Source organism: Miniopterus natalensis, chromosome 21 (genome assembly GCF_054644295.1).
Source record: "Miniopterus natalensis isolate mMinNat1 chromosome 21, mMinNat1.hap1, whole genome shotgun sequence".
In the NCBI taxonomy this organism is placed as follows: Eukaryota; Metazoa; Chordata; class Mammalia; order Chiroptera; family Miniopteridae; genus Miniopterus; species Miniopterus natalensis.
Window position 1 is genome coordinate 17864787 of NC_142101.1, and position 72089 is coordinate 17936875.

Genomic DNA, 72089 nt, shown 5'->3' on the forward strand with positions numbered 1-72089 from the left:
TTTGGGGGCCAGGTGCAGAAGCTGCGTGCGTCACCCTGCCCATGTCCCGCGTCCCACGGCCCAGGGCTCAGCCGCACGGCCCGTCCTAGGGGGAAATGGAGTCCTTGGCTCGTGTGAACCTGGTCCACCAAGTATCTCTCTGCATCTCCCTCCAAACACAACACGCTCACCCCTTCCCCAAAGGAGAAGACCCAGGTCAAAGTCTAGGATCCCTCTGTGATGTTCAGGCCTCCCATCAGGCCCACAAAGGCTCCCCGCGGCCTGGCCGTCTGGGCAGCCAGACGCGTCAGTGTTTCCCCAAGTTCCTCGCACGCGACAGGCCTCACGTGAACCTCATGAATTAGTATGTAGGTCATACTGTGTCTTCCCCGACCCCACCGGCTTCTCCAAGCTCTCCATAACCGCTTCTCTCTCCACCATCAAAAATAAATAAAAATGTCCTGCTGTTTTTCCCCCGTGGTTTTTGCTCTGAACTCAAATGGTGCCAGCAACACTCAGCAGTTTCTTTGAAGTCAGGTAAACAGCGATTTCCTCTGTGCCATGGGGTCCCTCTGCAGGGTGGCTGGCCTCCCCGAAGTGTCTGCATTTGGTGGCGCAGCTCTCGATGCTTCAGATCTTTCCCGACCTGGGTGCACGCCTCCCGTGGGTGGAGCTGAGTCGGGACAAGCTCCAGCTCCAGCTGGAGATACCTTTCTCCTCTGCCTCTGGCCACACTGCCCACCTTGGTTTGTGATTCCGGAGTCCTTATTTGTTTCTTGAGGTCCTCTCTTCCTTGGGGCTCCTCTGTCCCAGCTCCCAAACCCCGGAAACCTGATCCTGGACTTGGGTAAATCTCGCCTCCACGCGACGCTCTGCGTTCTACTCCGTGTCAAGCAGTGTGGACCAAAACACGGCAGAAAATAAAACACTCAGCTCCTTTGGGTAGAGGTGTTGCCCAGTTCCAGGTGCCAGGATACCCAAGTCTCGGCCCTTACCCAGACCCGGGACTTTACCCGGGGCCTTGCTGTATTGTGTGATTGTAAAGTGAACCAGTTACTGGAATTGCGAGTATTCCTGCAGCACCGAGAAAGACGGGAAGCGAGAACAGTGCTGGGAACACAGCCCTGCAGCGAGCGACGCGTCGGGTTCCCTCTGCACAGAAGGGTCCTCTTGCCTTAATGCAGCAGGTGCAGCTCGCGCGCCCGGCCGACGGGCAGCTGTGACGACTTCCCGCGAGCCTGGCTTTGAAGTCGGCAGGGCTGGCTGGGATGAGACGAGACACTGGGCCCCGCGTGGGACCCGACCTCAACTTAGGAAATGAAAAGCAGATGGTTGGGGATGCAAAGGCTGTAACCTGTTCTGATCCCCGCACCCCGAGCCGGAGATTCTTCTGGGTCGGTTTCTAAACCTTGGGGAGCACGCCGCAGATTTTGTGAACTGCCTCGCGGGCCGACGTCGGGAGCAAAGGAACGAGTCTCAGTGACGACTTTTAAAAAATTAATTTTACTGGGGTGACATTGGTTCCTAAGATCATGTAGGTTTCAAGTGTCCATTTCTGTGGTGCTATGACCTGTATATTGCACTGTGTGTGTGCCCACCACCCAAAGTGAAATCATCGCCCGTCACCCAGTGTTTGGCCCCCTTAACCCGTCACTACCCCCGCCCCCTTCCCTCTGGTCCCCACCGTGCTGTTATCTGTGTCTGTGGGTTTTTGTCTGTTTTGTCTTGTGCGTTTGTTGCTTTCCGCTTTATATCCCACATACGCGTGAAATCATAGGGTTCTGGACTTTTTCTGTCCGGCTTGTTTTGCTTAGCGTGATGCTCTCAAGGTCCACCCGCGTTTTCGGATCCCCCCTCTTCTGCCGTCTCCCCTTGTCTTCCATCCGTAAGGCCAGGGAGGTGGCAGGTAGGTAGAACTAAGTTTGCAGGAGGGAGGGCTGGTCTCTGCTCAGCCCAAGGGGACTGCCGAGCAGTCAGAAGTTGGCTCGTGAGCAGAAATAGACGGTCTGTTCCTGAAGACGAAGCACGGCACCGAAAATACACTCTGGGGGAGGAGAGAAGGGGGAGAGTCACACCTCCCCGTGCGTTTCATTTCCAAAATGGGGGGGGGGGATCACTTGAAAAAAGTACAGAAGCTGGAGCTTCAATAAGTTAATTATTTCGACGAAGAGAGGCTGTTGATTAAATAAAAATATGGCAAATTATAGAGGAGTTCTGGGAAGACAAGGCAGAGAATGTGCTTTATATGAATGTCCCTGTCATGCGACACCTAAGACTGTTGGAGGTGCCGTTTGAAGAGTTCCAAAGAAAAAAGCTGTTGTTAATAGAAGAAAAATCTCAGATAAATATTAAGCCAAAAAAGAAAAAGAGAAACCTCGCTCATCTGATGACAGTCAGCGTTAAGCTTGATTTACATTCTTCCAAACGCATCGGACGATTCAGCTGGTCAACTTGCAGGGAGGTCCCGAGACTTTAGAAACGCTTAGCAGTGTCTGGGGACTTGGGCTCCGGCACCGATACCAGCGTTTCTCTTCCCCAGCTTCCAGACCCCTCGGGGAAGAAACCCCCGCTGGTGGTCAGCTCCCAGGCTCTCTCGATGCCGAAGAAGTGGGATGGTGATGGTGATGCTGAAATACGGAGAAGAGTAAAGGCAGCCAGGGAGGCTGGGTCCCGGCGTCTCAGGGATGCGGGCGAGGGGAGCCCCAGCGCCGGCCGGTCAGGGTCTGGGGGAGCGGCTTGGGGCAGAGGATAGTCTTAGGACGTGACAACGGGGGGGAGGAGCGGAAAGGAAGATCCCAGGGGTGTGGCACGGAGTTTATATAAACACTCATCACTGAATTACTTAAATATTTTGAGCGGCTGACGGTAATTTGACAGCGATTAGTTTTTTTCTCACGGCCATAAACATGCAAATGAGGCCCAGGAGCTGGCTTTGCAGTTATCTGCCGGACAGTGAGTAGAAGAAATGGTCGTTTTTGTCCATTTTTCAGTATCTGTCTCCCACACTTGTGTAACTGGGGTGTCTGTTGAGCGGCAAGGGAGGAGCAGCGTTGGGAACGAAGATTGCAATTCTGGTAAAGCCCTTTCCTGGTCTCCCCCGGCCTCCGGGCTCCGCATTGCTCGGGCGCTGGAATCATGCCCCTCGGGCTGTTCTGCAGGAATGTCTGGGCAGCCGTCCAGGCACCTGCAGGGCTGGCTCGTGCGAAACGGAGGAATGCAGGCGATTTATCTTTGGCACTTTCCGTTTGGCATCCCCGGTTCCTGGCTGTGCTCGCCCGGCCAGGATTATCCTCAGTGTCCTTTAGTGAGTGTGACCCTGCAGGAGACCCTATAAGACTAAAAAGCCTTTGCTAAGAAATATCATTCATTCTTTTTCTTTCTTTTTAAAATTCTCACCCAAGGATATGGTTTTAAATTGATTTTTAGAGAGAGAGAGAGAGGGAGGGAGAGAAAGAGAAACATCAGTGTGAGACAGAAACATCAATCAGCTGCCTCCCGATGAGCCCCGACTGTGAATTGAACCCGTACCCTAGGTGTGTGCCTTGACTGGGAATCGAACCCTCAACCTTATGGTGTATGGAATGATGCTCCAGCCAACTGGGCCACCGGCCAGGGCAAGAAACATCATTCATTCTCTGGTCCATCTGTCCGTCCATTCATTCATTCAGTTCCAGCACCATGACCGGGCAGTGGTGACGCTGACTTGGCCCTTTCTGAGCACTTAGCCCGTCCCGGGAGGTGTGGTCGGCACTTTGCCTGTGTTATAAACTCGTTTCACCTTCACAGCGACTCTGTGAGGCCGGACTTCACATCCGCGCCCAAGGGAGACGCTGGTAGGACAAGGTTGGTTGACAGCACTGTCCCTCAGCCCCGGCTGCGCATCTCAACCACCCCAAGAAGGAAAGAGCACTGTTGCCCGGGTCCATCCGCGGCGTGTCTGGGTTAGTTGGTCTGGAGTAGAGCCCTCCCGCCAGAAACGTTTCGCGTCACCGCAGGGAACGTGAGTATGTGGATGCTGCTGGGTCAGGGCGTAAAAAGATTTCACTTTTCTCTCTCCCTGTCTTTTTTTTCCTTTCCTGCCCTTCCATCCTTAGGTTCTCATTAATGGATGCATAGTGTTGTACTTTTAAGAAATGAGTCAAGAAATGAAACCCCAAGTAGGAATGATTTATAAGCGATGGGTGATTTTTGTAGGTTGCTCATTTTTAATATTCAAGGCATAGCTCAATGACATCATTAGAGTAAAAAATCAAAGTATAGCACCGCTGTGTTAATTATGAAAACAGATGAAAGCCTTGGTTGGGCTTTCGGGCGTCTCTCCCCGACACCCCTTACTCCCGTCCCCCCCATTCGCTCTTCCTCTCTGCTGTTTTATGGGTGCGCCAGAACTTGACATTAGCGTGGCTTCCCCAAGGTCTCCCGCGGGTGCCACGAGATGCACTTTGCATTCCTTATCTGCAATGAGGCGAAGTGCGAAGAGGAAGGAAGATTAAAAGCCAATGTTAATGATATCTCCCCTCACTTTTTGGATCTAATCTGTGCCTGAAGATACTGCGACCTAAATTACAAAATATATTACCGGGTTCACTCTTAGCAAGTTGAAATTGAAACTCCGTGGAATATGGAAGGGAGGAAATTATTTACAGTCTCCTTGGTTGCCAGCCCTTCCTTTGGGCTGGAAAGAATATGCATTTGTATTCCTGTGCTGTTCATTTGTGCTTCCCGTGTCTCACCATCCCCTAGGACAGGGCGAGAGTTGGAAGGAAGGAAAGAGACGCTTGCTAAGCTCCCAGGTCCCAGGGCAGAATGACTAATGCGAATAAAATGCATGTTTAGCCCAACAGTCCTCCTTAATGGTACATAAATAAATAGTATACGGTGTTCGATTTTGTATGGTGCAATTATTTTTATTCTGAAATGTAGCTACACGGATATACAATATCTAAAAATGCAGGGAAATTTGTCTTTTTCATCTCAGGAAACCATATTGTAGAAAAGTAACTGGGCTCAAAATGACTGTCATGTGGAAGCCGAGAATATGACCTGAGGCTAGAGCAGTTTTCTTTGCTGTCGCTGTGAACCGTTAAAAAGAAAGCAGGCGTTAGCGATGCCTCCGATTGTGGACCCTTCCACCTGAGCCACCACGTAGGCTCAGAAAAAGTAGGAAATTAGTAGCTTGCTCTGACAAGTGTTGGAATCCTCGAACCAGTCGCAGCCTTGTTTTGTTTTTTAAAATATGTTTCTATTGATTTCAGAGAGAGGAAGGGAGAGGGAGAGAGAGAGAGAGAAACATCAATGATGAGAGTCACTGATGGGCGGCCTCCTGCTCGCCCCCTGCTGGGGATCCAGGAGGCCACAACCCAGGCCTGTGCCCTGACCGGGAATCGAACCTCAACCTCCTGGATCCTAGGTCAGTGCTTAACTGCTGAGTCACAGTGACTGGGCTTCCGTCTTGTTTTTAATAGGGCCTTCCAGTGGAAACCAATAGGCACGAAGCTCTTTCCTTTAGCTTTTCCTTAATCATGAAAGTGCTGATCTGTCTCCTAATATACTTACTGCCCATGCATTTCCCGGTTGACGGCCTGTTACGTCTAACCCTGGGAAGTGTGTTTCTATAAGTGGTTAAGATTCTCTACAGCTGGTGTTTGCTCTTAGCCATCGGCGATTTCTGCGATTATGAACCGCTGCATCGGAGAGCTCATTTTGAGCCTAATTAATAACACAGCAAACCAGGTACCATTCTGGTTGGAAAAGTTTGCTCTGGGAAGTGATATTTCCAACCTGCCTTGAAAATTGCCACCAAAGCCATTACTCTTTGTCTAATGAGAGGCTCTCCTGGACTCCTAATGAATCCAGCTGTTCTCGGGCGCGGCGTTCAATACCAACTCGTGGGCCGGCCATTCCAGACCTGACGTGAAATTCATCAATGCCTGTCTTGGTGGTGAAATCGTTAGGAAGCCATGCATTTTTAAAGCGTGTTTCAGACACACAGGGCCTGGAGTCGCTGCTGGTAACCAATGTCGCTTGTTTCCCTGCAAAACAGCCGGAGTGAAAAGCCAGGGATCTAAGCCTTCACGCGGTGTGAGGGCCCCGAGTGGAACAGGTAAACTCCCCATGGTCGTCCTGAACTGGGACCTTCCGCTTCCTTGCCCATCGCCTGCGGGCACGTAGGAGCTGGACCAGCAGTGCCGGTACCGCTGGGAAACAAGATCACAACATTGGATTTCTCTCCCACAAAACACTTGGTAGCGTGCAAGGCTCTTCATCGAGATGAGCCCTTCTCCCGTCTTTATCGGAGAGTCAGGGTCCGGAGGTCGGCAGATAAGTAGAGCCCTCCAGTTGCTGAGCTTTGTGTCTGTTGATTTCATGAGCACCTGGTAAGGAAGAGCAACATAGCTATAAAAAAAGCACACACAGCTCCACAAATATTATGTTTTATTTTCCAAGACACACAGTCACTCTACTATTTGCGCTGTCTCTGTCTTTTACGGCCCTGGCCCGATCTTTTCGAAGCTTCGTCCTGGTAACCAACGTTTTCACTGTTACAGATTTTTAAAAAAAATGATTTTTATATATTTATTCAGGGGGGATTCTGCTGGGATGGTGATGATTTTGTTTTATTGCTTAGTTGTACGCTGCACCCATATTTACAGTTTCCCTGGCTTTCGCCACCCCCCAAACATCCCTCGCCTGGAAATGACTATCAGGTTAGCTGACCTGGGAGCCCCCAGCACAAAGCGGACATTCAGAGAAAACCTCTTTGCGTTGATGATTGAATTTCCTCTGAGCGAAGGTGGACCTCGTTTATAACTCGCAGTGGCTGCAGCAAGCCGAGTGGTTGCTCGGAGGGAGTATCGAGCTCCTCGCTGCGTCCGGAGCCGCATTTAGAAGCCTGGAGGCGCCGCGAAATGAGGAGCCGGCGGCTGAGTGGCAGTCTGTGGAATAAAAGACTCCTGGGAGTCTTAGCTGTGCTCCGTCTCACCCTATTTCAAAAGTAGAGTTTTAAGTCCCTGATAGTACTTTTAGCCTTTCCACAGGGTGGGGCAAAAGTAGGTTTACCGTTGAGGGTACGAGAAACACGGAGTTTCTTCTTGTATTGTTATTGATTATTGAATTATTTCCCACACGAACAACTGTAAGCCCGCCTTTGCCCCGCCCTGTATGTCTGCCTGCAAGAGCTCAGGTCAGCAAACTCCCTCATGCAAAGGGCCGGGTAAGAAACCTCGCAGGCTTGTCGGGCGACCTGGTCTCTGCTGCAGCTGCTCAGCTCTGACGGGGCCTGGGAGGCGCAGAGAACACCTCGGAGCAGCTGCGCCTCCGGGAGGTGTCACACGCAAAGGCAGGCGGTGGCCCTGTTGGCCGACCCCCGCTCGGAAGCCGGTCCTGCCCTGCCGTAGAAGCTTCACAGCCATTTATTGATTCAGTTAATGAGCTAAAACAGTGCCCATTCATTTCGTGATGGAAAAAAAACACATTTTAAGACTCCGGCTGCTTCTCTCCCTGTGTAAGTCCCCTCTGGGCTGACGCGCTCACCCTGGAAGCCACTCTGCTCCGTGACACGGTCTTTCCTGTGACACGTCCTTGACGTAACATTTGGCCTCGTGGAGGCCTGCTCAGGTACATCACCTTCCTGTTTGCCTTCCGCAAGTGTCCTTTCTCAGGTTTTCCCGTCCTGTCTTAAAAAGCCTGTCTTTTCATGAACAGTCTTTTATGGATTTTCCTTTCCCCTGACGTTTCCACCTTTGACGCTTTAGCGTTGCCCCAGAGCCATGTTCCTGGGTTAAATGATTGCTTTAGCCTAGAGTTTTGAATTTTGGAACTGTCGGATAGACCCCCGTGATTCAAATGAATTCAGAGGGAGACACTCAGGAAGCTGATTGAGATTTGGGGGCAGAAATTCAGAGAGAGAGAGAGCGTTTGCCACTTTCTATCATGAAGGGTCTTTGTTTTTATAAAAGGCTTTAGCACAATATTGATTTAAATAAGAGCGTGTCTTATAAGAATATGATTTTGTTAAAAGAAAGAATTATGTTGAATTTGATATCTGCATGAAAGGGAGGTGACCGTTTCCTCGGACGCGTCCTCAGCATGATGTGCCCCGTAGGCTCCGACACATCCTTCCGCGTCTCGGCCTCTCTTGTCCAGTTGGCTCGCTGTTGGACTGACTCGCCGAGAAACCTCAGCCTACATTCAGGTTTCCTGTTGCTTATAGTGATATAAACGGCCCGTTCAATAACAAACACGCAGACCATAGAGGGACGACTCTTCCCATAATCTCACAGAAATGGTTTAGTCATAGCTTTTCTCATTCTGTTCGACCGCCAGGGACAGTGACCATATTTCATTTCCCCGGATCCCGACCATAACGCCTCCTCCCGGCCTAAGGTCCGCCAGCGTCCCCCGGCGTCGGGACCGGCTGCTGGTGGCACGCGCAGCCTGAGTTTACATCGGTTCGTCCGGGTCACACAGACGTAGGCTTAGCAACCTCTCACCTCAACCTTGGCACTACAATCGGCAAAAAATTTCCTCCTGGGGACAATCCATTTTTGATGTCAGAGAGTCCAGTCCTTTGCTTTCTGCAGGCCTGCATTGCAGGTACCCCCCCCCCCCCCCCCCCGCCTTGGTGTTTCTCGGCCTCCTGTTGGAGTCGGCAGTTATTGACTTTCTGGTGAGTGAGAAGAGAAGTCTGATTTCTCCGGAAGGAATAGCTGGATGCTGATGCCTTTTTATTTATTTTTCCGCCCTCTTATAAAAGGAACCATTTTTCTTCTTTGTGACAAGCGTGATCTGACTGCCGGCCACGAGCAGCCTACCCGGCCGTGCAGAGTGGACCGCAGGACGTGAAGACGGGGCCGTGTTCGGGGACCCGCTCTGGTTCCACCGTCAGTGTCCTTGCAGATGGTTTCAGAGAATGAATATACTGTTTGGATCAGAAGAACGTGTACTGGGCACCTGGGTCTCTGGGGCAATATGTGTTAGAAAAACAACTAAACACGTATCTAAGTTGGGCTCCTATTAAACGGCCCCTGTTAGTTTGTAATCCTCGGCACCCTGATTTTCCCCGAGCCCTCGCCTTCGCTGAGGACGGCGTGTCCGACGCCGCTCTGCCTTTTAAAAGCATTTGCTTCGTGTATTTTAATGCCGTGGTATCTGATGTACGGTCACTGAGAATGTGTCGCTTGTATACGTTGCATCCTTGTTAACAGAAAACCACTCCCTTGACGACACGTGTGATACGTTTGCCTTGCGTTGGGCGCTTTCTGACGCAGGTACTCTCAGCCTCTTTGTTGTCCCCCCCCCCCCGATATATCTCTGACTCTCCTCTCGCTTTTCGTTTTCTGTCCATTTTTGCCTGAAGCCGCTGCCTGTGAGCGGCATGGCTTATTTTTCCAGCGATCATCACATCCGTCGTCTCACAAATAGAAAACCCACTTCTTATGCATCCATATTCCAAGGACATGTCTGCCGTTTCTCTCTTCCTTCAGGTTCTTAAAATAATCCCTAGCACCTTCTTCGGCCCTTGGTTAAGCAGCCTGTACTTTCTCACCGGTCAGTGAGGCTACACGTCGGCCCAAACCTAGCACACGAACAAGTCGGGCCCTGACAGCCCAGCCCTTGGGTGCTGTGCGGGCCCTCTGTCCAGATCCCCTCCGCGAGAGCCCGTAGGCCCCCGCCGGGGTCCCAGGCGTCCAGCCGAGGCACCGCTCCCGGCTGGGGCTCCGTCCTCCCTGCCTCCCCGCTCGCTCCTGCCCTGCCATTTACCGGCTCAGGACTGAGGATGTGTATTTATTTGGGCAGCATCCTTCCTGTGTGGGGTCATCCCGGACTTGCTGGCCTGTTGGTTTCTCCAAGGTACAGCCATGGGTTTTGGGTGGAATGAAAGCCCCGGCTCAGAGCCCCTTCCCCGGTGCCCGAGGATCAGGCGCACAGACCCAGGCGTGAGGTGGGAGCGGGTGCGTGTCCAGAAGGGCGCCTGTCTCGCCGAAAGCTTGCGGTGCGGCGGCTGCTGGCCGCGGTTCCCATTCGGCGCCCAGGGCCTCGTGTCGCTGGGTCATCTTGGGAGGTTCCAGCTACCGGTGCGCTTTCTTCTTCCTTATAGATCACTCGGCGCGTGGAGAGAACTCTCTCCCCGAGCCTCTGAAGGAGTTTTACTGAATCCTTCCTTCCCGGGCTCCCCCTCAGGCGGGGGCTCGATCCCCCCGCGTCATCGCTGCTCCTGGGGCAGCCGTCTCATCTCTGTTTCCCTCTTTTCCCGCCCGGCCTGCCTCGCACACGGCCGCAGGTCCCCAGCTTCAGGTCTCGTGGTTCCGCTCAGTGCCTCCGCCCCCGTTTGCCACCCTTTGGCTTCAGCCCTTCTCACGGGACACTGCTGTTCCTCTGTCCCGCGCCCCCCGACTCCGTGCTGCGGACACTCCTGTTTCTCTGCCCGGCTTCGCTCACGGTCCTCCGTCCGCCTGGGGTGTGGGTCGTCTCCCCCTCTCCCTGCCTACTATTCCCGGCTGTAAAAACGCCCCTCTAGTCTCCAAGGCCACTCTTACTACCGGGGGACGCCCCTGGCTTCTCTTTTGGGTACAGCCCTTCTCCCCCTTGCCGCCTGTCAGCCTGCTCGTCCCGGGGGATTCTCGCCTGTGTACAGCCGTGAAACAGTCACCGTCTCCTCATCGATCCCCACCCAGCCTCTCTATTCCCCCTAGTGCCTGGTAACGAGCCACAAATAAGTAGTTGAGATGAAATTGGGACACTTGGAAAGTTGGACCAACCGAGACCATGAGCTGCTGTGTGATTTTTAATAGTCGTTTGCCCTCTCTGTGCGTCTGCATGATGGCAGCCGGAGGGGAGGTTGGAGCTCATCGGTACCCCCCCAGGGCATGCTTTCTGCTCTTTGATAGACGTTGACCGGACATTAAGACGAGTTCCCCCCTTCTCCGTTGGCTACTGGCCGGCAGCCTGCCCACCTCCTCGAGTGGGTTTTCCTAGGATTCTCCCGTCTTTACTCTTTTCCTTTCTGCCCTCCGCGGAATGAGTCCCACCGATGCGACATAAGAGCTTGTAAATGTCTTTTTGGGATTTTGATCCTGTAACGCTCACGGGTCCTCTGAGGTCGCATCCCAGGGAGGAGTGGTCTAGTCATTACTTTTGATACCTGACTTTTCCGTGAGGAGTCGAAGCACTTGCGTTTAAGTGACAGCAGTAGCAGGAACGGGGCTTTGATTTCGTGTGAGGGGGACATGGGCGTGGAGATCTCACACAAGGTGGTCTCCGGGTCCGCGAAGGTGACCTGGTACTTCTGGGTCGCCGCCTCCTATCCCGATAGCACAGAATGAAGCCATCCCCGCATTTTACAGGGTTTGAACGAAGTCGGTTTTCTCTGAGGACGCTCTGTTTGTAATTTTTTTTTTTTTTTCGTTTTGGAAACTCCTGAATCCTTATTACCTTCCCTTAGGGTCCAGATTATTTCCCCTGCTCTTTTTAGCTTCAGCCAAAGACTCTCTTCACAGCGTTTCAGAAGTCCTCAGTTCCAATTTCCTGATTTAAACAAGCGATAGGGCCGAGGCTTTGATGTACAAGCCCCGCTGTCTTCCCTTTGGTCCCGTGCCAGCCTCCTGCGGGCTTCAGAGCCTCCTCGTGCCTTTCGATTTAGGGGTTGCCTCTGTGTGTGTGTGTGTGTGTGTGTGTGTGTGTGTGTGGTGTTTTACCAAAATTCAAAGATAGGCTCCTTAAATCTCTAAATGGTGGATCTGCAGCTATAAAAATAAATGTGAATGTTGTTAATGATTTTTCTTGTTATTGACAGAGGACCCAATTTCAACGAGTGCGACTTCAGAAGACTTGATAGGTTAGAGTGTTTCCAATTAAAGGCCTCTGTTCAGTGAATCCGTTCTGTCCAGAAGGGAGGTGCAGACTGGGGTAGACCAGCAGTTTGCAGTCGCAGGGAAATAAGTGTTTCCTCTTCACCTTAGTGCCACACGGCATTTTCAAGATAAGAAAAGGGAAGCAAAGGGGTTGGGGCATTTTTATAACTCCTCCCGGCTGGAGAGAGTTTTGTAAGAATATAAAAAGGTGGGCCTCCGGTGAGCCTGGGCGTCGCGTCGGCATAATTACGTGTCTCGTTGTAGCTCGTGCACCTGTGTCGACAGACACGTCTCCGGTACCACTGTCCAGCGTTACTCCACCAGGGAACTGGCGACACCTTTTGGCAAACGTGACCCCGGGAGGTGTCTTAATTCTGGTCTCGTTCACATTCTCTTCTGACCCCAACTTGGCTCTGTGTTAGCTTCTGTCCCCAATTCCGAGGGTGGCTCTTCGATATTGTCGGGTATTTTTTAGGCCCCCACTACGTTTGCTGAGCTGCATTCTGAGGGCACAGTGCCCTTATTTCCATGTCTGAGTAGGTGCCCCGCGGAAGGACCCTGTGCTCCCGGATGGCTGGCCTCTCGGGGGTGGTGGCTTTTCTTGCTTTGTGTGCCTCACAGGACTCAGTCCACCACCCGGCGCGTGTGATGGGCTCCAGCCAGTCCCCTCGACGTAAACTTGACAGTCCTCTCTTCCCTCCTCACTGCCAGTATCCTGCTGAATTTGTGTCCCAAACGTTTTTGATGTACTCGACCTCTTTGGTCTCCCTACTATTGTTCCCATTGTTAGTCAACGCCTTTCTTCCCAGAATCCAGAAACGGGGTGATGATGACCTCAGAGCCAGCCATTCGAAGTGCAGTCCTGAGCTCACCCTTAGAAACACCTCCGCAGGACCCGGCCCCTGCTTACCCCTCTGGTCTTTCTGACCCTGCTTTCCTTGCCAGCCTCTGCGCCTCACGCTGCGGTGCTTCTAAAACGGTTTCGCCACCCAGCAAGCTGTTTCCATCACTCAGTTTTCTCGGCTTGGAGTGTCCTTCCTGCCCCTTCTCTAACTCCTGTTCATCCCTCAAGTCTCCGCTGAAGCACCTTCATCCCCAGGAGACTCTCACCTGGAGGCTGCAGGCTTCCCACTGAGCTGAGTCACTCCAAGTGTCCCAGGCGAGCTCAGCACCGTGCGCAGGATGTTGAAACGACCTGTTGGCATGCCTCCCTCTCCCTCCAGGCGACAAGCTCTTCTTGCACAAGGACTCTCTATTATCCATCCATTTTTTTAGTATAGCTGGCCCTTCACACAGCGTATGCTCCGAAAATAGCAAGCTGTGTCATTTCTTACAAAGATCCCATTGAGTCTCATCCAATGGGACCTGCAGACTTACTCGCAGGCTAACGCCCGATGAAACACGCTCCCACCGAGGATATTAAATAGACCGCGCCTCGTACTTTGAAGGCAGTGCCAAATTTTGGAGAATTTTGAGTACTGCCCACAGTGTTGCAGTAAACCTGACATCTCCCCCGGGTGACCAGTCTGGAGGAGTAAACACCCATTTGGATGGATGTTTGCTAAAAAACACAGCAACTTTTATGTTTTAGCATTCATCTCTCTTTACAGCTGTGCCAACATTCGAGTCTAAAGAAGTGAGATTTGGAATATGTGACAAAGTAGGTCTCCAATAGAATGAAGCCAAACAGGGAGACGAGAGTAACGTAAATCATTTAAAATTCCATGAATTATGATCATAATAAGAACCACGAGTTTCCCCGAGGTTGTCATCAGAGCCTGACACCCATTCTAAAGTCTCTCCATTCCTCCTGTCTCTCGTCTGGTCCCGTCTCCTGCCCTTTTCTCCTCCTAGATAAATGTGCACATGGACCCACCTCCTCCTAGAGGCGCTGAGCCTCCACCCACGCGCCTCCACCCACGCGCCTCCACCCACGCGCCTCCTCCCACGCGCCTCCACCTGTGCGCCTCCACCCACACACCACCTCCCACATGCCTCCACCCACACGCCTCCTCCCACGCGCCTCCACCCACACGCCTCCACCCATGCGCAGGTGTGCGGTCCCCACAGCACTCGGGAAGACCAGCTTGTGCTAAGAGCTGCCACGTGTTGTTAAGTGAAGACTAAAAACTAGCAAGGACGTAAACCATCCAGCAAATTGTGCGTCATTAATTCTCGATGCCAGTTTGAGGCAGGAGAATAAAAATCTTTACCTCCTACCAGGCGCACTGTAAAAATCCTCAAATTTATTTTGATAGATGTTGCCGTAAATCACACAGGACCCAAAACTCTTATAAATGAAACAAAAGCGGTATGGAGGATGGGCTTAAGGACAGCAGGAGGCATGCTTCGCTTTCCTTTACATTTTACCGTGGTACATAAATTTGCCGGTAAGGGACTCGGCTCTCAATTATCTGCAGAACTGAAACAGGATAAAATATTTGGCAAAAGTAAACTTCTTTATAAACCGATTATCATCACTGAGTTCCAGAAAAAACCTAGCTGATAAGAGAAGGTTCCAGTTGCTGCCAGGTTATTTGTAGGGTTCCAGGCCCATTCTGCAGCCAAGAGCTCGGTGGGAGAATTGTCCCATTGAAACATAACTCCCCTGAGATAAAAATGATGCAGACTTTGATGTTGAGTTGCAAGGACAGGAGTGTGTGTGGGGGGTGGGTGTGTGTGTGTGTGTGTGTGAATTTCTGTTCATTTTTAAGAGGACTGAAGCACATTTTTAGCTTATTGTTTTAATGACACTGACTGGTAATGAGGGAGGGAATCAGTTAACGGGTTATTCTGAGACAGTCCTGATGTTTTGTTTCTGACCTTTAAGCTTTTTTCTGGATGCACTGACGAGAGCTGAGCACGGGAGACACCCAGGGTTCATCCTGGGCATATAGAAGTGTAACAGCAAAAACCGATGGGTTTCCTGGGAATGAAGAAAAAGCACTGGGTGGCCTTGGTAGGACTGACAACCCCTCCCCGATGTCAAGCCAGTCGGAAGAGTACCGGTGCCTCAGTTTCCTTAAACGCGCAGCCTTCTCCAGATTTCCTCCTGACATGAGAGGAAGGCACACGGACGTTGAGACTAAAGCTTGTCTTCTCTTGGTGGTAGTTCACGGCGCCTGAGAGAGGCGTGCAGGCCACAGGGGCAGCCCGTGAACAAAGCCGTCTGTTGTTTTAGATGTAGGGTGGTTACGAAACAAACTGTAGCCCACACGGAAAGCTGTTTTGTTTTTTTTCCCACTGCAATACGGTCTTGGGGTTCTACAGCAATTTCTTGTGTTTGTTTTGGGGGATTAAGCGCAAACAGCAGTGCAAATCCGCAACCATAGCCTGGTGCCCGGAGAGACCAGATTTTGCGTTTGGAATCGTCCACAGTAGGGAAATAAAGCTGAGTGAGTGGGAGAAAGGCTTCTTTTCTCTAACTTATTAAACTTTCTCTACTCCTACGTTTTTGATGAGCTTATTTAAAATCTATGGAGGGAAAATTAGCAGCTCAAAATGCTGACGGCATTAAATAAAAAAACAAGAAACGCTGGACTCCTCAGGGGCCCCTTCCGTCCCTCTAGATAGTTTGATTTTCCCGTTTATCTCCTTTGATTTTGATACAAAGAAGAGAGCCCTTGGAGAGGACAATTTTGAGGTCTTAATTCATACTTTTTTCCCCTCCCTGGTTTATCTTTTACATTCAAAATACATACCTTTAAAAGAATCCTTTTTGGTGCCGGAGAGCTAAGTGCTAAGCTTAGGTATCGGCAGCTAATTAGCTTCCCGTCTGGGTGGGGATTGTCGGTGAGCTCCATCTCCTGAATATTTATTAAAGGATTTGTAAGGAATAAGCTTTTTTCAGAAAAACCGGAGCCTATCGAATATTCCCCCCTGCAGTCGGTGGATAGGACTCGTGGTCTCGGACCATCTTAAATCCGCCTTAGTATAGATCCCGGCATTAAACCACGGCGCTGAGCGCGCTCCGCATCGATCCCGCGTTAAGAGTTGCTATTCGGTCTCAACATCTCAATTGACTCCTGCCTTTGAAGAAGTTCCCCTCGGTGCCCAGGGAGCGCCGTGCCCCCGCCGCAGGCGCTCGCTCTCCGCCCGGCCTTCGTCGCCTTGTTTGCCGGCCTCGCGTGTCACCGTGGGCTGGGAACGTGCCCTGGGCAAAAGCATATGAAGTGTTTTCATGTTTATAAATGACTTTTTTTTTTTTTTTTTTTTTTAAAATCTTGATCAAACTCACGAGTAAAGAGGTGACGGTAGCAATTCCTGTTCTCATTTTGGTCAGTGGATGCCCAGAGCCCGTTGACTTTCTCACGGTCGGGGGTGGATGAGAGCAACCAGGGCCATCACCCATCCATCACCCCCCTCCCCCCATACTTCCCGCCCAGCCTGCACCCCGCAGGACTTGGGCTGGTCCACGGACAACAGCGAAAGAAGGGGGCCAGGCGGCCGTGAGGTGCGGCCACACGCAAAAATGCTAAAGCACAGCCAGGGTGAGAGGGCCAGGGCCAGGGTCTGCGCGAGCGAACCAGTTTCACACCCACACCCCCACCCCTATGGGAAGTCGTCGTCAGGGAAATCAGCCTGAATAACCGCAGAGCCCCTGAAATGGTAACGTCTTTGGCCGAGTGTCATTTGAAAGCCCCTTGGTGGTGGCCCCGGCTGGTGCAGTAGCCTCGCCAGGGCCTCGGGGAGACTGTGCGGGGGAGGGACAATCCCCATCCTACGGTCCTTGTACTGAGTGTTCTCCCCACTCGCTTCCTAAGTCTGTTTAGCGGGAGCAGGACGACAACATTTTGCTTTCTATCTACAGTGGCCCAGCCCAGCCCCGTTCATTTAGGCTTATGTTTTTCTTATAGAAAAGGCATCCGTCTTTTATCAGTAGGTCCACCTCCCTCGCTCTTTCCCGCAAATGATGTGTTTGCCCGTCTGCTGTTCCGGAGGTACCGGCCCTGCTGTTTTCCGTTGACGGACTTTCTCTGCCTGCTCCTCAGAAGCCACGTGACCCCAGACGCCGGCCCCAGGCAACGGCCCTGTGCCTGCCCCGAGCGTGCCCCCCTGTGCATCTCAAGTGTGTTCCAGCTCTTGCCCGAGAGCTCACCAGCTCAGCCCAGCTTGTGTCTTCCCCGAGTCAGACGCCCTCACCTGGGCCGATGTGTTTTGTGGCCACAAGAACAGGCTCCCGTAATGAAAATTCAGACACCCGACTCCCACTTTCAGAGGCCTGTTTGTGGGGGCCCTGGTTCAGGCAGGCACCCCCCCCCAAATCTGTTTACTATAAATTTTAGCTAAACGTGATGCTCTCTGATTGGCATAATTGAAATAGTGATTTCTTCTCAGAGCACGTTAATGGATTAATGTGTTACATTTCTTTCTCTCTATATTTAGCAACCTGTCCAATGATGATGACTCTTGGCGTCCTTTCCAACAAACCAAACCATTAAATGATGTACTCGGTTGTCATCACACATAGCAAATGTTTTCTTTCCTTTATGGCTTTCAAAGCCCTTTAGACTCTGGTGTTTCAAAGTGACCTAATTAACTGAAAAACCGTATAATCAGCTCTTTAAAATAATCCATAAAGAAAAACACAATGTAAATACAGGGGCCCCGTTCTAGGGGAGACAGCATCGGTCTATTTTGTTCTTTAGATTCCAGGCATAAGTGAGACCATGTGCCTGTCTCAGATGAAAGAATATTGGCTGTGTGTCCAGACCCTACCTCTCCCCCACAGTCTGGGCGCTTCTCAAGGTGATACTCCACAGGGGCGCTCACCTTAAGGCTTGGAAATTGGACAGGAATATGTGTATCTTCTAAATGACAAGGTCCTGCTTTCAAGGGAAGGGGCATTTTTTCAGTCCCACAAGAGTCTTTTCAAGATTGTCTGCTTATCGTGCTTCTATGGATTCCCAACAGAGCCTGCTGGAGAGTAAAGGAGTGAGAGCAACCTCCATGGGCCGCTCCATTGGATGCCCCTTCATCACTTTGGTGGAAGGGTGGCATTGACATTGGAAACCACGGAGGTCCCTCCTAGTTTTCAGCCCAATGGATGCCACCTGTTTTTATGACGGGCCGTAATTTCACTGTGTGGCGAAATAACACCATTTATCTTTGGCTTTTAAATGGGCTTTAACTAGTAGACGAGTCCCTCTGTGTGTAGTGGCAATACCCGAACAACACCTAAAGTAATGATCATGTTATCAAGAAAGGGAACCCGCAGCCTTTTAATGTATTCAGCCGCAAAATTAACACAGCAGTAGTTGTCAGATAATCCGAGCAGTGAATTTATAGACGTGATTTTAGTTTACACCCAGCAATGCCCACGTTTCTCGCCCTGCAATTTGCCTTGGACCGATTAGGCTTAGCAAGCGACAGGGACCATCCCGTGGGTTTCTCTACAGCTGACAAAAATGAATGAAGATAAAACCCCCAAGAGACAAGAGGAAGGGCTGACAGTCTCACGCAGCACACCCGCCACGTGAGAGTTAGACCAAGCGAGCACTTTGCCGTAATTTGAAAGTACAATGATAACATTTTACTCGGCTGTTAGATAAACTGTACAAATTGCTTTGTCCCTGATGCCAGGGAACCGTGGGTCTTTTGTGCCTTAGCCTTCCCCGCGTCTCCCAAGTCTGTGACCCACGTGTTGCCCCGAGACGGCCCTTTCTCAGCAGTTTCCCATTGCGGGGGCAATTACTTCCGTCTTGAAATGGGAATTGTCTTTTAATGAACGCCACCTAGATTCCTTTCCCCTATTTTTATGCCCATCTCTGTGAGTAGCACAGTCTCAGAAGAGATAGACGTGTATTACGTCCCAGTGGCGACCGCACAGCTGTCTTAACGCCGTCTCACCCTGTGGCTTCCCTCTCGGTTGGTTGGCACCACCCGTCCCAGGCCCTCGGGTGCGAGGGTGATGAGTGGGAAAGCTCCGCGTACTCCCTTCACCAGGCCATTAAGAAAACGTTCAGCGCAGGCTGCACACCAGTGCCCGGGGCCGGGCGAGATGCCTGCCTCGTCGCGGGGCGGCCTGTTGTGTATCCTTCACGCCCCGTAGATTGCATTGCTCTCGACTGTTAGCAGTCCTGCCACTGTCATCTCATCAGAGTCAATTTGAGTGAATTTTGAAAGCTGGGGGTCGGGAGGCGCTCTATTGAACGTGTCGCTGAAATCTGACACCCACGACATCCACTCTGCAACCCATAGTCATTAATTAAAAAAATGAAAAAGTTAACCAAGATCACATCTGTCCGGCGTGACTAACATTACCCTGTTCGTGCTGAGTATTGGTGGGAGGTGACACTCGGGGATCTCATTTATTACAGATGACTCCATGAGGTAGCTAGGAGGGTTCGTGCAGAACCTTCCGGGTGATTAGTCATGGAGAACTTACTGTAATGAATGAGAGAATCCCCCCAAATCCTCTGTGCGCTGCCTGTCTCTACATTTACCCCCCCCCCACACACACACCGCAGCAACCACATTGGTCAATTTTTAAATAAACAGCTAAGATCAGGGTTTGGCAAATGACAGTCCCCCAGCTCACATCTACTGAGGCCCAATCTTGTGCATGTTGTCTACCCTGCTTTCTCCCCATAGAAGCAGCCTTGAGTGTTATCCTAGAGACCCTGCCACCCCCAAGCCTAAAATATTTACCATCTGGCTCCTTTCAGAAGAAAAACCTGTGGGCCCCCGATTGAGATTAATATTAATACTTATTATATAGACTTCCACCCGTAAGAGAACATTATGGACAACAGGAGACCCAGGACACATAATTGGAGAGCACATATAAGTGATATGTCTTTCTCTGTCTGACTGACTTAACATCACACTGTCAGGCCCATCCATGTTGTGGAAAATGACAAGATCTTTTTTATGGCTGAGTAATATTCCATTGTATATATGTAGCACATCTTCATTCAGTCATCCATTGATGGACACTTGGGTTGCTTCCGTATTTTGGCTATTGTAAATGCTGCAATGAACATAGGGGTGCATATATTTTTTACTAATTAGCATTTTTGTTTTCTTCGTATAGATACCCAGAAGTAGAATTGTTGGATCATATGGTAGTTCTATTTTTAATTTTTTGAGGAACAGCCATGCTATTTTCCATAGTGGCTGTACCAACTTACATTTCCACTAACAGCATATGAGGGTTTCCTTTTCTCCCTTTCTTTGCCAACACTTGCTCTCTCTTGTCTTTTTTATTTTTTATTTTTATAACAGCCATTGTGATAGGTGGGACCCAGAGCTAGGATTCAGTTTGTCTCTTGGCCAGGGCATAGAGTTGAGGGGAAAGGGTTTCCAGTTTTGTAGAAAGCGATCCTTGGAGCCGGGTATGAGAGAGCGTGGTAGGAAACCCTTCCCGAAGCTGGACTTCGGCTCACCAGTTTGGCAGCGGCCCACGGACCAGGACACGAATTGAAGCTGAGTCATATTAGACTCCTTAGTATCTGGAGCTAAGTGCAGAGTTACATCTGCCTTGTGGTTAAATGTTCCGGCTGAGTGTGAAAGAGAAATAGAACAGCAGGGAGGCAGACACTTTAGTATGTTTGGTTTTAGAACAATTGCTTAAAACACTGTTTCCCAAGGATGTGTCACGGATCACTGTTCCTCTGAGATTCCCTCTGAAATGAGAGCTCCGTTCGTTCCTACAGTCAGTCTACTTATCTGTTCCTACCTTCATTCTACTTATCTATTCCCCTTTACAATCACACAGCACGTTAACACGTTAAAAACTCTGCGAATTCCTTCAGTAAAGAAAGATTTTTCCATCCGGCACCTATCCCTGTCCCGTGGAACCAAACAATAGACACTGATGGGGGCTGGATTAGAGGACCCTCTCCGCAGCCTCGGTCATCGAAGGCTGGAAGTAGCTCTCTAAAGCTTTCCGAAGACTCAAATGGTTGTAAAAGCTAGAAACACTCTATCAATTGCATCTTGAAGAAATAGAGATTTGGCAAGAGTCCATTGAGAGAGAATGGAATTTGGTTCAGAATAGCTGCTGAGTGTGTCGTTAAGATAAAGGCTGTTGGGAGAGGGCCCAGGGCATCCTTGCTTTTATCTTTTTCCCCTGACAAATCAGGAGGCTTGATGGGATCTAACGAGGTGTGGCTGTAACTAGGAGATGGACTGGAGTGGAGGAAGGCAGACAGTTTAGGTGCTCCATTTCAGCATTTCCTGTCTATCCCTAGTAAGGTCCTGTCGTAAGATGGACTAGGCTGAATGCCTGAAGGAGATGAAGCCTGCATTGGGGGTGGGGTTTGGGGCAGTTGGAGGCTGGATCAAAGAGCATTCTCTGTTAGTGGCATTTTTAAAGCACAATTAAGCCTTTAAATTGGATGTCACATGTTCAAATAATGTGTCCCTAGCAATAACCGAATGCTAAATTTATAGGCTGTGATTATTAAAATATTTTTAAGTCACTGTTTCCTAGAAACATACAACTAAAAGAATTGCATCTGATTCATGGGATCATTGGTGTACTGTACAAGACATGCACTGTTTCTGTTTTAACTGAGTTTTTTTCTCTTACATAAGCATATTATTTTAAAAATTCATTCTGCTTCAGTTTATCTGGCTTTCATTAAAAAATATGAAAATATGCATCTCCAAAATTTTATGTTTGATCAGGAAGCCACCACAGAATTAGATGCCATGAGTTTGTTCATATATCTATATATTAACTAGGTATTTATGTTTGCAGTATCTCGCTCTCTAGATTTATTAACAAAATGAGAAGCTATGCTAAAATTTATTTCAACTGGGGGAAAATTCTCTTCGTATTTTTATTTCATAAAAATGATGTTGCTCTATTTTTATATAAGTATCTTTGTTATAAATGCTCTGTTATACTGTTTATACCTTGGCCTGACTTCAGTAAAGGCAATTGTAAGTATACATGTGTGAACCTAAAATATAACCAGATACAGGTTAGGATGTGTGCATATGCACTTACACTCTACCAGGTAATGTACAGATTTTATAGTGATAGACAAGAACATCTGATTCACCTAGTTATGACACCATTGTAATTAGCTAGTTCGTAAAATAGGAAAGGAGCAAAGGGGGAAGCCAGACATCGTAGGCATGTCATGTGGGCAGCTTCACCAGGAAGCTGCAACTTTGCACTCCCCAGGGAAGGCTATTCCCTGCAAAACACTGGGGGAAGGGGTCCAACAAAGGGAAGATAAATGTGCAGTGAAGCTGGGATGACATAGGGAAGATAATTGTCTGTCAGTCACACCTGGGAACAAAGATCATTGGCCAGAATGAGCACCGCCACTGCATGAGTGCGAAAATTTGGGAATACATGATCTAAACAAAGGAGTTTGCTCTCATTGCTCTTGTTACTCCTGTGCCCTGGGCTCATTCTTGGCTTCCGCGCATTCGCCCATGTTTCCTCCGTAGCCATGTGGACCTGTGGAACCCCACATGCAATGGACTGACTGCTGCACTGCAGTGGGGAAACATAAAAGCTAGCCCGATGCTCTGTTGGACTGTGCAGACATGGAAAGGAAACTCTGGGCACTGGCTCTGATTTTAGCTCTAGTGAAGCCCCAGCTACACTTCTTCTATGGCTGGACAAAGGGTAATGAAACCTTGGAAACTCGGGGGTTTGATTCCACAGACATAAAGCTTTCTACAGTATCACATCCTCCCATCTCAGAAAATTCTTTTTCTCAGGATATCGCAAGAAACCCACCCCACTAGTAACTGGGGGAGAGGAGAACCGCTCCCCTCTGTGAACAGTTAGAGGTGGCAGTTGTTATTTTGGTAAACAGAGCTGCACTGACTTGCATATTTAAAATGAAATTAACCATTCAGTGAGCCCAGTGAGGAGCTGCTCCTTTATTCAGTATGGTTTCAAAAATCTTCATGAGAGGAAACAGTTGACTTGTGGGCTTGCATCTGAGCTGTAATTCAAGGCAGTTGTCCCATAACTCAGAAGTCATTCCTGCTTTAAACACACTTCCAAAACATGAATAAAAATGAATGTCTCCCTCTAAAATCGGAAGACTGAGAGCTCCTGAGGTCTGCAGCATTCACGACGTCTTTTATGCTTCTCCATTCTGTCCTTCCGGGTCTCAGTGCAGACAGACCCACTAGACCACTCTGTGATTACAGGATAAAATAAGGGGCTTTGGAACCATAAAATACCTTTAGCTAAGAATTGTAAAGCTTTCGGCAAATGTTAATTAACCGTGCCGCCTACCAGTCCTGGGAGTAGTCACGGTACGTATATCATAACACCCATTTTATGGGGGAATAAAACTGAATAAACAATTGAAAGTAAATAGACCCAGCACATAGCTTCTCTGGCTGTAAATATTTTCACAGACCCGTGGAGTATAGCTGTACTCATTTAATACACTGAATTCCAAGTCTGTGCTAGTTTTTGCATAAAGTGCTTTGATGCTGGAAAAGTGCCAGGAATTTAATGAGAGTCTCTGGGGTCCATCAGTAGGGATGTTGTGACCTCGAGGACACGGTATGTGCCAGAATGCCTGATGGTCCAAGAAATCTTATATGGGAATTTGGTGGGGAATACGGGTGGAATCAAGAATACAAAGGGGAGATAGCAGTGCAATGATGCATCTCAGAAATGTCCTATTAAGGGGAAAAGCCAGGTACAAAAAAACAGATATTATAAATTTGTTTTAATTAAATTAATTAATGGTGTTGGACGTGGGGTAGTAGTTACTCGAGAGGAAGTGTGACTGAGGAGGAGGAGTCTGGAACTGGGGGTGGGTGCGGGGGTTGTCCATCAGTGTTCTGGTCACTGAGTTGGGTTTGGTTTGTGAAAATCCACGAATCTCTGTACTTACGATGTGTGTAATTGTCTCTATGTGTATTTTACTTCAACCGAAAGCTATGAGAGTGTGATCCGCATTAAGATAAATGCAGCAGAAGTAGGAAACTGCACATAGGGAAAAAAAATCCTAGTCACCTTCTTAAACTTGTAGTAAGAAACATGTCCTATCCAGGCATTCATCGCACAATAAAAAATAAAAAAATCAATTAAATGTGATTTGATTCCCCCCCCTACAATCCTGGGAGTGTTTAGAAACATTTATATGCAGCTATCTGGGCACAAAAGCAGGGTGTGGGCATTTAACAATGTAGTCTGAATTTAATGTTTTTTAGGCTACACTTGACATGTACGTTTGTTATGGACTGAATGTTTATGTGCCCTCACAATCCATATGTTGAATCCTCAACCGCCAAAGGATGGAATTTGGAGATGGGACTGTTGGGAGATAATTAGGGTTAGATTAGGTCATGAGGGTGAGGCCCCATGGAGGGGGATTAGTGGCCTTACAAGAAGAGGGAGGGAGGGAGGGAGGGATCTTCCTCCCTCAGCCCTGTGAAGACACAGCAGGAGGACGGCAGCACCCTGCAGTGATCTCAGACTCCCCGCCTCCAGAACTGTGGGAAATATATAAATTCCTGTTGTTTACGCCCCCCAGCCTGTGGGGGTTTGTGATGGCAGTCAAAGCTCACCAAGACACATTTTGCTAAAGGATTTAACGAAGACACTCGTTAATGAACTGGTTAGAGACAGGAGATTAAGGCGTGAATTAAAATTTCTGCGGGCAGTGCCCGCAGTTAATTGAAAAACTTTGCGTCGGATGTGAAAGCTCCGAGTGGAGCAGCTCACCGGCTCAGTGTGGCCCGTCTCCATAGCCCGTAAGCACTCTCGCCTCCTGGAGTGACCCCGGGACGCTGCTGGCCTGTGGTCACGCATCCGTCTTCAGGGCTCGTGGGGTGCCTGGCTGACATTCAGAAATTCGGCTGGCATGGCTCCTGGGCTGTCCCCAGTGTGGCAAAGGCTGTGATTATGGGGGCACATCTAGGGCGTCACTGAGTGTCCTCAGCACCTGAATTCAGGTCACGTCAGGAAGGATCTCCATGGTCCCTCTGGGTCCCTACGTCTCCTTGAGACCCTGCGTGTCATCCAGAGACACAGACTCCTTCCTCTAGATCCGACGGAAGGAGGCTCGGCAAGTAAGGAAAGGCATTAGCTAGCTTTTTTCTTTTTTTAAATTTATTAAGGTTTATTTCTTGTACATTCTTGAAAGAGCTTGGCAAGTACCTGTGGGTATCACTTAAATTTACACAGCAATATTAAAAAGGGTGAGAGAGCCACAGCTTTAGTAGCATTTAGATTTTCCTCTCTGTTTTTCTCTCTTGGTCCCGGCTTTCTCGAAGCTCATTTCTTTCACATTTCTGGGGACATGGCTACAGTAACGCCATGTTGTCTTTCTCCAGATGACACAACGTAGGGTGGATGGTTTCACATTTGTTTTCCCAAGTGACAAAAGTCTTACTACGAATCCCCCCTTACAGCATTAAGTGTGCGGCCAATATCATTCATAAACTTGGAGATTTGAAGCTCATTAAATCTAGTCCCGCAAACCAGTGCTGGAATAGTACATCTGTCAAAATAATAAAAGAATACGTTTTCAAGTTATGCATAAACACAGGCCCGCACACTGTGTTCCTTTCAGCCCCATCTCAGACCTAAGTGCTATGAGCACGAACGACCCCTTCTAACGGCCGAGGAGACTGCCCCCGCTCCCCCGGGTGAGGCCGCGGAAGCCGAGGCTGCCCTGGCTGCCGTTCCGGCTCGGGCTCCCTCTTCTTGCAGCGCCTCTTAGTACCCAGATGGCAAGGAACTTGGGTCCATCTCATGAATCTTGGCCAGAAACTCTAGGACTTGCATCTTGCTGGTTTCGACGTGAGCTCTCGGGCCCCGCAGGAATTCAGATTGTGCAGGGTCACTGTTAGGCACCTGCCGGTACCTCGGGTATTCGTCCTGCACGAGATGCTTGGTGTTGAGCTTCCTGGGCTCTGCAAAGATGCGGTGCTTCCTCCCAGGAGGCGCCCCATCACCCCGGGAACTTCCCAGGCGCCCTCCTGGGTGGCACGGTCCCCCTTCAAGAGGACGGTGCTCCTAGGCAGTATCGGGATGCTGGTCTTGGGCACACCCCTTGCACCACCAGCGTCTCATCACAGGTGAGCTCCATTCTGATGACAGCATAGCAGCGGCGGGTGTCGTCCACTCCCTTCCGGTCAAGGCCAAAGGTAACCTCCGCGCACGCAGGGACTCGCAGCGAAGCGGTGCCGCACTCTTTGTTGACAGTCTTCAACATATCTGCCTTGGTTATTGGCTCTCTCGTTTGGTACTTGAGCAGCAGGAAATTCTCCAATAAAGACACATTTTCGTCTGGGGCATCTACGGGCATATTCTTGGGGTCTCTCCCTGCCTCTGAGGTGCTACCTGTCTCCTCTTGGCTACTGGAGGCCTCACCCAATTTGTTCGAAGAGGTGACTGGTGGCAGTGGGGGAGGAGAGGAAATTCTGAATATTTGTGGGAGTGACTGGTGGCAGTGGGGGAGGAGAGGAAATTCTGAATATTTGTGGGAGTCCTGGGGACGCCAGCATCGGGAGCCCCCTTGGAGGATGGGAAGGGAGACAGGCCTCCTCTAGAGCCTCGGAGTCCTGTGCACCCTCCATGGCCTGGATCTCACTGTGGGTCTGAAGCCATTGATCAGGTGAGCACTGTGGGTTCTTCTGACCAAAAGGCGTGACGACCCCTGACACCTGGTGGCACCAGGGCTCTTCCTTGGCTGGCCAGAATCTGCTGTGCCTCAGACAGAAGCTTACTCTGCAGGTGGAAAACAAGTTCTTTAAAAGGGCTGACCCTCGATGGATGCGTAGGTAACACCCCTCTTTAAAAGGGTGCAGCAGAGCAGACAGGATTGTGCGTTCAGGGTGGTGTGGCCGTAGAGCAAATATTCCAAAAATGTATATGGAACCAGAAAGGACCCTGAGTAGCCCCAGTAATCTTGGGAAAGATTCCTGGGTCCCCACATTTGCCCCAAAGCGTGCAGGCGCCTCCCCCTACAGAAAAGGCCTAGACTGTTCTCGTGTGCGTGGCTGTCTTCGTATAAGCCCTAAATCGCAGGCCTGCACAAGTCTGCAAACTCGTTCTTAAAATTGTTCTGTATTCAGTGAGCATGAGTGTTTACATTAACCTTAGCACTTGGAGTTCTAGCACAGCTGCAAGAAATTAATGAAATGAATTAAATGAATCTAAGTAATGCCCACCCCCTCTCGGCCACCCTTTGAGGAAATAATCTTTTTCGCTAGTTGCAGAAAGTGACTTTCCCTTTGTCTTTTAAGAAAGATTTGGTGGAATTTCATTCCCTTTTGTCCCTTTGCTGGTAAAAAGCATTGTTTTGCCAGCGGCCTCCTGCTGAATTGCTGTGACGTGCCTGCGGCTCCATTAGCTCAGAGACCCGACAGCCTCGTTAGCCCTTGATGGTCTGCTCTTGAACGCGGTTACCATCAGCTCCCTGTCGGGATTCCAATCATTTATCCCCACAAGCCGGTCTGGTCTCCACGGCCCCTCCTGCAGAGCCCGGGGACTTTCAGGGACAACTTCCGCAGCCTGTGGGCTTGGTGCGCTCAACGGTGAAGGTGACTCTGGGCGACCTTCAGTTGGGTTTTCTCATCCTGGTCTCTCCGCCTACTTCATTCTTTCCTCCCTCCCTCCCTCTCTCTTTATCACAAACACAGATATTTATATTTTCAATTAATATTAGCTTAATAGTTGCTATTTTGAGACAACATAGCAACAGCAAGCCCTGCTGGTCTTCTCCCCAGTATCCACTCACTCGTCTTTCTCCATCTCCTTCCAGACAGAGCCTGGATTTTGTTCATGTTGTTCCCCTCTCTCTACCCTCAGAGGAAGTCTGCTTCCTGAGAGTAGGGCACTTTGGGGCTCAAGCCAATCACCATAGCTCTGTTTTCCTCGTTAGCAATGATTTAAAGCACTGATTTTCAACCTTTTTCATCTCATGGCACATATAAACTAACTACTAAAATTCTGTGGCAAAACCAAAGAATATGTTTTTTGCTCATATGACAAAAAAAGGTATAATTTTAATTGACTTAAGAAAATAATAGTAATTACCTACCCTTTTGGCTCCAAAGTGACTTTTTAAAAAATCAGGTGCCTATACTTGTATATAAGGATTCCTGATACCAAGAAATAACCAATGAAATGCAACCTTATTGTGTGACGTGACCAGTAAGTTGCAACTGTATGATATAACTTATATATTTATGATTCAAGACAGAGCATTCATACTGGACGGCTGTTGTTGTGTTGGCTGCTGTCATTCTTTAATTTCACAGTCTAAGGGAAAAGAGGTCAGTGCCCCTCACTAAATAGGTGCTGCATGCTTTAAAAATTCTTGCAGTGTAATCAAACTCAGGTTAGGCTGGCTGCCATAATGACAGCCAAACTCTTGAGACAAGTGCTGATAAGAAGGAAAGAGGTTTATTCAAGGGCCAGCAAACAAAGGAGATGGGGGACTCTTGTCCCCAAAGCACATCTTAACATCTCAGTGCAGGCAGAGGTTTTTATAAGGAGGGAGAAGGAGAGCAGAAGACAGAGACTGGGGGAGGGGCTGTGGATGTGCAGGCAGTGTCCTTGCTGGTCCCGATACAGACTTTCATGGTCAGTGTCCCTGAGTTGGCCATCTGGTGTTTTGTCAGTGAATTCCTTTGTCTGGGCAGTCGGCATGAGCCAGGGCCTTGAAGGTCAGGCTGCTCCTTAGGTTCACACAGGAACTGAAACTGCTGATTCTAGTATACTAGAATTGTTTTGAGAAGACAATATCAGGTCAGAGTAACAAGCTGGGTTTGTCACCCACCAAGATCAATATGGGTAACTTTATATAAGTATAGGGTACTCATTCCCCGTTACAGTGACACACCGGTTAAAAATTGCTGATTTAAGCATTGGCCCATGAAACAGGTGGGAAGCCTGCCCGAGTTTCTGGGCAAGGCTCTTTCACTGGTGAGAAGTGCCCATCCTTCTTTTGAATGTTACCTTGTCTGGCTGTTTGGGCCAGAATTGCTGTGGGTGTATTTGATTCATGGGTGGTCACAGCCTGAGGAGCCAGTTAACCCACTGAGAAAGGCCGAGTGGGGCGATGACGAGGGCCTGGCCCTTGATGACATTATTGAGCCACCGGGTTAACCAGCCCGGGAGTCACTGCACCTCAGGTCCCTCTGTTATTTGAAGTAATGAAATCCCTTTTTTATTTAAATCAATTTGAGTTGTGTTCCGGTTCCTTGCGAGAAAAAGCCTCCTAGTTCAGTAGCTCGGGGCCCCTTTCTAGTGGGTCAGCGTGTGCAATTGCGTTCTCTCTCAGAGCGACATGTATCTGCTTACAGGTTTATTGGGAGGGTTAAATAACACAAATAATAATAATAATAAACACTTATTGAGCCCTTATTGTGCACAGGATGGTGCTGAACACTTTGCATATTTCAAATATTTAATGGACCTGCAAAGGTTAAAATGGTGGGTGTCTTCGAGTCCACTAATGCATTTGGTGCCATGGAGAGCATAAATGTGTGATGTGTCCTTGTTTTTAGGAATTGATAATATAGTCAGGAGGAAGCTGGTTTGGGATGTATTTCATTTACAAGAAATCACAGTGAGTAATATTAGAAAGCACGTAAGTAACTACGATATGGTAACACACTGAAGTATCATTTGAGGGGGACAGGGAAAGAAGGTTGGGGAGTAGGGGACTCAGTCTTGGAAGGTCTTGAAAAGGAGACAGAGTGCATAGGACCTGACATAATAGAAACGAGGGGCCATTGGGAGTTTCTGACTCGGGGAGTAACATGATTACGGTATTTAGAGAAGACGAGTCAGACAAGGAAGAGACCGAAGCTGCGTAAGTGGGTTGGGAAGCTGCTGTGGTATAATCTAGGTGGAAGGTGGAAAAGTCTAGATTACATTTGCAGCCCTCTTCCATTTCTTCAGAGCTCAGAAAGCAGGATGCCCCAGTTTAAAAATTCACCTTGCATTTTGGCTCAAGAACTCTCTATGTTCACAATAATGGCCCGAGAGAATCAGGGTACTTGGGTGACTTCTAGGATCCCAGGGGTAGGTTAGCTTATGTTCAGTCTCATTTGGGAATTATTTATGTTTTTAAAAATAGTCCCATTACATAACATTTTAAAAGTCGTTTAGCGTATACAGTGATTATCCGTTAAGCAGACTGTCGAAACAGGAGTGTCCCGTTCGTTCCCTATCATTGTGGACAAACGGAGAGTAATTTCACTGCATTGAGAAATTAAATGGTCTCTGTATTTACCAGTTTGGAAAACTTAATTGGTAATTTACAGGCCATTTTCATACTTTTTAAAGACCCCCCCCCCCCCCCCAGGATTTATTTAGTGGATGTGGCTATAAATAGTCTTTTTTCTTCCATACCCGAGGAGAAAGCCAGGCTCGCACGTTTCAGGTGGCATTTTCTCTGGTTAGCGGGAAGTAGAATTGTGGAGAGAACATACCTAGAAAAATGCTATCTGTGTCAGATAACAACCGAGTGGTTTAAAAGGACAGGCGTGAGCAAATCACAGGCCGAAACAACAGAAAAGGAACAGGAGAGGTTAATGACAAGCTGACAAGCCGCCGGGCAGAGGAGACCGGGACCAGAGCCGGGCAGCTCATTACCAGTGCAGACATAAAGCCCGGAATGAGCACAAGGTCAAAAACAGAGTTGTCACTTCGGACCTCCATTTCGGGAAACAAATCATTTGAGGCCTCGATGTTGTCATGAAAGGTTACTTCCTGCCCTGTCATCAGATTTTTTTTTATTGTTTCTCGATGGTTTTGGATGTAGAAAGCATCCAGAGGAAAAGCCGGCAAAACCACTGGCCACGCCTCTGACTACAGTATGAGCCCGATTTCAGCATTTTGAATATTGTGCACCGGAAAGGAAAGACCTGTACAAACAGGCCCGCCCCCCCTCCCGCGCCATTGGAACCAGAGTTTAAGAAATTATACGGAATAAAATCACACATTCATAGAAAAAGAGGTGCATCGTTTTTCCCCATTTCTTTCTTGTGTCTTTCATAAGCAAATGTTAAATTACACCCGGCTTATTTGGACCCCACATTTCTAGGGTGAGCTCTTCCAACGGCCAAGAGGCAGGTCAAGGCGTGTCACCATTCCCAAAGGACTCCACGTCGGGGCTCCCTTTTGGGATTTTATCAGCCCTGGGTTTAAGTGGCATGGAAGACACTCATTTTAATCATTTCTTGGAGGATAATATCCTGTGGACCCACCTCATTTTAATCCTGTAAATATTTATTAAGGGGGCTTTTGCATGCGACAAGCAAGTTAGATAGTGCCCTGTCCTTGGGACGTCAGGCTCCCAAGACCTCAGCCGGGTGTGGGTATTGTGGGTCGTGAGGGACATGACCGTGAAGCCCAAACCCCAAGGACGAGTAGAATTTGTCAGCTGATGAGGAATAGAGTCCCTGGGCAGAGGCCACTGAATGTGTGAGAGACGAGAGACAGCCCAAGCTTTCCCCCGGCTGTAACCCTAATTTGGGAGGAAGTTAGTGGGTGCGGAGAAAAGTGGGTGGATATGGGGCCGGGTAAGAAAGACCTGCCCCTTGTTCCCTCGGCGGAAAGATGGTAAACCGTTTCTCCACCAGTACAGATCCTTAAGGACACTGGGCAAGAGGGACAGGAAAACGGGGCCAGACTGAACCCCTTCTTGGTTTTTCATTAGACTAATTGCCCGATTTCCTCCAGGCGAGCCTCGGTTCTTGTTAATCCTGGGCTCCCGAGACCGAGCCCTGCTCTGCTCTGGTATCGGCTTCCTTCTGGGGCTCATTCCTCCCCCCCCCCAAGCAAGTCAAGGCACCTCGGTTTCCAATCGGAAGTGGACCCTTCTCCAAGGAAGACACCTGGGGGTGGGCGCTCCGTTCTGAAGAACGGAAACACTTTCTCACTTGGAAACAGGCTTATGAGTCTCGAAAGGCCGCGCACAAATCCCCCGGGACCCGAGAACCGAGGAGGAGGGGGGAAGGCAGCGCTTTCTCTCCACAGCCACCCCCGAAAACACGGTCAGGGCCGGCATGTTGTTTCGCATGCTCTCCTTCTGGTGGGCTTCATTCCGTGCCATGGCTCGCTCTGGGCTGCCCAGCCTCACCCAGGGGGGTCCTTAACGACAGGGGCTCAGCCGTCATCTCTGTACAAATGCAGCCAAATCCGATGGGCTCGAAATGGAAAACATTTCAGTCCCACGATGGTGGTTTTAATGTTGGATGTGCCTCGTGCCTGATGGACTCTGGTAACTGAGAGGCTAATAGAATTAATTGTTCCTGAAGCGATGGCACCTTGGCTATGGGCCTGCTTTTTAGGTGCTTGTCCATATGCTTCAGAGAACATCGGTCAGGTGAATGGAACTGTATTACTGGGCTGTGTCATCCAAACGACGTGGCCTCTGCACAAAGCGGGGGAGGGCGGTTCTTCGAAGAAACGTTCTTAGGTGGAGGACAGGCCGGGGTAGGCAGGCGACAGGTGCATGTCCTGTGTGGTGACATGGGCCTGTGACTGACTCAAACTTCCAGGCTGGTTGAGGGAAGGGGGGCAGCTCTGGACTTGATTGTTGACGGGACGCACCTTCTGGCCTCATTCCTGTCACATGGGAGTGCGTGAACTTGGGTAAGTTCCATGATTCCGACGAACCTCTCTTTTCCAGGCCGTCCAAAAGAAATCGCCTGCATTTCCTTGACTCTTGGACTGGAGCGCTTTCTAGATGCACCGCTGAGTATTGCATAACAGAGTAACGGACCCTGTGGTAAATGTACTTAACAGTTGTAAGATGCATTTCAACTTCAGAAAATGCAAAGTATCTTTTAACAAAGGTGTCGGACTCAAGGAGACGGCCGTGGGAAAGCTTGACATTGGGGTTTGTTGTAAAGATTAGAGGGTGTGGTATGTGGTTGGCAGGAAAACATTCTGTTATTCATCTCACTTGGGCTTGGTTGGCTGTTTTGGTGGAGGGCTATTGTCTTGATGTATTTTAATTACGAGCGTCTGGATTAGATGATCTCGGATGTCTCTTGCCCCAGTTCCGTCGCTGTGCGTGCTGGCAGCGACCCACATTCCTTCAGTGAGCATGAAATTCAAGCAGCCCCTGAGATCCGGGGGCCAAATGCCTGAGCCGTTGGGTGAGTGGCCTTTTCCTTCTGAATTATGCTCAGTGTTGGCCCCCGGGCCCGGGAAAGCCACGTCACCTCTGTCTGGTTTGCAATATTGTCAGCACCAAGCAACTCGCCCAAATTTTAACAAAACGATGTGGAGAACCGGCCGGGCCTCTGCCACAGTAATTTATACTTTAGAGGAAAAAGCCGCCCAGAAAGGCCGCGGGAACAGCTGCATTTATTCCCATTTGTCAGTTACGGCGTCTTCCTCAGAAAAGCCTTCTGTTGGAGATTCGGAGAGTTCAGCCCGTTTCCTGGACGAGGCCCACGCTGGCCCGGGAACTAGCCAAGTGAGAGCAGTGGTCACTTGGAAAACATCGGTACATTACCCTCGAAACGGTTTTTCTAGGGAAACGTAAGTCTAAGCAGCTGTGTGAAAACCCGCTGCAAGGGCTGCCTTTGTTCGTGTCTCCAGAAGTGCGGTGCCTGGGGGAAATCTCACACGTTTGCAACCCCTCCTCCCTTTCCGTGCGAGCTGGATGCCCGTCTTTCCGCTAAAAAGGAGATGACTCGCTTCAGTTCCCCATTTCCCCCTTAATAATGAGCCCCACTTTCTAACCGGAACGAGGGCTTGCAGGCCAATAATCTCTCGACCCAGAGGGTCGAACGGCCGTTCAGCGTGGCCCGTACCCGCCGCCACTCGGTGGATGTACCCGGGAGCTCCCGACGGGTTGGTTTTCTGGGGAGGGAGGGGAAAGAAAACCTTTGCTCAGAGTGACCGAATCGGGCCCGTGCCCGGCACTGTCGCCTGCGTGAGTGTTTTCCCAGCCGTGTTCTGTCTGAGGAAAGGAAGTTTCAGATGGGGCTTGAAACTCACGGCCAATAAATCAAAAAACCGCGATTATAAACACGCACATTCGGCCACGCAGCTGATTACCTTCCTCTTCAACGCACCGTGATAGCGTCTCATCTTACAAAACGCCGTGTCCTTCGTTCTAACCACCACGAGGACATTTACTAGTTGCTCCGGGTTGGGCACTGCGCCAAGTCCTCTACATGCATTATTTTATTTAATTCTCACAGCGAACGCTCCACATTATAACCTTGATTTTGGAGAAGAGGGAACAGAGCCGGCAAGGAGCACATTCTCTGTTCACGGTCTCTCCACGTTGCGGTCGGAGGGCTTTTAGAAACCAAGTTGGAAACCGGATCGCGTGACTCTCCTGGAGGCAAGACTTCCGGCAGCTTCCCTTCCCTCGGGCCCTGTGTGGTGACTCACGACCCCTTCTTGTCCCCACTTTCCCACAGCCCTGTACACTGTAGCCACCCTTGTCCTACAGCGGGTCCCCCTGCCCAGGGTACCCTCCTTTAACCCCTTGGCCAGGCTGACCAGTCGCATGCCCCAGGTCCCATAACGCTGCTCTAGACCCGACGTGGGACGGGGACCCGCTGCTTTTGGTTCGCAGCATCGCTCACAGCGTTTGATTGCATCTCTCTGTGTGTGGTTATCTGATTACCGTAAGGCCCACGAAGAAGACCTGGTGCTATCCTTGTGTCCCTGGAGCCACCGAGTTTTCTGGTGCTCAGTGGGCATCTGACATGTTTGTTGAATGAATGAGTGAGTGACTAGGACTGAAAAGAATTTTTGTCTGACCCAAAGCTTGGCTGCGTTAAAACCTTTAGTAATAAAACGGCCAGGTTCACCCGCACATGACTAGGGGACGTTTCCCCCTCTCGGGCGTAATGAAGGCTGAGGAAGGAATTAAGTTCACTTATAGGGAACACACACACAGTTTTGCACATCGCGTTTGTGGTGTGCGAGGAACTGTGCCTCCTGAGACTACTGTATTTCCCTTTCTTCGGTCCTATTTTACAGTAAGTAAACGGCCGTGCATTCCAGGTTGTGCCAAGTCACTGTGGCTGCCACAGGCTCTGCCCTCCTCTGTATCGTAGAGGAAACAGGTCCCAGGGTCAGTAAATCCCGTGGCTTCGTCTGTGATCCTGGGTAAAACATGGGAACCGCATCATCCCCGGTATCACTGCCTTGACGACAGACGGCCTCAGATTCCAGTTTGCCAAACCGGAGCCCTCTGGCTCGGCCAGGCGGCCAGGGGTAGCCGTTTCATTGCTTTGCATCGCCGGCGAATACAGAAACTTTCTAATGCAGTCATACTTTCACCCCACGTTATGCTCTGCACCGTAACTGGGGGAAATTACAAGACCTTCGGGTCTGGTTTGCCCTCGGGAATTGGGAACGCTGTCCATTTTGTTGTTTATCAGTGAGGTTTTGTTTTTTTCCAAAATGTTTCCTCAAAACATAAATGACCTTTTAAGAGCACAGTGTAGATTCCCGGCAGCTTGCTGACTGTTCCCTGAACACACCTGTACTTCAAGGAATGAGACCTTTTCCGAGGTCGTTTGGCAAAACAGGCGCCTTATGTTCCATGCCGGGTAATAAGTGCTGGTTTTGCCTCGCGTAATTACTTAACGGCCTTTGTATAATAAGCGAATACTTTTAAAATAAAACCTGTCCCCTCCCCTCCTCCGACACCCTCCCCTCGGGCAACCGTCAGTTTGTACTCTTGTACCTATCAGCCTGTTTCTATTTTGTGTTAAGGCACTTGGGGAAAGCGCACATTCGAGATGTTTAAAAATAAAATTATATTCTAGCTCTCAGGAGACTGAATAGACAATATGTTGGACATTTACACCAGTACATTGGTGCTTAGGAAACAGTCTCTTTCTTCCCGTGTTCTATGCTTTTGTGCACTGAAGAAAAATTTCATTCCCTCATCACGAACCTGTCTTGTACGGAAACTAATCAGCCCATGGATTTTTTTTTATAAAGGGTGGCACCAGGTTATTTAAAATGTATTGTCCAGTAGCCACAGGTACTTTTACATTAAAGTTAGCTAAATGCTTCAGTTAATAATGGTCTAATCCACTTTAAATTTGCGTGTTGGCATTTCATGTTTACCAATAAATCAAGGAATTGTTTGATACCTACAGTCTCAACATCGAATCTAAATAACCATACAGGGAGACCCATCCCATGGGTATATTGTTTCCTATAACCGTTTACTTCTGTTTATAGTAAAATCTTAGCTGGTTTTAAAACACTGACATTTACTAATCTCCCAGCCCTTTACTTTGAGAATATTTTCACTGATCTTAACTATTTAGAACCAAGTAATATATAACAGGGATTCATTAAACATGGATTTTCATTTTTATAGGATTAAAAATATTACTTTTAAAGGACTTTTCCTGCCATGAAAGAAGTCCAAACAAGTAAGCAAAGCAACAAATGAATAACTACAGGACTTGGAATGAATTAAAGCAGAGATTGGCAATAAAGTAATTAGATCAGTGAATGGAAGCATCCTGGCAGACAAATGAATCACAGGAGAGCATGTACTTTAAGTCGCTGGGTAATGACATCGAGAGATTTATAGCAACGTAGCCAGGCTCTGCCACTGTTATCGGATGGGAGGTTAGCTGGGGCTGGAGGTGCCACATAGAAACTTTTAGCTCACAGAGTGACTTGGTCTTCATATCTTAATATTCTAATCACAGGTTATTTCTCAATGAGCCAAATGTATATTATATATTTTTGCCAAATAATATGTCTGTTTCTGTGTTTGGAATTATGGAACATAGAGAGCTAGAGATGAGCTATAGTACTGATCGATCTAAGTAAAATCAGCTCATCACCAGCTTTCAAATGATGGGCACGAAAGCCACTTGGAGCCCCCTCCTCTGGCCTCGTAGAGGCCTCGCTAACTAATCAGTGGGGTGATTCTCACCGAGTTTCTCCCACGTCCCAGCAGTTAGGTGGGGCCACTGGACTCACTTTGGACATTAGGCTGTGGATGGAGGTGAAGTCCATCACCCTTAGACTGTGGATGGAGGTGATGTCCATCAGAAGAACAGAACCCATGCTGTTAGTCATCTTGCTTGGCCAGGTCAGAGGAGGCTGTATTATCCATATGTGCTTATGTTTGTAATAAAGTCAAGGAACCTATATCATACAAACTATTAAAGGAAATTAACTGAGTAAGAACCTCAAGATTTTAATTACCCGTTAGATCATGGTTCTTAAGTACCATTCACCCAGGTTTCTACATTACCCCTGACTCCAAGTACCAATAGCTAAGGACCCCATAGCCACAAGGTCAAATGTCCACACAGCCATTCTTTAAGGACAGTAATTCTCAACGTGACACATGCCCAGGATGCCCAAGAATCATAATCTCTGGGAGACAGCCCCGGCATCTGTATTTTGGAAAGACACAGATACAGAAAAATCTGGGTCTTTGGTCTATATAAAAATGACTTTATTTCCACCTTAGTAATAACTTCCCGCTGGCTTATGGGGTATGGGACACGAAGTCATTTCTAACCACTGTTTCCTCGTATGGTTTAACTGTCTGTTTATTATGAGTGTTATTTGCAAAGACTGAGACACCTCTGGGGAAATGTTCGAAATCCTTTCTGTTTCCAGGGCTGGAGGAGAGTTTCCCCAGGTTTTGATCCACTAATTTATTTCCTCAAGGCCTCAATGTTAGACACGGAAAGGGCCACGTGGGAGCTGACATTCAGATGAAATCGCTACACGTGTTTGTTTGAAGGTAATTATTGAAGTAAACACAGTTGACATTATTCCAGCATGCCAGGTGCAGGATGCACGGATGTACGAATGTGTGCGTCTTGGGAACAGCAAGCCGCCCTTGGTGTATTCGCAAGTTTGTAAAGAAAAATACTTGATATTTGCATGCTGGCAGAAGAATTTTTTTAAAGCTTTTGCGAATTATGAAGTCCCTGCAAAGCCTGAATTTGTGGGCACACGTGAATTCCATCTGCTGCTATTAAAACAACAACAACTGTGTCTTTATATTTGGGAAGATATGGGTGAGATAAATTCCCATGCAGGTATAGATGTGAACGTGTGTATTCATGCCTACATCTGTGGCAAGTCGGACTGTGCACATGTAGTACGTGTTCCTCCGTGATCAGCTTCATGAGCCACTGCCCTGCGATTAAGATCTTATTTCTAAACATCTCCTAATCGGGGAGAGTTTTCTGATTAAACCATGGACTTCACAGCCACACTGGCTGGGTGTGAATTCCAGCTATCGAGCTAACTAGTTGTATGATTCGGGGAAACTCACTAAATGTCCCTGTGTCTCAGTTCTTCACCTGTGACGGGGAGAATGCTCGTCACCCGTCACCATGACGATCCCGTTCACTTCAGAGGATTGTTGTGAGGCATAAACGAGGTAATACATTTAAAGTGCTTAGAGGAGGGCCCGGCGCAGACAACGCCCAGGCTGCCTCCCCCCTCCAAGGGCGTTGGCTTTATGTGCCACTGGCCCTGGAGCTCCCGCCGTTTTATGAGTTTCACCTCATGGTTTCCACTCTGTTGGAAGCCCCACCAGATGTTCTCTCTGGTCCACGAGGCTGCTGCTGTGACGGCTCGGTCAGTTTCCCGATTTCTTCAGTCATGCAGCCGTGGTGGTTTCCAGGAGAGAGTTTATGGCATCGTCTGTTGGCCTGCTTGTGTCGCCCGGTTTCCCTTCACTGCGTTTCCATGTCTACTCACACCTCCTGACACTGTGGGGAGCACAGGGGGCCTTTCTTTCTTCATTTCCCTGAAGGACCCCTAGCTTCAGCATGGTCTCCACGTGCTGAGGTCCTGAGCGTGCATTCCTGCCGATTTGTCCACATAGCCCGTGGATGGGAGGAAAAAGGCATCTGCTATCTGCTCTCTCTCGCCTTCCACTCAGAATCGACCCCTCTTCAGAATTTACGCGCCTCCTTGTTTCACAGACCATCTGGTGACTAAGCATCCAGAGAGAGGGTGTCTTTCAGCGAGCCCTTTAGATGCCCAATATCGTAACTCAGTGAAATGAACCTGTAGTGAAACTCTGGGCACCATGAAGGTGGATGGAGACACCTGAGGCTCCGAGACCAGAGGCTCCATCGTCACGCTTTCCTGGTCCCCTCCTCTGAAAGCTCTAAGGTTCTGTTCCCAATTTAGAACGTCAGAGGTAATGAGCAGAACTTTAAAATTCTGGAATTATTTGAAAACCATATCTATAAGGATATAAACTAACAGAAGAGCCACAGTGTGCTCAAGGGGCAGATTCTATGAAATAGTCCAACTGGACGAGTTCTTTTCTTTTTCTTCTAATCATTGGCATTTAATGTGCCGTCAGCTGTGAAGCGTCACCCACTAATCTTGTCATTTGACACGGAGAGTTGGGGGAATGCTGGCTGCTTGAACAGAGTTATAAATAGGCCGCCAGTCTGCTAATGGATAACATATCAGCATTGCATTTAGAATCTTACTCAATTAGGGCTTCTTTTGTGACTTGCTTGTAGAAAGTAAAAGGAACGTATCACATATGGAGATTAATCGTGGTAAGCCAGGGTGGTTTCATTACAACTCAATGAGAATTCCTCCTGACAGATGTAACGCAGCCAGTTAAGGTAGGCTCTCAACGTGACGCTTTCCAAACAGACACACTTATAACAAGGAATCACAGTTGTCTTTAGCTGGAAAATTCTCATTTAAAACTATTTTTAGTTCTCTGGTTTAAAAAAAAAAAAATCAAATGGGGGAATGGATAAAATGCAAATGTCATGGCATCTAAAAGCCGGTATTTTAATTTAGTTTGTATTATCTGTATCTCATAATCAATTACCAAGATCGTTATTACGAGGATAGAATGCTCAGATCACTCTTCAGCCTATTATAAAATTATTAATCACGTTTTAAACACGTCATAAATCCCAGTGCAGGCAAGGGCTGCCCGCTGGTCAGTTGCCTACGGAGGCCTGATGGTTGAAGATCCCTGGCATTTTCTGCGGCCACCCGTGTTTGCTCAACATTACCTTTAATTACTGCCGGCACATAAAAGGGGGCTGGGAAACAGGTAATCCTATATCACTGGGAAACAGTTCTCCCCGGCTCCTTCCCCTTTCTTCACGCCGGGAGACTGCCTTGTTCTGCACTATCTTTTCATGACGTGTGGTCAGCAGCCTTGGAAGGCGGAGATAGCGTCTCCCCTGGAGCAAAAGGCAGGCGTGATCGCTCTCGGCGGAATGGAGATAGGGCCGAGGCGGCAGGGAAGGCGTCCTCACCGCCCTTTGTGGACGGTTCGCTCAGCTCGGTGTTCTGAATACAGCCTGAGGCCCTTTGTATCGCCCTGTGGGAATCGGAACTTGGGGAATCAGGGAAAACGCTGGCATTCGGGCCCCTGCTACTAGAGCGATAAGCTGTCCTTTGTCTCGGACCCAGGAGTCTCGTATCTTATCGGCAGCCATGGAACCAGGGATTAGAAGTAGAATAAAACCTCAGACCCTTCACAGTTCCTGACCATTCAAGACCCTCTGCTTGGATCTTGTACTATCCAGTTAATATTATTATTTCAAGTTCCTCCTCCTATTCTTTAGGATGTGGGAGTAGCTAGCTGTGCCCACTGAGCCTCCTTTACTCACCTGCAGAATGAATATAATTATATGCCTACCTTATGGCCTATTGGAGACTTAAGGGAAATAACACATGTAAGAAAACTTCGTCTAAAGGGGTGTGCTTGTTCCAGTAGTTGCGACTGTGTTCCGCTGCTCACGCTCCATTTTCTGTTGAAATGTGCGGTTGGTCATTGGCATTTTAGAATTAGAATAATCTGTCATTAGCAGGCTCTCAGGCATCCTTGTGAAATTAGAAAGCAGGGGTAGAATTTTTTGTCTTTTTGTTTTAGTTGGAAGATGGAGACAAAGAAATGTTTTCTATAGTTTCACAGGTTTGGGGTTTCACGTGTCTTAGGAAGCAGTCACAGTTCACGCGTGTTGCATATTTTTCAAAGGCCCAGGGATGGGTGATGGAGAACGGGACAGGGGTTCTGACAGAAAGCAAAGATAGAGGATCCTAGGGTATGTGACTTACTCCCGGGACTCATTTCTCATGGATTCACGGATGCCGGGTTTATTTTCTATAAGCATTTCCTAACCTTGGACATCCTGTCTCAGATAAGATCCCCTTGCTTAGCACACGCCGTTCCCGTGTTTGCTCCGAGGCTCAGATATCCTCTTGACAGGGTGATGAGATCAGATCATCTGCTTTCTTTCCGGTCCCTCAGGGACTCCTGATGATAAACAGAGTGAGTCACCTCAAGCCAGTGCTTTACGTCTCTTCTCTCCAAATAGAGCCACGAGAAAGTCACCTCTGACAAAAAAACACCGTGTTTAGAAGTAATCTCAGTGCTGTCGTTAAAACGTCGCTGAGTATTTTATATGCCGTATCTCATTTCGTTAGAGAAATAACTCAGCAAGACGGGGGTTACGCTGGTTCTTCTCAAACCTCAGTTACTCTGACCCAAGTATGTATTATTCATGTGTTGGAAAGTTAATCTTTCCTGTGCCTGGGGGTAGCTTGGTCTCCCCCAAAGCAGTGACCACCGTGCAGAAACCTTCAACTAGCTTGGGGGCGAGCAGGTGCTGAACCTCTAGAATTCACCAGAGCGACCCTCCTTTGATTGACCCTGGACCGCACTAAAGTGAACCCACCATTGACTCTGTGCACACCTCCCTTCATCCTCCCGTTCACCCACCTGGACGAAGGTGGCAGTTATCAAAATGTGGAGGTGCGATGGGAAAGAGGGTGACGTGGGAGGAGTTAGGAGAACCGCCGCCCTCCTGGGCTCTCCCCAGAATCTAATGCAGAGCAGCTGGGGTTGGATGAGATTCACCTGGGCCAGGCCCGCCTCCGGTGGCCGTTGAGGGCCTCTCTGTCCTTAGCTGGGAAGCGGGAGGCAGTGGGGGGGGGGGGTGTGCTTTGTGCATATCTGTGTGTCAGGGGCTGGTTGGCGCAGGACAAACAGTAGTTTACGAATTTTGAAAATATCCGCTCTGATTGTTACACGACTTGAAGATGTAATTTGAGGGTTCTCCAAAACAAGTGCTTATTTTACCGGTGGGTTGGAAGTGGTCCTACCTAGCTTACTAGGAGTTTATTATTTTGGCTTTCTTTTTGTATATTACGTGAACGGAACCATTTATAAAAGATAAATGATAGGTTTATAAACACAACATTTATACATTTAAGTGGCTACTCTAAAGTGTATTTCCCACGCATTAGATATAATTGATGACCACCACTGCACTGATTAAGTTTGTAAAATGCATGTTATTTCTTATTATATTATAGCCTATTTTACAGTAAGTGATACAATGCAGAGTTAATAGGATTCTAGAAACATGGCACCCTAAAACCAAGAAATTACAGTTGTACCCTACTGTTTGTTGTCTGCTGTTGGCTGTTCAAAGGTGAGTCCCCACAATTCATTATAGGATGCTTCGGCCTTAGGTCATAGTTACCCAAAGGGTCAGATACACGTTTGGGTCGCTCAGGCTCTTTCCTCAGTCTTCCGGAAACCCACACGTGGAAAGAAACATGAACTGTGTGGCCGGTAGTAGGTGTTTTATTCACCTACTAGAGGGAAACGCGCCGCCGGGTGGAGACCGGGAGACGCGCCCCCAGGCCTTCGGTGGGTGTTGACGCAGAGCCCCTAGAGCCCCCAGCCGTCGGGAAACGTGTAAAGGAGGGGACACTTCTCTTCTCCTTCTCAGGGAAACGTGAAGGTGATTCACTGCAGGTTGCTTTTTATAACCATACTGGGATAAAAATAATAAACCTCGGCGCCCTGGCTGGTGAGGGGCGCCCGCCTCGCCCTGCTGTGCCCCATTTTATTTTCTTATTCTCCCGTAACCTTCCATCAGCGCCAGTCTCTCTCCAAACAGAAAGAGGTCGCCGTGAACACGCCCGCCCGGGGTCTGAGAGGACAGATTTACGGCGAGTGAGGCTTTGTTGGAGCGCTCGCCCCTTACGTTCTGCCTCAGGCGCTGGATATTTCTTTTCCTTTCTTGAAATATATATTATTTCCTCTCCTGAAAGAACGCACACATAAAACACACGGGTTATTCCAAGAACTCTGAGACACCGTACACCAGCTAAAAAAAGATTGTAAGAATATCCTCCCTGCCAGGAGATCTACAGTCATCGTGAAAAAATATGATATGAAAAGGGGGACATCTAGGAGCTCAACAGATATATTTTTTTTAAAAAAATACAGCTTTTGCATATTTGTTATACGAAATACTTTATTTTTTTCCCCATAGAGGTAGGCGGGCCTATCCATCCAAAGTCACATGGAAATTAAGCTCTTTTATAAACAGGCGAAGAGAAAACGCCACCGTCCTTCCTTCCCTTTCTATCTTTTTAAAACTTGTCCCCTGGATCATTCAGGTTAGTCACGTACAGCTTCACGGGGGGATGGTTTCCGTCCCGGCCACAGCCATCACTTTGGTGCCCGGCGTGGGGTCAGCCACACACGACTCCCCGTGACTGCGGTGGACGGATCGCCGTAAGCAGGCCGCTCACGGACAGAGGGGTAGCAGTGACAGGTACCTTCTGCTTCCCACGGTCCTCGGCTCAGGCCGTCCTTCGCTCGGCTTGACTATGGCCTCAGATTTTCCGGCTCTGCAGCCTCACAGGAAGGCGCTGGGGCAGACTCTCAGGCACTGCGCCCGAGTGTCGCCGACCGACAGCCTCCGTCTGAGGAAGCAGATTGGGTATTGAAGTCATCCAGACACGACGCATTTCGCTTGCAAGGAAGCTCAGTGGCACGAGGCTGTGCCACGCCTCGGCGGGCACCGAGTCTGGTTGTAGAGAACGTCATCCGCGCCCATCCGAGCCGCCGTTGTTTTGACAGCGGATGGCCCTTCTCTCCGGACGCCGGGCCGCCTTCCCATCCTAACAGTTCGATTAATTTTAACGGCGGCGTCTCTGAGGGCTACGGCTCTGCCCCCGGGCCCGGGCGCCGGAGGCCTGGAAACAGCGCAGACACCCTGCCCCCTAAGCGTTCACAGCTCCGATCAGTCCCACCTTTGCGGGCCTTCTCGGGGACCCGGGCTGGGTGGGTGGCGGGTCGGACCGGGAGCCGGATGCTGGTGAGAAGAAAAACTATCCGCTGCTGATAGTGCAGGTCGGAGAAATCGGGGGCAGAAGCTCAAAGCAGAGGGAGAGGCGAAAACCAGAGGAGAGAAAACCTGGGCTTCTGCAAGGCTTCCTGGAGGAGGGAGGGTGGAGGTTACGGGGCGGAGCAGTCGCCGGGGAGGAGACATGCCCGCTGCGTTTATTAAAGACGGCGCAGTTATTAGAATACGTGGAGCTGCGTCTGAAGCGGGACACGAGCTGCTGAGAGCGCATTTGCCACAGCACCTCCTGTCTGGACACGGGTGAATCCCCGCCCACAGGTACGTCACCGCTCGAGGGCAACTAACTGCACCTGTATTTGGTCCCACGCAAAGGCAAGTGGCCAACTGCGTAGGTAAATAATTTCGCAAGGGGGCAATTAATCCGATTCACAATGTGTGTGGGGAGGCTCTGTTTATTTTTTGCACGTAGCTCGTTGGGAAACCTCTTGAGCTGTGACCAGCTCTTCTCTGCCAGTGGCCGGCCCTGCTTCTGGAAGGCTCGTGCGCGGGAGCCCAGCGTGCCCGAGTGCGAGCCCACGGAGGCCCCCCCTTCCCACCGGCTTGCTGGGCAAGCGCGACGCACCTTCTCTGGCTTCGCGCGCTCGCGAAAGGAGAGGAACTAATTAGAGCGGCGGAAACGCTCCCTTTTTATCACAAGCCGGCGTTAATGCAGTCGCTTCAGTGTGCCACCGTTCCTTCATAAGATCCAACAAAATCACCGTAATGCGCATAAACGGCCGTCCTCCCCGGGATAAAACCCGATTAATGACACGGCCTGTGTTTCCAGAAACAAACACCATTTAGCAGCCATTCCTTTGGGGAGAGAGTTTTCTTCACCGGCGACCAGGTGCTTTGGACCGAAAAGGAAACAGAGTTAATAACAGCGAGAGGCTATTCGTACGCGGGACACTCCCCGCCCTGGCGCGGAGGAGGAGGCAGGTTCGTTTAGAAGGATCGTAAAGAAAATGCGCTTATCTGTGTGAAACGCGGCGCTGCTGGCTCCCCCCTTCCTCCGAAGGGTCAGAGTTATTTTAAATGACGAATTCTCGTGCCGATGAGGAGCCGACAGACGAAAAAAAAAATTAGTCTTCCCCAAATTGAAAACCCGCGGCCTTCTTTGCTTGGTACGTTTCGAACAGCAAAGGCAGGACGCTTTCGGAGGGCGAGGCGGCCCAATCCCCTTGGACCCGGGGCTCAGGGGGACCGATCCCCCCCCGCCCGTGGGCGCAGGTGACCCGTGTCACCCGCCTGCTTGGGTTCAGTAGCAGGCTTTAGGAAGGACAGAGGAGAAGAGCCCACGTTTGGCGGTGGCCTTCTGCTCGCAAGCTCCTTGTTTCCAAGCGAGAGCGACTCCTTTCCGCTGAGAGCAGACTCGGAAGTCAAGGCGGCACCTTGAGCGCAGGGTGCCGGCTGCCAGCCACCCCGGCCCCGCGGGTTCAAGCCACAGGACCCTACGGTCCGGCCGTCGTGGGAGTCGGAAGCTGGGAATGGACTTCCCGGGGCCAAGAGCAAGGCGTGGGCAGGAGGGCATCGCCCTGGAGCCCTCGGGGCGCGGGGCCTTCCTGGCCTTTCCCACAGTCCCCAGGCTGCTGCTTTGACCCGTCGCCGGCCGGTGCCCTTCCTTGGCCTCCAGTGTCAGCAAGTGCATCGCTCGGACCTCTGCTTCACGCCCACCCCTCCTCCTGAGCTCCTGCCCCAGTCCTGGTCGTCACACAGGACCCACCCGGATAATTAGCAAATTAACTTGGGACATTTATTTTTTTTGCCACGTAAGGTAACATATTCCTAGACTTCGGGGCAGTTGTTCCCCCGGTGGCCACACCGGCGTTGCTGTTCTTGTTTGGTTCCTAATCGCGGGCTGCACCCGCTTAGGCCACGCTTTCCCTCCGCGCCCCGGAGCTTCTGCCAGGGCGGGACGCTTACCGGGCGCGGGCCCTCCCAGGGTTCCGGTGACTGTGCCCGAGTGTCTGCCGAGTCTGTCATATGCCCTTTTTTATTGTTCGTTCACAAAACCGCGGCTTGCTGCTTGTCTGCTACCAGGCGCTGGGTAAAAGGCAGGCAGTCAGCGGCGACTCACGTCGGATCCTGTAGATGGAGACTAGTTCCGCTTCCTTCCTTTTAAATTACTGAAAATTGTTTCCGAGGCGCAGAATGTGGGTAGAGTACCCATTACTCCCCCCCCCCGCCCCCAGTTCCTGTGATTTGTGGTGTCACCCTCGTTAAAACGGTAAAGGAGAGACAACCTAGAGAAAGGTCAAACCTTTGTTGTTGTTTTTAAAAAGTTTTCCACAAGCGTTTTAAAGAAAACAAAACCCCACCTTATTTGAGCTCTTCAGTACGTTGCCTTTTTACCTCTGTCATTAATTTAAACTTCATTTTTATGCAAAAACTGAGGTTTTCCCTGGTCAAGTGAAATAATATGCTCTAATGGGAGGTGGACCTGAGACTTTCCAACACCAAAAACTTCCAATGAAATGGGGGGGGGAAGGCAATGCCAATGGAAAGGGGTATAGTGTGTGCAAGTCGGGACCAGGCAGGCTGTTGCTCGACCCCACAAGCCCCGTTTTCGTTTCCTCTCGTAGGGGCTCCTAAGCGCGCTCCGATAAGCTGTGCTGGGCTGTGGCGTTTTCTGGAGGACTTCATGCGTTTTTGCAGTTTCCTGTGTGTGTCGAATTTAGTAGAGGAGCTCCTGAGACACCCTGAATCTCAGCGGTGGCTGTCGCGAGGCTCCTTGGGAGCCCTTCGCGTGTCAATCAAATGTGAACTGACGGAGGCGCCGTCCCTGAGCCCCCGGCAGAACCGAAGCTCGGCAGCTTCTGGGCCTCCCTCTCCCAGTAACTCCACTACAAGCTTCCCGTTCAGTGGGTGAGCAGCTTCTCTGACCTCACTAAGGAGAGGCCGCAGTCCCCCCTCCAGGCGCCCTCAGCACTCTCAGCGCCGACGCCCGAGGGTCCTGTTCCCTGAGACGCCGGGGCCGGAGCTCGGGCGGCTCCTCTGGTCCCACCGGCCGTCCCTGCGGTCCCCGCCGGTCCTCTCGCTGCGGGAACCATCCCCTTCATCCCAGGCCTTTAAGCCGCCCCAGGAAGCCTCCCCCCGACCCCACGTGTGTTTTCGAGTTGCCCTCTGAGCATATATTACCGTGGGTTCGCGCGGGGATGGCGGCTGCTCGGCGGAATGGCAGAAAAGTGAAATAACTTAACAGGAAGTAGCATCAGGAGGTAGTGAAAGACACTGAGCACTAATTTGGGTAACATTTTTAGAGCCCCCATGAAAGGGTCTGTAGGTAGTCCGTGTGCTCGCAGCGCTTTGCATTCCCTCCCGTCGACTCCGTGGCTCGCCGCGTGCCGGGGTGTGTGTGTGTGGGGGGGGGGGGGTGGTGAGAGACTGCGGTTTGGGGATATTTGACACGAGAAGCTGCCGGACGTGCCAGCCAGCAGCTGACGACTGGGCAGATGAGCCCTGAACGACGGAGCTCGGCTCCCCGGGCACCGTGTTCCCCTTCTCCTGCTGACCTCGAGCAAGGTCAGGGCCCTCAGCAGGCGGTTCAGCCCCTGCCTGCTGAGCCCCTCACGACCTCACGCAATACGGTAAACTTGGCGGATGCCCCGCAGGGGTTTGGCGTTTGGAAAATCAAGCTGCGATGTTGAGCAACAGCAAAGGTACTACAACTGTGGAGACTTCAGACTGATCTCATGGGAGCACCAGTTTCCTAGACAAGACAGATGATAGATTTGGGACAAAACCAATAGAGAATAAAAGTTAAGTCCCAGGGAGCTGGTCAGCGCATCCCTGGGTGTCCCGGAGGAGAGCCACGTGTTGACAACCGGGGAGGAAAGCTGGGACGCAGCGGAGAATGATGCTCGGATCTCACGACAGGATATTGCATTGGCTCCACTTGCTCCTTGCGCCTGAGACATAATTGAATGCTCTTTAATGTGTCTCTCTTCCCCCAAGCAAGGTGCCCTGACCCAGTTACCGAACTTCCGTGGCAGTTTTAGATGAAGGGCTGAGGGAGAGGGTCATGAGTCTGAGACAGCAACAGAAAATTTAATTTACTCTGCCGATCTCCCCGCCTGTTTGAAGTCTTCTGGCAAAGTATCGATACCGTTTTGCTTAGCCCGAGTATTTCTTCTAGCTCAAAAAGTACAAATAATATTTGTTTACGTGACAAGTTCTCTGAGCTGATCTTCAGTGGAGGATGTTAAATGAAGATAGGGATGAATCCATATTGACTTAATTTGCAAAGTGCTCAACAACAAGCTATGGTCACGTGTAGTACCTATTGTTCAATTAATACGAGCGCACAGATGTTACTGGGCTGCAACTTTAGGTTAGTCCCCTCGGGAGGGCCCTGGAGGGTGAAATACCTCCGCTAAAAAAGCAAAAGCCCAACTCATGTAACCTTCCGCTAGAACATAACCTCAGTCTCTGACTTGTTTTTGCAGTTAAACCTATCGGGAGACATTAGGATCCATCTCTAATCTGCGAATAGCTAGATATGCCTCACATCAGACCAGGACGGGTGGGGTGGAGCCCACACACTGCTTGGACTTGGGAGAGATTAAACTCCACACACGTGCTCACTGAAGCTCATGGCCAGCCCAGGGAAGCTTCCGATTTGGGCAGAAAAGGGGAAGCTCCCTCGTTTTGGTGGGGGAAGGGGGTTCATCGAAGTTATTTGTTCTCAGGGAGGCAGGGTCGTGTGGCGTAGTGTCTCTCAAGTGTCACACGCCTGCCTGGGAACCAGGCGGTTCTCTGCGGCTTTTGTTAACATGCCGATTCTGATTGAGTGCAGATGGGACCCGACCTCTGTTTCTAACCAGGTGAGGCCAATGCTGCTGGTCTTAGGACCATACTTTGAGCAGGAAAAGGCTAAGGGGACGAGACCTGCATGGATCCTGAGGTTAGATCCTAGTTTCCCTCCTTGGCTGATCTGCCTTGGGCAACTCCCTGAACCTCTCTGAGCTCCAGTTTGCTTTCCTGATAAATGGAATCCATTTAATAGGAAAGTTGTAAACGTAACAGGAAATGTAGGTAAAGCTTTTTCATTTTATTTTATTTTATTTATTTTATTTTATTTTATTATTTTATTTTATTTTCATTACCTTTATGGACCACGTCCATTGCTATAAATATCTATTGAAAATAAATAAAATCTCATACACCGTTATTATCATTATTTACTATTTTTGGTGGGGGTGTGACCACTTTTTCACCAGAATTTGTCGAGTTGTTCCAGATGCAGGGGAAAAGAGAAATAAGTATTATTAGTAGGTTGGGTGGACTGGATAGAAAGGGGCCGTAATCACAGGCTGGTCTAGGGCAGCACCGCAGCCTCACCTGGGCGCTTGTCCGGCCTGCGCCCTAACCTGTGGGAACCACTGATGACAAGGAGGGAGCCGCCCGCCCGTCCGGGAGGCGCCGGGGTTACGGGGCCGTAAACCATCCTGGCTGTGGGCTCCCAAGAAACCTGATTCCACCCTCTGAGTCCAGCCCTTTCATCAGGAAGTGGTTCTGCTCAGAACGTCTGAACTCGTTGTGACTAATAAAACAGCAAGACGGTAAATCATGAGGAGCCTGGGCGCGAGGTGCTGATGGGGATGCGTACAGGGCAGAGGTTCATAAAAACAAAGAAAAATAGGAACATCTGGCAGAGCCCAGGGGTCAAGGAAAACTGATCCGAACAGAACCAGATCAGGGACAAGTGTGAGGACTGTTTAAAATTAGAATAAGCCGGCCCCGTATCTAACCCCGCCGGGCTTCTCTGCATTGCGCACGGTAACGAAATAGAAGTTGTTGCTCTGCGGAAGGAAACTTAAAGAAACCATCACGATTTTGGACTATATCAGAGTGTAGAGCGTGATACAGACTTAATACGTCCATAAATTCAGGAGCCTTCCATGCACCCGGAGATAGGAAATAATTCTTCAAAGATTGCAGACGGGAAGAGTTACTGGAAGACTCAATAGTCACTAGAAGGTGCACCTGTGAATTCGAGTCGGCCGTGTCTGCATTTTAATGTCTCTCTCAAGTGCTCGAAATGTGTTTGTCACACACTGCTTTCAATAAGGCACCTACTTATGTCTGTCTATCTCCACCCACAAGCCGTGACATTGCGGAGAAACGTTTCCTAAAATAGAAACGGCAAACAAGCTCGGTGGAGATGATGTCACGTCCCTTTGGTTTCCTAACAGAACGTCTTGCATTTCAACAAGGTCCAAGAGACACCGGTGACCATCCCTGAGGATGGGCAGCCACTGGAGATAAGCTACGTGACCAGACATTGAAAAGTTCTCATATTTCACACGGAACAGGTCAGGGGAGGAACAAGGAGAGATGAGGGAGCTCTGCGTGTACCCCGTTTTGTCAGCAACCGCCCAGAGTTAGAAGGTGACGCTGTGAATCTTGATGAAACGGGCATCTTAAAGGTCAGGGCCCTGCTCGCTTGCGGTCCTTTGTTCAGTCTACGGAGCCGCAGCTCAGTGGCATCTCCCCGTAGCCTGTTACTCCAATTTCCTCGACCGGGGGTTTCCTTGGTGACATGTTTCCATTTCTCCAAGGGGAGGAAGGGCAGGGTGGAGGGGCTGAGACCCAAGATGCATCCCCTCTGCATCTCGCCCCAGGGGTGCATCCTTCAGGCTTCGTGGAAGGGAGCCCCTTCTTCCATCCCCGGCACGGACAGGAATTGCCCTCTTTTTAGGGTTTTCTTTGGGAAGGGGCGGGTGCCTAAGACCTTGTTGCTTTCCTACTGGAGGAACGCCGTCCCCTTTAAGTCACATGCTTTGAGTTGAGGAGCTTCACCTGCCGCACCGGTTGCTCTGCTGCTTCAGCCTGTTAGACGGCGAGGTCAGGGTTCCCGGTGTTGTTCAGCGCGTGGGTGCCGCTCAATCCTGGGCGCGGGGTGAGCACACGTCGTGGACAGTTATTCAGGGTTTCTTAAAACGACGCCGTAGGGTGAGTGGTGGAAGGGCCTGTTTTTTAATGGTGCTTGCGGTGAGCTTTGAGAAACGGAAAAATCACATTATTTGGAGCCAAAATGAGTCAGTTTTTACTGAATGGGTGTGAATTAAACGGCTCCATCTATTGTCTTGCAAATAAGGAAACAAAAGAGGCTCGCTTTTGTGAAGTGACTTTCTCGTGACAGTCACAGAACTGGCACGAGAATATATCTTTGAAATATTTTTTCTTACAGGGCATTTCAAACGTTTAAAAAAGTGCAGGAGACGGTACTGTGAATCCCGTGTTTCCATCAGCACCTTCTCCAAGCGTTTCTGACTCGTGAACAATCTTGCATTATCAGTCCCCATCCCCCCTTACTGTCCCCAGATGATTTTCATGCAAGTCCCAGAAATCACATCATTTCATTCATAGACAGCCCAGCATTTAGCTCTAAATAAAAGAGATAAAATATCCACCAAACCATTTGTCACACCTCCTTCATATCACATCTTAATAATTCCTTAATTCCATTTCGTGTCCAGTCGGAGTTCACATTTCCTTCTTTGTCTTACACATTTTTTACGTTTCATTTGTTTGCAGCAGGATTCAAACAATGTCTGCACATTGTGATCAGTCCTCTCTCTCAAGGATCTTTTTAAAAAAAATTTTATTGGCTTTCGAGAGAGAGGAAGGCGGGGAGGGGAAGAAGCTGGGCTGTTTCTCCTGTTTTCCCAAGTCTGGATTTTATTCCTTGCCTAGAATACTAAGTGAAATTGTCACTTAGGCCCCATTTAAAACAACGCCACTTTGGGGTGAAAGACCCACATATATTAGAAAATGTTTCCATAGTGTTTGCTTTCTTGAAATTTGAAAAGTTGTGCCGTCAAATTTATTTCCGTTTAAAAAAAAATTAGGAAGAAAACTTTGAAAATAACATCTCAAGGAGGTTTTATCCCAGCAACTCCTTAAGTGATGACCTTATTAATTTTCTAAAGTGTTTGTTTCTCTCTGGTACTTGGGTGAAGACCAACTTTTAATTAATGCAGGAAAAATACAAATCACAACGGTGACAGGAACCTTCTTAACACTGAAGTGTTTCTTTGCTGATTAGTCCCAATCCAGAGCAGTCAGATTAATTCTTGTAATTATTCAGTCTTTTATTAATTCAGAAGATGAACCAGATGGACACGAGAAACCCCTTTGTTCTAAGATAGGATATCCTGAAACTCGCAGCCACACTGGTGGGCGACGTTCCTGGGTAGAGGAGCATGGTTATTTGGCTCCTCGGTCTCCGTGACCCTACAGCTCCAGGTTTTCTCTGGGGCGAGAACCCTCCTGGAGACTTGTAAATGGCCTGTTGGAGTCGACTCATGAATGTTCCCTTTGCTGCATCAAAACAAAGGGACTGAAATGTGTGTCTTAAAGGCATGTGGGGGGTGGATTGCAGATGGCTGGTGACTGCAACCCGCAGTCGCGGTCAGGATCTCAACTGTAGTCCTATCTGAACCCCCAATGCCACCCTCAGCGTTCCCAGAAGGGACGGGATTTCGCGTCTCCTGTGGCTCCTCGGCTGCCCCGACTCTCCTCTGGGTCCCCGAATTTCCGCAGCTGTGCAAACGGCCACATCTGTAGAGGCGCCACCGGCCCGAGGGCCGCGGGGGGAGCTGGCGTCCGACCCCCTCGCCTTAGACCCGCCTGAGAAGGAAGGCGGGCGAGGCGCGGGGAGAGCTCCGAGCCACACCTGCAGTTTTTACCTCCGGCCTAAAATATTCCGGAAGAAAAAAAGTGTTTAAAAAGCTCTGCGCTTTCTGAATTTCACTGTACGTTTCCCAGAATCTCATTAAAACAGGAACCATCCTCCCGGATGCTTCCTCGGGCGTGCACTCAATCTAACACTTCACATCATTCCTCCTTTCTGGTTTTATTTCCAGAGGCTTCTATCTGGTGTTTAAATGGAGCAGAAGGGGTCATTTTGTTTATCTCAAGCGGTAAAAACATTTACCAGATATTTTCTTCTCAGAAAGGATATTTGTTTAATGGCCACCTGGTATTTTATTTCATTTTTTTTACAAAAATACAAATATTACAGAATGCCAAAAATTCAGTTATTATAAGCTGAGTTCTTTATTTATAAATAAAGAATGAACAATTAAAATAGCCGTAATAATTGTTATACCCGTGACATCAGAACTGGCTAGAACGCTGGGCGAGGAACCTTCTAAGAACCAGAGGGCTCTAGGTGGCTGGGGACCGATGCCCCAGGCGCCCAAGACTTGAACACTGACAATGCTGCGTTTGTTGTGCTCCTCCCTAAAATCATCTGATCCTTCCCTGGGTGCCTCTGGGTCCCGGGACTTGGGCACTTAAATTCACCCTCCGCCGGCTCCCCTGTGGCAGGCTCTCGGGACGGACACGCGGGGGTGCGTTGCGGGCAGGCGGCGAGTGTACCTGGGGCGTCCCGAGAGCTTCCTGATGAACCGAGAGACGCACACTCGGGCGGGAGGAGGCGCATTTCATCAACCCCCCGCAGCCCTGAGTGGCCTCCGCTTCTCACACGCGCTCGCCCTGATTAAGAGGGCGAATGACCGATTCTAACCTTGCTCGGTAAAGAAACCCCGTTCGTCTTTCACGGGGTCTCGAATCCCACATGGTTGGGTTGTGCACGTTAATTGCTGGCATGCAGGCGAGCCAGGCACACGGGACGTACCTTAGTGGCCACGACTGGGTGAGGAATTGTCCTAAGTGACCCAGAGGACCGAGGGGACAGGACGGGATGTGAGGTGCCTGGCTGCGGAGGTTTCCCAGGCTGGTAGTTAACTCCTCTCCGACGGCCCCTGCTGCTGGGTTAATGACAGCTGGCGGCCGATGTGTAAAGAAAGAAGCAGCGACGTTGTTGAGGGAAAACAGAGGCGTCCCAGAGGACGCCGGGCTGCAGAGGAAGGACGCGGCAAGGGCGTGAGGCTGGCTCCCAGGCCCCCGTCCCTGGCTGTTGTCACTGGGGCCCGAGTCCAGGAGGGTCAGCCGGGCCCGTTTACACACTGCAGGCGCCTGGACACGGGCGAGATTCCAGCCCGCGAGGTCAGCTGGCCTGCGCCGGGAACAGCGAGCCTCTGGGGAAACGGTCCCCACCGTTTTGGCCGACACTCTACTCTGCCCAAGTGATAATAACCGGACATGGTTTCGTAGCTTAGAGCCAGTGTGACGCTTTGTGGTTGATGGCGCTAGTTCAGCGTGCAATCTCGCGTGATGGTCACGAGGACTTTGGGGGGTGGGACCACCCTTATCTGCCGACAAGGCCCAAGGCCAGGTGGCGTGCTGGGTGGGTGACCACACCACGAAACAGGGCCTCTTTGCCACCATGTTGCCGCCCGGGTCTCTGCCCGAAGGTCACCGGGGAGTCCTCTCGGCAGAGAGCCGTCCACACTGACCAGGCAGTCGCCGCTCCTTCTGGACCTGGTGCCGGTTCTCGCAACTTGCCAGAGGGGGGCTTTTTCTCTTAATACGGACACATGGGCACGGCCCGCCTTCTAAACTCCGCATCAGGACTGAACGTGACTCCGGGTCTCCCTCGTGTATCTGGACGAGACGCTGGGGCATCTTACAAGGTCCTCTCGTTTGTTGCTCGGATCGTGTGTGCGTGAGATCAAGCAATTTGCTGCCCTTGGGGATACTCTGGTGAAGAAAATGTTGGTTTCCGGCTATAGAATTTTGGAAAGGTCGAGGATCCTGCTAAACAAAGGCGCTTAATGGTCACAGATTTTTATCCGAAGAAGCCAAGATATTTTCTCATTGGATGGGTCTTGTTACAGTCAATGTTTATGGACCATTTTAATAACCCACCCCTCACACAGCCTCCATCCCACCCCCAAGACATTACTAATTTAGGGAGAACGTATATTTTCATAATATTCCGCCCAGAGACTAAGGTATTGAGTAAAGTCTATAATGTCAAGAACATTTCCAGGTGACGGCAACCATCCAAGGGATGCCAGGTGGGGCCAGCAGAGCACCTGCCAGGCCCAAGTTGCTGGCCGGCAGAGTTGCGAACCAATACGTCGGCGGGGACTGTCAGCCTCTCCGTTTTGGGGGTTGTTACAGAGCAAGGGAAGACTGATGCCGCGGCTCAGTATATTCCATGAATATTTCACCGTGTCTGTGCTATACATCACCAGACACGGTATGAGAAGGGCTCATGCATTATTGCTGTGTTTAAATAATAAGAGCCTGCTACATTATAGAGTAAGGCTTTAGCGATGAGCTGAAAGGAGCCCTTTGATGGGACGTAAAACGGGGCTCCTTCCTGTATTCAGAATCGTGTTTCCGTAAAGATTCAGAATTCTAAACCATCGCTCCTGCTCCAGTCATTGGGCTGGAGTTCTGTGGCAGTCCCCATACGTGTATCAAAAACTCAATAATTTATCTAATAAATTTTATACATGACGACAAAATTATTCTAAGATCATGGAATACATTTCATATTTACCAGTTGGGATACGTATATCACTTTTCAACTTGTCTCTGGAGGGTTTTCCGTCATTTCAAAGAGCAAGGTCTTAAACTGATTTCTAGACAGAACTTCTTTATAGGAAGGCACATAGGATCAAAGAAAATCTCTCAGTGCAGGGCAAGGATCAAGTTCTGAAAAAGAGAGCCAGCCTCGTCCCTAATATAGCTCTTCCAAGTGTTAATTTGATTTAAAATTAGGTGAAGCTGCTTTCTCGTTGAGATAGATTAGTTTTTTAAATGCTGCCTGTTTCACGTGTAATGTACATCAAATAAACCGCATTCCTTTTTAGTATGGATCTTGATGCGTTTGGACAGAGGTGCGCCCCATGTGATCGTTACTCATCCGAGATGTGGAGCGTCTCGGTCCCTCGAAATGGTTTACCTGTCCCTTCCCGGTCAGTCCCCACCCCCAGGCCTGGGCCGTGAGCATCGCCCATCTGTTGTGCCGCAGTTGTTATCCCGCCTTTCTCAGCACCCACGGAGCCGGAGCCGTGCGGTCCTCCCTCCCGGTGCCCGGCTTCTTCCGCGGGGCACCCTGTCTCAGAGACTCAGCGACGTGTGTGCACCGGTACTTTGCTCCCCTTAGTTGCTAAGAGAGAATCCGCCATTTGGCTGTCCCACGGGCTCACTTGTTGCTTCCAGATTTTGATGACTGATCGATAAGGCTTCTTATGAACCTTTGTGTATAAATCTGCGTGGAGACAAGCTTTCTTTCGGGTAAAGACCTAGGAATTGGAATGTCTGGGCCGGAGGACGAGTGGGTAGGGCCCACCCGGCTGTTTTCCAAGGTGGCTCCGCTGTTACACGGCCACCGGCAAAGCGGGGAGCTCCAGCTGCGGCAGCTTCACCGGCACTTGATACGGGATCATCTCGTACATTCGCGGCTTTCAGGAACTAGGGCGGTCACGCAGAATTATATTTTAACCCCCAGGTAGCATTTTTCTTTTTCTTGGGGAAAAAATGCAGTTGCTCGTAAGAAAACCGTGCTTATGTGGTGGAAGCAGAAGCGCAGATGACTTTTTTCTCTGGGGCGTCGTTCGATGTGGGGAAGAAAATATTAGCGCTGTCAGCTGACACGGCTGATGGTCCTCTGCCATCGCCCCGGCTCAAACGGATGGGTTTCAGACTCCGACTCGGGAGCGCGAAAGACACAGCGGTGAGAAATGGTACCATCGTTTCCAACAGGATAATCTCCCGTGACTTCGGATGATGACAGAGGCTGACAGAGCACCTCCATTCAAATGCACTTTGTCTCAAGTAATGCGGTGGAGAGACTCGCTGCCCCTCGGCGTGTGGGCCTCTGCTGAGCGCCTCCCTTGGACGGCGTCGAAAGCTGCGTTATTTGCAGTCAAATGAGGTAGGTTTTTCTTCACCCGGCTAAAGGGATGCGCAGCTCATTCTGCGTGCTCGCCGCCGATGAAACCGGGCCGCTGCTGTCCCCTCAATACTGCGCAGACTGCTCCATGGCATGGATCGCGAGGAGTGTTTGGTGAATTAATGAAGGCATGGGCCTCAGCACCACTTCTGTGGAAACATAATATGGAATCTAATAGAGTGAGTCCAAAGCGAACAGAGCATTAAATTAAATTTGTATCCCCTCATTTAGGAAAATAAAGGGATTATTTGGTGGAACGTAGAATGTGGATTATTCATAGAACTGGAGCAAATTATTGGTTTTTAGACGGAAAACTTATATTTAAAAGGATGCTTAGATATTTATTATACGCCATAGTCTTTGAGCCTAAACGTATAGCAAGAAAAAAAATACCTGTGTCAAGGATGAAAGGTTGGAAATTGTATTTTGTGTTTAGCATTTATTTGGAGGGGCCTCCCCAGGAGGTGAAGGCCGCCCAGCCCCTTACAGGAAGGCTCGCCTTCCCTGCGACTCGGCTGCAAGGAAGCGGGAGGAAAGGCATTTGTGGGAACGCACCCCCCTTTACCAGGCGCCCAGGGCCGCCTCGGACCCGGAGCCTGGGGGACACCCGGGGCGAGCCGGGTAGCCCGAGAGAGGTCATGTCCTTTTGCACTTCTCACCAGCAGTGTTCCCCAAACGCCTTCCCATCGGTGCCCCTCATAAAAGTGGACTTTGGACTTCAAACAGCATTTCCTGTTGGAATCAGTACCTGGGGACAGCATCCGCCGTGCTTCCCTCGGCCTGTTTAGCTTTGATTCAGTTTCCAGCCGCTCTGGATTCTCAACTCTGAATGACCTTGAACTCGGGGGTTCTTACGTTCCCCGGCCAAGGTAGGCATCCGAAAGCCCAATTTGGTAGGACAGAGGTGACTTGTCCAGGTCGACCTCTCTTTCCTCCTGTAATAGAACAATGTTTCCGGGCACTGCAGAGTATGAGCAGCCGCATGCCGTTAGATAACGATGGTGTTTTATGTGCCTGCAAATTGCGAATTACACTAAATTTCACAGCACATTGTGGGGTAGATTTTCATTAAGTGACACAACTCCATTTTCTCCTAAAACTAATGAGGGTCACGGATGAATCTTGGTTTTGTAATGTGATTATAACGACTAGGGGACAACGGGACAGTATTTCTCTGTTCTCTTCCGAAGACATTTCAAAGTGACGTGAGTAGAGCAGCGCGTGTGTGTCCACAATGATTTGATACGACTCCCCGCTTTAATTGTGTAAAATCTATTTCAGTGAAATTACATTTAGCACAGGTTCTGACTAACTGGGATCCCTTTTCACATGCGCCTGTGAGAAATGACTCCATTTTCTCTACAGCGATTTCTTACAAGTAGAAATATCATGAGAATTCTTAATCCACCATTGATTCGGCACATCTTTCCCATCAACGGAGATTCGATCACAGCCCATACCTGGTGACTCACCTACATAGGGAACTACGTAAATATCTTCCTCGGAAGAGTATCCGGTTAGTCGGGACATTACTTCTTTAAACTCAAAGAATGCCAAAATACCCCCGCATATCATAGATATTTCAAAATTTTTGTAATACAATAATGATGTAAAGAAATCATAGGAAAGGGAATTGTAAAGCTTATGCAAACATTATTTGTAAAAATACCATGAAATCTGAAAAAATGTAGCAAAGATTAAATTATAGGAAAAGGAAATAATAATACAGACTCATGAAAAGCTAATTAACTCAAGAAACTAAAGAGAAATTGTATAAAATTAAACATAAAGTTGGTTAAGTGATGACTGGCATGGAGGTAATAAAATTATGATACCCCATGTATAAAAACATACTTGAAAACGTGCATGCTATGAATGGTTTTTAGGAAAATACCAATTACTAAAAAATGGCACTAAAAGAAATGTAGCCAAATAATTTGCATGTAAAATTTTGATGACTAATTCACCTAACAACTTACCCACTTCAAAAAACTACTAATCAGAGAAAAATGTTATTCATTAATCAAGATAGACTACACCACTTCTCCATCTACAACCACAGAATTTAATGAAAATAAGAAAACCATCATAGATATAAAACCAGCACAATATTGATTTCCTAATCCAATAACGGATTACAAATAATGTCAGCTACATTCCAAACCACTTTGACTATAAAATCAAAAGTATGGCCTAAATCACAGATAATAGATTCCAGCTGTACTAGGCAAAGTCAATATACCAATTAATAGCATTCAAAGGGTTTTTCTACTCATGATTAAATATATTAATAGGCAAAAAAAAAAAAAAGCAATGGTAGAGTTCAGATGTGATTATTTAAAACACTTTTAAAAAGAACAGTATATTGATGTAAAGATATTTTATTATGCTCACAGTAGCGTCTCTCTCATAAAATCCTGGTGTGATTTCAAACATTAGTTCAAATTCTTGTCAGTTTAATAACATCCACCAAAATTGAAAACAAATGTACTCTTTTAACCCGTTCCACTGCTGGATGTCTGAGACACGATCAACAACAGTATTGGAAAATATGGTATTCATAACTGCCATGCCCTCGCAATGGAAGCTACCTGTTACTCGGCGGAGCGCAAGCCAATGAAATTGCCACGGAGCTGTGAAGCTGGGAGTCTCGGGAGCAGACCTGCGGATGGTTCTGATTCTTCAAAGAGCAGATCCAGGCAGAGTTTTGAAGCCATATGGAGATTTTCAAAGCTCCCAAGTTGTTAGAAACCAGGCCCGGAGGAGCGGACTGCAATAGAGCCCAGCACGCCTCCCTCCCTCCCTCCCTCTCCCGGTCCCCGTAGAACTCAGCCGGCCCCCGATGTCACCTCTGAGCCGCAGCTGAAGGTGTCCACTGCTCTCCTCTCCCACCCCCCAGCTCTGCCCAGGTCAGACCCACCTCACTGTGCCTCCGTGTGGCCTTTCCAAATGCCGTTTTCTCTGCATCAGTTATGTTAACACACTACGATCGCGTCCGTTAAGCTCCAGTGGTATTAGGGGTAGGGAAGGCCTGCCTCAGATACCTTCAGATATCCTACATGGCTTTTTCAGTGTGGGGAGCCCAGGGGGACCCCTGTACCGACTTGCCCTCCTGAACTAACTGTTGAATCTCTAAAGCAGCACCATGGAGTCACCATACGCTTGGGAGGAGGAGAGAGACTGAGGGACCTTAGGAGGCGGCGTGGGAGGGGGGAGGGGAGCCTCAACCGAGTGCCACACTTTTTAGCGATGTAAACTTGGGCATATCTTCCAAAATGGTAAATGCTGTGATTGCTCATTCCCCCTTAAATTCGTTTTAAAAAAAACGCCGAGAAAGAAAGACTGAGTTGACGACCTTGTACAACCCTTTAATACCCAAAATACAAGGGGAGAAACAAAAAGACTCACCAGGTAGACAGGTGCCTGCGTGGGTGGCTGGTACCAGGGAACCAAGAGTAGGCGCCACCTTTGGCTGAATTTTCTAAGGATTTCATAGTCTTGTTTTCAAAGGTCTTCTTTACTCTCATGGTCTTAAAGACCATCATGTCCATGAATTACCGTAAAATACACCACTTAAAAAGAACATGCTAGGGGAAGGGTCTGCTGTCAATGATGATTCCTTTACCTGCCCATGTCCAGCTGTGTTTCGGGCAACACGGACTGATTTTTTGGTCTTGGAAATGGTGGATAGAAGTAACTTACTTCCAGCGTCTTTGGAAACAATGGCAGTCTGAGCTCTGCTCTGTTGGCCTCTTATGGGGAGGGAAAGAGGGACCCGGTAAACGCACGGGGGTGAGAAGGGAGAGTGGGCTGAATTCTCTGAGCTCCCGAGAATGGGCCTGGACCAGAAGGCTGTAAAACATCCCCACCCGGTAGCAGGTGTAAGTGGCTCTGTGTCACGTAATTAATTCAGAGCTGTTCTTCCTAAGGGTTCCATTAAGTCCTATAAACTTTTATAGCTCGATCTCAGGAAGAACTATGAGTAATTAAAAGTCTGCCACACACCTTGGGAAGCAAGCGAGGAGGCATAGATGGAGGGGACCCATTCCCCACCTGCGGCAAAGAAAAGCTGTGATGAGTGGCCTGAGCCAGTCAATGTTCAGAGATGAAGGCAGATAAACAGTGGCAGGTTTTTCATGGGCAAAATTATGGGCGACTCTCCAAGAAATACTAGGAATCTACAAAGCAAAGGGCTTGGGACTTAATTTTCTATTAATAGACTGAAGAAACTGGAGAATACCTATTTTACACTGTAGAAAAGGCTGGAGGCAGGAGCTTTGTAGAGAAGTTAAAAGATTAGACATTTCAGAAGCAAGATTGCTTTCTTTAAAACAAAATCTATTTTGTAGTATAGAGAAGACGAAAGACGTAATAGTGTGTAGTAACCTGACAAGTGTAAGAATCTGATTAAAAACCGTTAATCCCAATCTGCAAAACGATATAACCCGGGGCTCAGATCACCTGTATTGTTATAGTTAACAAATGTAAGACTATTTCCAAGGAAGGTGAAAAGAAACTATATTTCGATGATATTGTTTTTTAATTTTTTATTATGGAAAATTTCAGAAACACACGGAGAGTAGATGGTAATGTCCAATTACTCGTCCCCCAGCGTCAGAAGCGGTCAGCGTTTAACGAATCTAATTCGCAAGTCCACCTGCAACTCCCCAACACTGGGTATTAAAACCAGCCCTGGACATCGTATCGTCTGTAAACACTTCGCTATGGCTCCCGGCACACAGGTCCTTTGGGTGGTCCACGGCCTCCTTACCTACCCAAGGTGAAGGAGTTTCCCATGAGCCTCTCTTCTACAACAGCCCCCCTTCCTGCCCCCCACTACTGGATGCTGGAGAGAGAGACCCTACGGTTTGTCCTGGGCGATGCTCCTATGACGGTCTGGGTTGATTGACTCTGCACGGGGTCTTTCCCCCATTTCCTCTGTTCGCGTTCCTGGGAGACGGTTCAGAGTGGCCTTGAGAGCGTGGTCCTTTCAATGTGCTGTTGCGTTCAAGCCCCTCATATTTCGTCGAGGACTCTTGAGTCGCGCTCCTCAGGGCCACGGTCTCTGCATTTGGGGTGTGTTGGACTGAGGGGCGGGGGGAAGGGAAGGAACGAGCGTAGGCTTTGATGGACAAGAAGAAGGAAAAACAGTCGGGTGCCCGTTGCTAGAATGTTGAGGCGGAAAATATTGAGCTAAAACGTGCATTTTACCACCACCTCTAAGGATGAAGGGTGGAGTCGGGGAGGGGCCCAGCGAGGGCTTCTATTGCTGAAAGATCCCAGAAGCATTTCCGAGGGCTCGCCAGCCTTCAAAGGAGCCGCGAAGTGCAAATGCAAATTAAATGTCACTTAACCTTGCAGTAGGGACCCGGACGTCCTTTGTGAACGGTTGACAGCTCCTCACAGTCCGCAATCCTCAGAGGTCAGATCTGCACCCTTTCCATAGGAGTCCCGAGGGAGTCCCCTATGCAGTGGGAGTTTAATTACTGTCACAAACACATAAGAAGTAACTGTAGCAATGCCGGACCCCTGGGGTTTCTACTGATTTTTACCACCATCATTCAAAATTCAGAAACCCAACCTGCATATAATAGCACAGAGGCCGCTGCGGCCCTGAGCTTAGCTTGTTCTCCGAGCTTTTCAGGGCCTCTGCGATTCTAAAGAAACGCCTTTGAATAGGCCACAGCCACTGAGCAATTTGCATGGACCTGGGGGAAAGGGAATGACTTTCATTTTTCTGCAGATCCTTTAACCTTCAAAGGGACCATAATATCAGGGAATTAGTGGGCTTTTACCAAAAAGCTAGGATTTCACGGCCCTGCTAATATAAGGTATCACTGCTGCTTCCTTTGCAGCCCAGGTAGAGTGGGAGTCCGCTTTCTTTCTCCCGCCCTCAGGACTCAAGGGGGGAAAGCCCTGTTTAGGAACCAGCCCCCAATTCCCTCCTTTCCACCCACTGGTCCACCCCTTGGTTTCTTCCAAGATTCTCTTTATTGATGGACCCTCGGCCTTTATCCTGTGAAACGCGCAGGTCTCCTCCGACCTATTTAACCCCTTGGCCCTTGTCAGGTAGCTGTCCTTTTTTGTTACCTGCACAAACATCTTGAATAAGCTGTCCTAGTCAAATCTATTTCTACATCACCTAAGTTCCACAAATATGTTCGAGGGACCCCACCACACCTGCAAAGGCCGAGCCCCGGTGAGCAGGGCGGGTGAACAGGAGGTGCCGGCGTTCCTGGGAGAAACCCCCTCTCAGGTGGGTGCAGACAGACGCAGAGGAGGAGCCCGGCCCGGGGAAGTGTTCGGGAGGTCAGTCAGCTGGACAGCGTCAACTTCGGAGGAACGGACGAAGATATAATTCCCCAAACCCACACCCCGAGGATCCGGGGCGCTATGCTAACCCGCCGGATGGCGGATATTTTCCCCGCCCAGTAGTAACTGGGAAAACTGCTCGTTATAACCGTGGAAATGGCCAGAGAAGATACACAAGACAAGAGTTTCAGACAGTAAGAGTCGGTTGTCAACAAGGAAACCTGGCAGATGCTGATTGACTCGCTAGCATCTGGGGCAGGGGAGCAAGTACAGTTCTGCCGACAGGAACGGAGATGAGGCCGACTTCAGACATGACGGAGGCAGCTGCCCGACGCCCCGCCCAGGCCGACTCGCTGTGGGACTGGGAGCCAGAGCACGGACACAACAGCATGTGGTGGCCCCGGGGTGGAGCCCAGGTGAGCAGGCCACGAAGACAGCGAGGAAACTGGAAAAGCCATCGCAAGAGGGGCCCCAGGGGAGTGAAAATGCCCTATGTGGTATCACCCCATTTCACAGGCACAGACAGTCGAGGGCATGTGACATGCCTCCAAACTAGCAAATGATTTGAACGGACAACCAGACTCCGCATTTCATGCTGAACAAACGACGCCACGGGACCACAGAAAAAAAACCTCTCTTTTAAGCAAAGGATATTTAGCCAAACCATCACACACACGGAATTTCAAACCATACAACCAGGACGCATGCTGTAGGCCATCTAGAAACAATCAAGCAGGAGGAACAATGCGGAGTTATCAAAAGAAACACTGAACAAGACAGGATTAGACAATTCACTAAAGAAATTTTTCAGTACACCCCCCAAAACGGGCAATCCCGAGGGTGGAGCCTCAGGCAGAGGAGAAATTAAGACATGAAACTAGACCATTTATCAAGCTAAAAATACAAATAGGTAATGAGGAGAAAAATTACAGAATTTTTAATTGATACAGGATCACAGATAAGTCTCTTAAAACAAGATTTCTAAATACATGAAAATAATATGACATCCCAGTGCAGGTAGAAGGACCAGGAGGAAAAGTAACCCGTGGCTGGCCCGTAAAATTCCTTGTGCATACTTACAACCCGGGGCCCGTGGAATTACAGGGGCGCGCATCGCCCGTGTAGAGAATATGCCAGGAACAGGTAGCCTTGCAGAGTCCTAGGAGTCTTTATTCTGTGAAAAAGCTTAAGCCACCTTTCCAAGGCGATACCCCCTAGAGGGACGACATGGAGAAATCAGAAACAAAGTCTAGGAACTATCACAAGAAGGCCTTAGAGAAAAAGGCAGGTCTCATTTACGGAATAGCCCTGTATGGCCAGTACTGAACCCAAATGGCCAATACAGACTGATGGCAGGTTATGGAAACCTTAGTCAGTTTTCACCTAGAACGGAGTATTGCCTGATGCGGTAGAGGTTCTTAACAGAGCAACTGAGAGAAATTAAAAGTATTTTGTAACCACTGATATGTCTGATATGTTCTTTGCTATGCCCATATCTAGACAGCACAGAGCCTTCTCCTGGGAAGGACCACGATTTCAACTTGAGAGATGACCACGCAGTTACCCGCAAACCCCAGGAACTGCACACACGTTGTGAGCATCACAGACGCATCGCAGCTCCAGTCACTAATGACCTGCTGCGTGCGTGATATTACCATGACTCGTGATGACATACAGTTATTACAGACAGAAAAAGTGAATTAATAGGACCATTAAGAAGTAAAGGATGGACCATTAGTTAGGACGAAGCTCACGGTCCAGATCCTGCAGCAAAAGTTTTAGGAATAAATTGGTCCTCGGAAGGCAGGTGCCACAAACAGCAATGGACAAGGCGAATGCCTTAAAAACTCCTAGTAACAAGCACAGCATCTTGTAGGCATCTTCGGATCCTGGAGACAACATATCCCACACTTAGGTGTGATTCTTAGACCTACATACGATGTAACAGGAAAAGGCTCCGATTTTGAATGGGCAGAAAAAACTAGAACGGGCACTGAATCTCTTGAAGGAATATATGTCATTTTCTAAAACTAAATTACCCAGGGCCCAGGGATCAGTTAAGAATAGAGTTAGCCTGTTGTAATGACTTTGGATCCTGGGCTCTACTGACAAAAAGTCCTCAAGATAAATTATTTAAACTAGTGGGGTTCTGGACCAGACGCCTTCCGTGCGCCCCCCACCGAATACACAAATTTAGAAAACGTGGTTTGGCTGTTATTTGAAGCCTTGAAATTGACACAACCATTATCAGGCAATTCGGCAACGGCGACACGATCGGCTACTCCGGCCCTGGCCTGGCCGCAGCTTAGTCCTGAAGAAGTGGCGACAGGACCGTGCCTGAGCCAGAAGGTCCTCACGTGGACGTGGCGCATACAGTGGAGATGCCACAGTCCAGGGACAGCCCGGCTTCCTCACGGAGGAAAGACGCCAAGCAGAGATGACGGACAGGCTTGCCGGAAATGTTTCCGAGGGAGGGGCACGTCCGTACCCCCAGCGGGAAGCGGGGCCCCTCCTGGCCTGATGCTCTGCCCAGTGCCTGGTGTACAGACGGGGCCTCGCACACTGTAAGTGGACAGACCGCGTGGACGGCGGTAGCTCTCAGGCCCAGGGACAGCCGGCTCATCCGATCCGGGGGGGCGGGGGGGGGGGGGTGCTGCTAAACATGCTCCGCGCAGAACCCACAGCCACGGCGCTGGCGTGGAGGCGCTCATTGGCCGAAAGTCAGAAGAAAATTCATCTTTTCACTGACTCACGGGTGGTGGCAAACGGAATAGCGATCTGGTCACAGAAACAGGAAAAGACGAATTTTCAAGTAAATGGCAAAAATGTACAGTCACATGAATATTGGCAGGAGCTGGCAAAGGCAAAGGGTAACATCCAAATATGTGTGACTCACATGTCGGCTCATCAGAAAGACTCTGAGGCCAAAACTATATTCAGTCCATAGCAGACAAATGAACAAGAGCCGAGATAAAACCAGGAGAGAGAGAGAAAGTTAAGGCAAATACACCTGAGAGGAACAGGCCCAAAAGACTCAAATAGCCGCAGAATTACAGGATCATGTGCTGTGTCTCCTGTAGTTAAGAGGATAGTCTAAGGAGAGCCTAGCGGAGATGACATAAGACTAGTACACACAGAATTAGGTCACCCAGGAACACATGCTCTGTACACATGGTCCGCGAGAAGCAATCTCCAAATATTTTGGCCCAGGATAGGAAGAGCCTACAGGGATGTGAGATGTGCAACATTTTTAGGGAACAACTGAGACATAAGACGCCGCCGGACCCCTATTGGCCGGATGCATTTAGTTTTGTGGCCCAGACTGACTTCACAGGACCAATGGATTCAGGATTTCGCCAGAAATACGCAGGCACGATGGTAGATCTGCCCCAGGAGCAGGCGTGGCTCTGGGTTGCAAGAATCCAGATGCCAAAAGAGCCGTGAGAGCGTCAGCATGGCACAGCCGCGATGGGACACCAGAATAACAGAGTGTGACTGGGGCTCCCATCTCACTGGGGCTGGCGTGAGAAATCTTGGCAGGACGATGAGACATACAGTGGAATTTTCATTTACCCGACAACCCCGCCGCAGCAGGTAGTATCGAAAGAGTCAATGGACTGCTGAAGAAAGGAATTAAAGTTAATTGACTCAGCCAAGAGCTGGCAAGAGACATTAGATGGGGCTACATTCCACTTAAAGAGAAGGGCCGGGGAGAGAAGCACCACACAGATATTCAGAACAAAATCCCACCCACACAAATATAAATAAAGACAAGGCATCTCGCCCTATAGGCCTTCTAAGGTGACCCCAAAAGACCATAAGGGATTTCCTTCCCCACGGGAAATAATAGCCAGTGGAGAGGGAAACGCTTACTGGACGACAGGGGGGAAGGAGAGTCACGGCTAAACGAGCTAGGACAACCCTCGCCCTGCAGAGGGACAGATGACCTTCCGGCGCCAAGAGTTTATGTGGTAGGGGCGACACTGTCATTAGCAGTAGTGAGTTTTACATCAGGAAGCGCCGACCTGGCTCATTCAGAAATAGGGCGAGAGGAGTGTTTTTCGCGGCCTTAACAACCCCTTAAGAAATGGGCCTTGGGTTCCACATTTAGTATTACAGGGCATTTCAGATGTGTCTTTGGGTACACGCACTAAGGTCTCCAAAAGCATCAAAACAGAACAAAGATCTGACATCAAGAGACAAACCTGTATCTGTACATATAATCATGACCATGTGTCCTGTACCCATATGGTGAGGACGACTCAGGAGACGCTGATTCCTCTGATGTTGAGCTCAGGTTAAATCATGCTCCCGCTGAGAACTATAGCGTGGGGCGCAAATATGCCACAAATACCACCCATGAGCAGGCTGCCACTCGACCGCATGTACACGGTGGCTTTATTTTCCCGTGGGCACCTGGAAAAAACATGGAAAACTTGGAAAGGAATATAAGTGCTACCGCTTGCTGGAGATAACTGGTGTCTAATACCTCCTGGAATTCCATATCCAGCCCTAAGCATTATTCAGTCTTATTATAATCATTCTTTTGGGGAACAAACCCTGTCTCATCTGCACCATTAGCCATTAAGGATGCTTATGAACCGTGTGATTCTGCTGCAATTTCTGGATACCCTATTGAACTTAACTATATAATGTTTTAAAACGATGAAACCTTTCATTGAAACGAACGGACTACAGGGTAGTGGCACCCCTTGTGCTTTGAAAAGAGTGTGATATATAGGTTTTCTTTTTACCATAATGAAAAACGTGATTATTGTGATTGCTTTGGAGTGATTCCCTCACTGTAAACGCCTCGGGAGCCGGGGGGTGGACTGTGGAGCGCGGAGTTAGCATAACTGACTCCCGCGTGAGCGTGACGCTCATCAGCCGAACGCTTTTAAGTCTGGGCCAAGAGCCAAGCCCTGGGCTGCCAGCCAAAGGGAGGCAACCCACAGGGGCAAATGATAGCGATGACCAAGCACCTCCGTGGCCGTTGCCCGGTATTTTGAGACCAGCACCCGACAGAACATCTACCTAGTCTTTCTCCCCAGCAGCCTTAGCTCAAGGCGCCTGCACTCAGAGCCCTCCGTGGCCCAGCGTGGCCTCTGCAGCAACAGGCGTCACGTAGAGACTGTGAGAGGAAAGGGGAAGAGCAAAGAGGCGGCCCTGTGGACTCACTTTTTTTCCACAGCTCATTAGTGATCATTCCCTGCTGTAAAAGCCGGGGGATTGCCTCCTAAATAAAACCAAATTTCATTGCTCTAAGGGGGGAAATAAGATACTGGACAACCAAGAGCGGGCCTCTCCTTCACCAGCGTTTCCCAGGAAAGGGGTCTCAAGATTTAGTTCGAATTTGCTGAAATGAGCTGATGAAAACCCTGCCCCGGGACAGGGGGGCTGAAGCTAAGGTCGGCAGTCACAGCCCATCGCGCAGCGGAGACCTTCTCTGTCCCGGGCGTGCTCACCGCTGCCTCAAAGCCCGGGGCCAGCTGGCCGGCGCTCGGCAGCATTTTGGAGCGATCATCACATTACGCCGGCGTCACAGGAAAGAAAACAGGTACGGGGACGCTGGGAACCGCGTGCCCTGCCGTTTCTGTCTGAAACGACAGGGCTTCTCTTCCGAGGCAAAGTGGCAGGACCCTGCCTGTCGCCATGGTAACCGCATGAAAAATAAAGGGGGAAACGCGGACTGTTTTCAAGTGATAAGTACATTTAAAAGGCTTACTCGAGAATCAAATAGGCCGCGGAGCTGAATATTACGTGACAAGGGTTGAAGAGCGTCGCAGCAACAGGAAAGAAAAAGCTTGAGTGCCCCGGGCCGGATGCCTTTTACTGAAAATCAGCAGAGAAGGGCGCACCTCCGAGGCCCGAGGGCGACCGCGGGGGCCGCAGCGGGCGCGGCCGAGGCCCACGTTCTGCGCGGTGGGAGGCCTCGGGTCTCCTGGCAGAGGTCCGTGAGTTTCGACAAGTGTGCCCCCCTCGCCCCGGAGAGCCAGCCCCCCCATCGGCTTCCATCATATTGGGTTTTCATCGACTGTGCGTCTTTCCCCCAAAAGTAGCCAGAAAAACTCTCCGAGGGAAGGAAATGGGCCTCGCCACGGAGTGTCCGCTGCGCAGGGCACAGCGTCCGAATCAGAGAGGGTGGCAGAGGCTCCCAGGCAGCCTCGGTGGTCAGGTGGAAGGCGACACAGGGGCGACTTTTATATAAAGAAACAGCGGCATTAAACTTGGGCGGCGTGTGGCTATCGCTGAACTTTCCTTGCAGCATCCCCTCGAGAGGATATCCCTTATCTACGGCCTGGGAGGCCAAGCGCCGTGATACCGGGGGCCATGACCAATGCTCGATTTCAGCCCCTTTTCCAAAAGGATGTTTAGCGATAAGAATAATAAATTGAAGCTTGTTACTGCTCCCAGATAACAGGTAAACGTGAATCTATATCTGCCGCAGACACTATTTTGGTATTTGATGTTAATGATGGCAGCAGCTAAAGCTTACATAGGGCTGCCCGAAGCACCTCATGGACAGCCCCTGAACCCCAACACTAGCCCTAATGTTTCTTCCATTGCAAACACGGGGAAACCAACCGAGACCGGGTAACCTTTTCAGGGTCGCGCAGCCTGGGGTGGGAGAGCTGGCCTGCGAGCTAGGAGTGTCCCCCGCAGTGTGAGACTCTTAGTCACTCCACTGCCCGGCTTCCACTAACGCTGAAAACCACGTAACCACGTCTTCCAAAACTACCCGTTGCAGCTACCTTTCTCCTAAAAGCCCCAGGCAGAAAATGACCCTCATTTATTTATTATAACCTAATTTGGCTCTCCAACTACTGTGCATTTTGTGAGTCCATTAAAGCTACCCTGTCATCCGAAAAACAAAAGGACTCGAGACCTCCTAATAAGCGGAGGTTGCTCCTGTTTCGCCGCCTCCGTGCACATTGCTGTTAACTGAGCTTTTTAATTACCGAACCCGACTCAGTCAAAGCATGTTTTCATCAGATTGGAACCATCACCCCGGTAACAATATTTATATAAACCCAATAGTTTAAAACAAGCTCAATCCTATCATTTAACTGTACGTTCTTCCATCCAATGTGGAAAACTTCTCAAGTCGCTTTTATGCAGAATGCAGTTTAACTTTCTCTCAAATAAAGACAGATTTAAATTAATCAACGTCACTTTTCTGCCACTACCTTTTATATAAACTAAATACTTGGAGACACGTCGGTCGATGTCTGAATCACTGGCACTGTGAGAGTCACAATGAATGTACGCGATGTATATGGGCAAAGATGAATATACAGTATTTAACTGCCTGCTGGCGTTACAATAACCACAAACCAGCGGACACCAGCCAACAAACGGTATTTATTTTGGAAGCTCCTTAGGCAGGCACTTAGGATGATTGAGAACCAAGAATTCACAAGATAACCGAGATGATTTCAGATCCATTCCTCTACCAAACGACTGTCTTCTGAAAATGGCATCATAGGGTTCAAACGCATATATTAGCAAAAAAGCAATCTTGTAAGTAATTCAACTGTTCGTAGCCAAAAAATCTATTAGCTGAAAATACCAGGGGCTCAGAGTCCCTTCCCCCAGGAGAAAACAATGATAACAGCTGGTGTTTAGAAGGCCATGCATACCCTAGTTAATAATAAGAACCTTCTTTTTTAAAAAAAGCACAACACCTTGCAATGAAGTAATTATTCTAAGATGCTATATAATATTTAAGGCTATTTCTGACAGATTAAAATGAAATATTTTGCCATCACTAAATATATTTATGTCATTGCATTATAAAAGAATAGCTTAAAACTTAAAATGATTGTGCCACTTAATTTCCGTAGCGCTCACACATATATCGAAATAAAACATGCCCCTCCCCCCCTTGCTGTTTAAGTTTACACCTGTTCAGGATACTTACCTGTTCTCACTGTTTGAAGTTTGGGAAAACAGAGGAACGTAATCTCTGACAAAGTTAACATAAAAAATAACCGCTACCTCTATGTTAAAAATGAGCAGCATTTTCATTCTCTACAGGCACTTACACCATCCAGAGCCTTTAGAGATTTTTGGATACGATGTCTGGCTTTTAATAAGCACTTTCCCAAGCAAAGGAAGGGAAACCACACAGAGGTAACCCCAAAAACCAGCCACGGAAGTTCACCTGCAGGCGACCCGTATATTGGAGGACTTCCAAAGTGCTATAATTAATAAGTTCAAGGAAATGAAAGATGGAAGAAGTAGATGAAAATTTAGAGCCTTTACCCAGAGATTTGGAATCCATAAAAGATGTCAAACAGAGTTTCTAGAACTGAAAAATTACAAAAATGAAGGATGGAGTAGGTGGGTCTTAAAATGTCACCCTCAAGCGCAGGTGCCGCCTTGTAACAGCGCCACTGGTTCCCTGTGGAGGGGCTCTGGTGGTTTGTGTTTGGGCCGCCAGGCATTGTCGAGACACGCCCCTTTCAGTGACTTTCCACGTTTCCCCCAACGTGAAGTTCACAGGACTTTTATTTCCCTCCCACCGTCGCACGTTGTCTCCCAAGGAGCGTGGGGACCGGCCTTCCCTCTGAAAGTTAATCACTTTCCCCGAGGCCTCGGTCATTCTTTGTCTCAACTATGCCAGAAACGAGAATTCTATGACTAGGGAATTCTTCCGTTAAAAAAAAACGTTGAAAGGAAATTGCTTTATGAGAATGGTCACCTAAATTAATAATCCGGGGCAGTTTATATCTATTCAGAGAGGAAGAAAAACAATCACATTTGCGTCCGCCGTACACTCCGCGCTACGGGAAGGTAACCCGGTTGCTAAGGATCCAACGGCCCTCATGAAATTAAAAGGAAATGTTCGTGCGATTACGGACTTTATGGTCTTATTTCTTTTCCTGAGGGAAGCCAATAAAGAAAGGAAGGAAATAGACTTTTAACTCGGTTGGCTTTAATATGGGCGTTTTGTTTATTTTAATTGCTAATACTCTTTAAACATTCATCTCTTTTATCCTAAGACGCCCTGTCCACATCCTACTCCTGATCAAATCATGGATTGATTC